The 72,089-nt window shown below is 44.3% G+C and overlaps 1 protein-coding gene and 2 non-coding genes across 53 annotated transcripts; all 3 read right to left on the bottom strand.

The window, feature by feature from the left end:
* Positions 1 to 27,290: 27,290 nt before the first annotated feature.
* On the bottom strand, positions 27,291 to 31,734 carry LOC120672841 (protein RDM16-like). 2 transcript variants are annotated; one of them, XM_039953457.1, is made up of 7 exons: positions 30,933 to 31,692; positions 29,796 to 29,864; positions 29,595 to 29,716; positions 29,080 to 29,508; positions 28,797 to 28,991; positions 28,560 to 28,723; positions 27,291 to 28,482 (listed from the first exon to the last, which is right to left on the bottom strand). In XM_039953457.1, exons 3-7 carry the CDS (start codon positions 29,595 to 29,597, stop codon positions 27,618 to 27,620), a joined length of 1,656 nt encoding a protein of 551 aa, XP_039809391.1. In that variant the 5' UTR covers positions 29,598 to 29,716; positions 29,796 to 29,864; positions 30,933 to 31,692; the 3' UTR covers positions 27,291 to 27,617. The 2 variants fall into 2 exon arrangements, with proteins under 2 accessions (XP_039809391.1, XP_039809384.1); XM_039953450.1 differs by having other exon boundaries at positions 29,595 to 29,864; positions 30,933 to 31,734.
* A 910-nt stretch (positions 31,735 to 32,644) lies between these two features.
* Positions 32,645 to 44,145, bottom strand: LOC120672725. 50 transcript variants are annotated; one of them, XR_005674322.1, is made up of 17 exons: positions 43,227 to 44,144; positions 43,068 to 43,143; positions 42,659 to 42,759; positions 42,500 to 42,572; positions 41,809 to 42,036; positions 38,305 to 41,434; positions 38,100 to 38,217; positions 36,868 to 36,965; positions 36,593 to 36,686; positions 35,629 to 35,772; positions 35,464 to 35,539; positions 34,794 to 35,380; positions 34,630 to 34,684; positions 34,250 to 34,333; positions 33,623 to 33,711; positions 33,373 to 33,467; positions 32,645 to 32,930 (listed from the first exon to the last, which is right to left on the bottom strand). It is a non-coding gene; the product is annotated as an uncharacterized LOC120672725 (transcript). The 50 variants fall into 50 exon arrangements; XR_005674308.1 differs by lacking the exon at positions 33,373 to 33,467 and adding an exon at positions 42,169 to 42,384 and having other exon boundaries at positions 33,623 to 34,684; positions 41,809 to 41,900; positions 42,021 to 42,036; positions 43,227 to 44,145; XR_005674317.1 differs by lacking the exon at positions 33,373 to 33,467 and adding an exon at positions 42,169 to 42,384 and having other exon boundaries at positions 33,623 to 34,684; positions 38,305 to 41,699; positions 41,809 to 41,888; positions 42,021 to 42,036; positions 43,227 to 44,145.
* A 16,489-nt stretch (positions 44,146 to 60,634) lies between these two features.
* LOC120696318 lies at positions 60,635 to 60,741 on the bottom strand. The gene has a single exon (XR_005684095.1). It is a non-coding gene; the product is annotated as a small nucleolar RNA R71 (small nucleolar RNA).
* Between the last annotated feature and the right edge of the window lie 11,348 nt (positions 60,742 to 72,089).

Genomic DNA, 72,089 nt, shown 5'->3' with positions numbered 1-72,089 from the left:
AGCTTGGTTTTGATATCATCAGATAATGCAACTGATTCAGCTGATTTTGGTCCTTCTTCTTCTTCTTCTTGTGAGATAGCTCCAATCTGGAAGGAGAACATGCTATTGTCTGGTGATTCTTGTGCCTGAAAGGTAAAAAGTCACGTTAGCCGATGAAAGTAGTAATGTTACATAATTGGCTGGAGAAGAAATATTTACCTGCTTCAAATTTATCTCATCAAAATTGGAGCCAGGAGGAGGGGATATGGGGAGAAATGATGAAGAAGTAGGAATTGCAGTGTCTGGTACATCTGGTTGAGTTGCTAGTTGATTGGATGATCCGGCTTGTGCTTGCTGGACAAGCTGAAGATAGTTGTCAGAAACTGCAAAACGAGTTAACAAATGGATTTTGAAAATTTACCTGGATGAATGGAGAAGATGTTCTGGTTTTCTTGGAAACCGAAGTTAGATGTTGTTCCTGATAAAGTCATGGAAAAGATCTTGAGTTTCAGAATTATGAAAACTATAGATAATCACTGATGAACGGATACCTAAATGGTTGAAGATGTGCGAAGAGTTGTGTTCTGGGAATCTTCTTCCTCTCCTCCAGAAGTTTGATCATCAGGCATAACTTGGTAATGACAGATGATGATATGGTTAGTACCAAGATAAATATAGCCATGAGAAGATTCAGAAAGTTACCTTTCGAAGGAGAAGAAGGAAGTTCTGTCAGAATGTCTATCTCTGTTGCTGATGCTGCTGTTGGAGGTTGGCTTGAATTTTTCTTCTTGTGAGTTGGTGCCTTGGTGCTAGAAAATTTGCGTTTCCTCCTATGGCGACATCTGTGAGAGATGGTGCACCATAGCCGATGTTGGGTTTGTCGGTTGGAAAAGCATAATTGATCGGCTGGCCACTTCTACTGACAGCTGAAAGGTTGTTGCTATCATCCTATCAAGAGTAATTATTAAAAGGATGCAGAATAAAGGTGTCATGAATTAATATGAAAGGATTGGTCTGAGTTCATACCTCATCATTGGTTGCTTGGTAATTTTCGTTCAGAGCAATGCAGCAAAGATTTACAGATTTGCAAAAAAGATGCTCTTGCTATTCTGACAGCCATTGAGTAAAATGGGTAGTGGTGAAGGGCATAATCTGCCAGTCGGTCAGGAGTGTTATGTCTATACTGGGCTCTAAATCCTTCAGCCGACTATAAGCGAGAGCATCACTGATGGCTTCTCTGATCTGAACTTTGTTTGCAAAGAAGGGGAGAGGTGAAACTTGACCAAATCCCAATTGTCTGGCTACTACTGATGGATAATAGAATTCAAAAGTTGGTGCATCTTTACCAGATGTGAAGTTGGCTGGTAAAATTCTTGGACTAATTATTTCAGCCATACTCTTTGTAGCATATTCATCATCTTTCCAAGATCTAAGCTGAAACTTGAAGGGGTTCTCATAACTATCATTATCATCGTGGTATGCAAACCAAATGGTGGAGTTTTCAGAAAATCCATTGTAAAAGCATTAAAAAAAGTCAGTTATGCGAAGGACATTGGGATCATTGGCAATCATTATGGCGGCTTCACCAAATGAAGGGCATCGGCGAGTGACTGTATCTTCTTCTTCAGTGAATTCTTCTGATGGGATGGCCATTTCTTTTAAGTCAACTACCATGGTTTTGTGCATATACATATGAAGCCATAGCTGAATGAACCACTAGGGACCCCCCCAAGATTAGAAATTGGCCGGTCATTTCTAAGTCTGATCGATACTTGGTGAAGCAAATGATAGACTGATCCCAAGAGGTGTTTGTCAAGGGGAATCAGATTTCTATTAGCTAAAGTTTCAGCCATCTTGAGAGTATTGTTTGTTGGGCCGACACCTTTGCCACAAAAGATGAATTTTCAAGCCACATATTGAGAAACGCAGTGTGCTCTCTGACCGATACTGAACTAGTCTTCATATTTCTGCTGACATATCCTTTCCATCCGCCAATACTCCTGGTTTCAATCTTGAAAGAAACTTTTTCTAAGAAGGAGAATGATCTATCAAAGGCGTGGATGTTCAGGCCGGTCAGCATCATGACGTCTAGCAGAGTAGGTGTCATCGGGCCATGACCAAATAGGAAGGCATTGATGGCGTCAGACAAGAAAAAAGAAGCCGATATGAGCATCGGCTCATTCTTAACCATCTCGGATAAAGACAGATTCAAACACTGACTGGTATCATATTGTTCCCAATCTGCCCTGAGACCAATCCAGATTCATGTTGGATGATTTGAAGGGGATTCTACTAGTTTCTAGATTGATTATATTAGTAGGGTCTAGATTACCCATGGGACCTAAGCATACCACACTGAATTGGTTTTCTACTGGAATGATTACATTGTTCCTAAGATTCTGGGAAAAGAAAGGGTAGAAGTGAGGAAATGCGAAGAAATGAATCGAAGAAAAAAGCGAGATTGAAAGATGAACACACGAAAAGTGAGAAATGATAGATGGAAAGGATGTACCTCTAGGATCTCAGAAATAGACGCCATTGCTGGATGGAGCAGTTTTTGGGAGTCGATTGAAGGTGTCCTCGAACCTCGGAGATGCTTTGCTTGCAGTCCTGAAAATGGCGGCGGAGCAGATGTGATCTTGAAGGGAGAGGGAGGCAAGAAGATGCTACAGGGGAAATGCCGGCGGAGAAGAAGGCGGAGATATTTATAGTCTTTGTTTGGAGGGCCAAATAAGGATTTAATGCGTCGTCTGCGTGAAAACAAAGATCTATTCAAATGTTGGCAATCATGATTGGAGTTTATTTCGAAGCAATAGATAGATTACTCCAAAACTAGGGGGCATGTGTTGACACTGTTTTTTGATACGTGTCAAGGAAAGTGATGGTGTGAAGGGAAGAGTTGCCGATTTGGAAGAAATCAAAAACATGCATAGGGCCAGGGTCAGCTGATGGGGTTGCAGGCGATAGTCCAAAGGAATATTCCAAGAATATACTAATCCACGTTGTTTGGTAATCGGTCGATAGAAGTGTTGCCGACGAGTCAGAAGGGAAGAAAGTCCAGATTTTGGTAATCGGCATAGGGTCAAGTAATATGTTTGCCGTAATCGGCTAGGACTTGTTAACGTAGGCTATATATATATATATCAGATGTACAGGACCGAAAAAGTTGATACACATCCAATACAACAAACCATTTATAATTTCCTTGCAATTTACATTCCTGTCAGCGACTTCGATATTTTCTTTTTCGGCGAGTTCTTTCAAGTTGATCAATGACGTCTCACATTCGAGCGACTTGATTTGCTGGTGAGTCTTCGTTTTACCGAGTATATCTGAGCTTTAGATTTTGGGCATATCGTTGTGGCTTCGTTCAAATCTATTCAAAAGTTATCGAATTTTCTATGCTTTGATCTCGGACGCATCGCTGTTTTCTCGTCTAGATTTATTCACAATTTATCGATATCTGCTAGATTTATAGGTTTTTTCTATATTTCTTGCCATTATCATATTTATCTACTCTGAAACACATTAGATCGGCTATAGAACTTGTGATATCATCATATTATTGTAAGACTGATTTAGATCTATTTCAAGCAATATCGAATTGTATTATCTAAGTTGTACATTCGCAGCTTTGATTTACGTGCAATCGGCTTTTCTAAGCTGATTTTGTCATTGTCTTATCGGCTGAAACTACCGATACGACCTCCTGTCTTGCGTTCGCATTTAATATTCTTTTGTCGTTTTCCTTATTGGCAGAGCTTGCTGATACGCCGCATGAGAGTTCTTTGGAATTCCAGCTGATACGCTCTCATATTTAATATTTATCTTTTCCTTGTCAATTGCAGATCAAATTGACTAGCACACTTCGTTGACTTTTCGGAGCTTGGCGAACATTTGCCCTCGGATTCTAGTGTGTTGATTTTTGCGTCAATAATCCTCCAAGAACCGACCTCTACATCCAATGAGCTGCTGCCATGTCGAAGGTTCAAGTCGGTGGGGCCCACGGGCTGGTCGGCCGGCCACCTAGTGGGCCCAACCGACCTCAGTCTTCTTCGATTGGGTTGAACTCTGGGCCTACTTGTCATTGGCATGAGGATTGTCTTCTAGTATGTCGGTTTCTTGCTCTGGTGGGCCCTCTAATCTATGTTTTGACACATGTCGTGTCCTGATTCGCTGGAACATCGTGTCTTGGATCATGTCACACCATTAAGCTGGAAAATTAGCGTAAAATCATGTGCACACATTCTAGAACATCATCTGTGGAATTTGTTTGTAAATAGGTCTATCCTAGCATTTATTCCACATTATGGTTCAATTTCTTGCAGGAGTTGACGGTCAAAATGGGTCGTTAGTGACCGTAAACAAGATCCCCCACATGGCACTTTGCTCGTCCTGAGTAATGCTCAGGACTAAGGTGAAACGACCCGAGTTTCCCAAAGGAGAACCCGAATCCCTGTATCGTCGTGATAGTCCCTGGATCAGTAGCTATCACATACAGAACTCATTTCAGGCAGTAAATCAGTTCATACTCACCTAAAGAGGTTCAAACATGGATTTAATTATTACAAAATCCAGAGGATTTGCAGTACGAATCTTTTATTACAAGCCCATTGGGCTAAATTGGAACAAACAGAAAACGGTAGCGGTAGCCGGTCTTCAGGCCATCCTTCAACTCGAACTTCATCTCCACAAGCAACACTTGAGCGTTGCACGGGCTTCTAAGCTTCAGTCGTACCATCCGTCGTTATTGGCGTCGAACTCCTGATCGGATCCTACATCTTGCCTAGCTATCCCCAAGGACGGGATAGGTTCACGTTACCATCCGTATGCAAGCTTTTAAGTGGATGCAAAGGTATAAAAGTAGCCAAAGGATAGGCTGAGGTTTAATCATGTCTCTCACCCATCCCAGGTCAGTGCAGGAAACTCCCACTCCCTGCACCTCATCTGACTCCACAGGGGGAAGTGGACTAGAGGGAGGTAGAAAATACTAGGGTTCACTACTCTATGAAAGTGCAGCCAGATCAAGAGTTGTACATGACCGAGTATGCGGCTATACGTATAATGTTCACCCTGCAGGGGTTGTACACCTGTACCCACTCAGGCTGCAAGCCGGGAGCTAACCGGCTGAGACACAGCCCACAAACATGACTCCCTAACCATGACGGTACCATCCTGCATTCCCGAGGTGGGATACATTCGCCGCAACGAATGTTCCGGCGCTATGGATCTCTAACCTCGCCATTGGCTTCGAGAATCTCGAAGACTAGGGTCAAAGAACTCAACCAGGCCTAACTCACCCCGAATTGGGCCTGCGCGGTCTACCCTCTCCTGGAGACAAGGGTCGGAACACCCGAATTCCCATGGGCGTGCGCGGCCTACCCTCTCCTTAAACATAGCCACAGTCCTGGTACCGCGCAGCTAGGAATGGCTGGAACTCCTGCCCATACAGGGGTAAGTGGTGTGCACGTTTGACATAGTTCCGTCACCAGGGGCATTATCTCGATCTATATTGCCGAGGCAAGCATCTTCTCGCACAGTCCTCCGCAAAGGTCCGCCAAAGGCACCCATAACAGGTATTGCCTCTCCTTGGGCAACCACACCGGTACACCCCTCCTCGTAACGCACCCGCCACAGGTGCTTCTTAGGATGTGCCAACCACACATCCCCGGCTAGTCGCTTACACCCGCTAAAACCCCTATCACTGGCTCCTCACATGGTGGATCTCATGCATGCCAAAACTATCATATCATGAAATCTCATACCCATTCACTCTCATAGTAGCCAAAGCATCCAATAATCAATCAAGGTATAATAGGGATGCAAGGAATATGTAAACAAGTAGGCCATACATGCTTATCTCACACACACAAGTAAAGCTATAGCAATTCTAGCAACAATGCCTAATAGGAATTCAAGTCATAGATGGGCGTGAACCTGGTGACTCTTTGTGGTCTTCTGGAGTCCTCGAGGGCTTCTCATAGTCCGGGACGTCCTCCTGGGTCTTCTAGGCATCCGAGGCATCGATCTTCTCTTCAGCAGCAAGACCTATTCGTAATTACAAATTACTATAGGGGTCAAAGTGCAAGAATGCACAAAACTAAACAAATAAGATCCAAATCACAACAAAACCTACTCTAATGCGTAGATTATGATTTTAGAAGATTTATTATGAATTTTCGAAGCTTAAAACAATTTCTAGAATTAATAAAAGGTTTACGGAAAAAGAAAAACACACAGGCTGACGTCAGCACAGGGTCTGCCAAATGCTGATGTCATCATGGACTTTGATGACATTAGCATTGACCCGGTCAATGTTAACCAAGTCAACAGGTCAAAACTGGATCCACGTCCAGGTGGGGTCCTCGTCTGTGGCCCTGCAACACTCCATCGTGCGGGCTCTCTCTTTTCCATTTTGAAGGTTAGACTCTTCACCGAGTAGAGAGAGAGTCTCTTTCATGGCCTCTTGGTCTCCCTATCATACCTTGGGTAACACATAAAGAGAGTTTCCGGGCCCCTCTCGCATCATGTGCCCTTGCACAAAATGCTCGAGACCGACCTTGTATTGGTAGACTTCCGTCTCGGGCAAGAAAGTGACTTGGGCATTTTCCAACACATCGACATACCTCACAATGCGAGTGACCATGGAGGTCATATCGATTAGGTTTTTACCCGAAATCATCTTCTGCCAATGAGAAAGCATGCTCCCGACAGGAGAAATGTGAATCCAGTTCGCCATAGCGTACCGACACTACAATTCAGGCAAGCTATAGAGGCGGAGGTCTACACGAGGGTGCACAACCATGGTGAGCCACTTGACAAGAAACCTCAGAGTAGTATTATGAATAGAAACGATGTTGTTCTTGCTACTCACGGGTTCATCAGAGAGTAAACTCCACCAAGAGATACGATCATAGTGGTATTTTGTAGCAAGCATGTTGGGGTCAAGGATGCATCTTTTGTGAAAACTCAATGCTATGCTGAACTGTCTTAGGATCACTTCAAATTGTTTGTTAAAGAACCGAAAATAAATTTTAGTTTTTAGTGCCGGTTTCTTCAACATTCAAGGAAATGAGGAATTTGATGGTCAAGACGTGCGAACCTGGTTCAATGACGTCGGTGAAATCTTCCCACCCAACGGCGGTGAACGCTTGGTTCATGTCTTGCTCATGTCCCGTCTTGATGAATGCCGCGAACTCCTCGAAAGGGACAAGAGCGTCCACATGATCTTGTCCTTGGCTCTATTCAGCATGGTTCCTGCAAAAGGTTAGCACACACAATACTTGAAGGAAAATATAATCAAGGCGAGGGTTCGTGTTAGTCGTCCTTGTGGGGTGTTAAACCACCACAAACGTTCATCATTCAGCGCACCACAAATTTATACAAAAGGGAAATATATTTGGTGTTTTGGTTTAAAGAACTTCACTACAGTAGTTACTATGGATTTTATTTATTTTTGGTTGATCAAGAACTTAAGCTTTTCACATAATTAGCTCAAGAAAGCTTGATTAAGCAAAGGAACTTAGGAAAAGGAGAGGAGCAACTCGAGCTCGGGCTGAGGCATGCAAACCTAAGCATGTAGTGTGCTGAGGAATGTCAAGCTTGTCGACTTTTATAGCCGGGCGCAGAGGCTAGGATGGTCGGCCTCCAACGGCGGCCATCGAGCCACGGCGGTGGTCTATGCCTCTAGGGTTGCAGGGGAACGTGCACTGGTGGTTGGCGACAGGACTTGAGTGGACGAGGAGAGCCAGACGGCCTCTTTGGGGGGCGATCGGCCTACCCCCTTCATGTTTAGTCCTCCATCTTTTTCCTTTGCTGCATGTGCACATAATCCTCCCCATCCTCTGCTGCTCCTGGCCAATTAGTGGAAGAGTGGGGCTGGCCCGCCTACAGTTTGGCCGAAATTTTTTTTTTGAAAATTTTTGTGAAGTTCTGAAGAATGCAGAGTTTCAAAATTTAAATGTGATTTGTTTTGAAACCAAACATGCTATGAGAAAAGCGAAACAAAAATTTATGCAAGGAAATAAACTATCCTATATGCAAATGCAATGATGGATGCGTACCATGTACCTCATGGTGAGGGCTTGGGTTTTAAGTCTGGAGTGGGACTCTCCATACTTTGGTTTCGTTTGTCGTCACTAGATGGAGACCCTAGTGAAGACACTTTCTTTCGCCACACCTTCTCGGTAGTGGACTTTGCTTGACCTCTTTCTTTTCCGATTCCAATAATTTCTTATGTTGAATTCTCCACCTCGCATTTCTGTGGTTGGGAAGCTTAATTTGCTTGGCCTCCTCTTGAATTCGAAGACTTTCCACAAATTCAATGCAATGGAAGGGACAGATGACTCCAAAATTTTATCATTAGCAAAAAAAACTTCTTGCTAATGTTATCATTAGTTTGCTTCTGGCTGTACACTACATCTTTTAAGGTGGGCTGAAAATTTTTATTAAAATTCATACCTTGTTGTTGACCGAACGGGAGGTTGGGCTTCGAATTCCAACCCTGCTGAGGATGGAACTCTGAATTGTTGGAATTGTTGTTAGTCCCAACAAAGTTTCCAACCCTGCCCAAGTGCCCAGTCTCACCACATGTTTCATATGTCATTCGAAACTCCATGATCTGGTTGACCTCCTAGAGTGGAGATTCTAGAATTTTCATGAGGAGATCCATCTTGGCGGCTAGCATATCGACACTGCTGATTTAATACATACCCTTGGGGTGAGCTGGCTACCTTTCAGCTTTCCATTCTGGTTGGAGGCTATCTTGTCGATTAGCGTCTTCGCTTTTGCAACATCGAAAGAGAGATGAAAGAACCACCTGCTACTGCGCCGACGTGGTCCTGAGATTGCTGAGTCAGGCCATGGTAGAAGTTCTAAATAATCATCCATTCTACCATGCCACGGTGTGGGTATGAATGTAATCCTGAAGGAGTTCCCAAACTTCCGGGATGGTTTCATCCGGGAGTTGTTGAATTCTAGAAATCCTGTTATGGAGGGCATTGGTATTGTCCACTGGAAAGTACTTGGCCAGGAATGCATTTGATCAGGCCTCCCATGTTGTGAATGCTTCCTTATTGGTGTAAAACCATGTCTTGGCCTTCCTGAGCAGTGAAAGCGAGAATAGCCTAAGGCAGACGTTATCCAACTAGTACCCTTGGGATCAATGGTACTACTCACATCCAGGAAGTTTTGGAGGTGTGTGTTGGCATCCTCAAATGTCTTACCGCAGAATGGACTTGCTTGGACCACATTCACCAGTCCCGTCTTCAGCCCAAAGTCGTCATTGCCGGCTTGGTTTTGGTTCAGTCTAGTAGGGATGTGGCTACTGGACGGGGCTAAGAACTGACGGAGAGTCTTCTAAGTCTTTTTTGAGGTGGAACGACACGGCGTCTCACTATTCTCCCAATTCTTTCTGGATTCGGGTTGAAGTTATTTGGTAGGTCGAAACTGGTCATGCACTGCTCTGCATCAATAAAAAATAGAGAGAGCAATGAGAAGCCCATTAAAATTAGTGGTAACAAACTAGTAAAGTGTATAAAACTATTTATGATATCTTTAGCCAATTGCTTCCCCGTCAACAGCGCCAGAAATGCTTGTTGGTGTTTCTTATTCCCAATGGAATATTAATTCTGCAAGCGCACAGAATCACCGATGTAGCACTTCACCTTGGAGTATTCCAGGGTATCATAATTTTTCCTCTGGGGAGCACTATGGTAAAGAGTATCGTAAATCGAATAATAACCGTACTGGTTTAATCAACCGACTAACTTGACGGGGGTAAGCCAGATAAGTAACTAGACAATGGCCGAATGACACACGGAGGCTCAACTCCTTAGAGAGGTAGCAGTTGGGAGAGGGCAACGAGTGAGATAAGAAACCTGATACACTTCTGAACTATCGAGCTAGCCTCTCTAGATCAGACTTAGCACCTAACTAATCCTCGGGAAACCAGAGCTTACTTCGGCAACTTGAAGAGGAATGACTCCAGAAAGGGATGAGAGGGGACTCCAACGGCGACATGCAACTACTGCTACGAAAACACCCGAATGTGATGGACTACAAGGGACTAACAAGGCTGTCACCACCTGCGGCCTACAACAATGGTTCCGTGGGGAGGAACACACTTTCTAGCTAACACTAAGCTCACACACCACGTTTATACATGGTGTTAGGATTTCCCTCAAGGCATTCGAGAGAAATCCGCTTCAACCTAGAGAGCTAACTTGAGCTCTCTATTTCGGGCGAGAAAACTCGTAGGATAAGATCCCGAAAACAAGAGAGATAACTTCGCCTAAGCTAAAGAAAAATTTACTTCCGCGCACAAGCTGAACATTCAAGCTTGAGAAGAAAAAATAAATGCGGATAGTAAAGCTGACTAATATAAATAGAGAAGATAACTTATATTAATAAAGTCAAAGAAAGATACAAGAGCTATACCAGACTTCCGATGACTCCGGAATCCCAAGGCAATCTCGACTCGACTCTAACTCCCAAACTACTAATCTACTCTAGAAAGTGAAGAGAGAATGAGCTCCATTGGTGTGTGTTGCAAGTGATGGATAGGGGAGCTATTTATACTGCTGTAAGGTCGGTGACAGAGGTAGATCTAGGTACCTCCCTGTGGAGTAGGGTTCCTGAGTCCAGGTGCCTACCCTGCTCGACTACCTTGCATAGACAACCCGGCAGACAGGCAATTGGGTGGACGGCGGAAGGATCCTCGATGGATCAGGATGAAGGCTTGACAAAGGTACCCAAAAATCTAGGGATCTTAACTAACTGTCTTCCTTGTAAACAACACGAGTAGATCTTCTCTCTTACTTGTAACCCATGGCTCCAAGGCTATAAAGGGGACGTGGGGGATTCATAGAAAACACATCGCATCACACTACACCATCTTCTACCTCGCAAACCTTGATACAACAACCAACAGGACGTAGTGTATTACGATGTTCTAGCAGCCCGAACCTGTCTAACACTTGCGTCATCATGTAACCATCGATCTCTTGGCTCCAGAATCCTCCAACTGAAACTTACCGTCGGGCATACCCCTGGTGGACTTGCCGGAATCGCAATCTGACAGTTGGCGCGCCAGGTAGGGGGGTTCTCAAAAGTCCTTGCTACGAGTCCAATGGCATTCAAGAGCGGTGTCTTCTTCTCCAAAAATATCGCCATCCAGATGGAGGCCACCGCCGGTTTCTCCTTCACCTTCGGGAGCTTCCCGGATAAAATGGTTCCTTGGATCCCACCCACCGATCACCGAGAGCGGCTCCTCCTCCAGAGTCAGATCTGATCTGACCGCCCAGAGCTCCATCACTCATCGAGTCTCCGAACTCGAGATTGATGACACAGCGATCATTCCCCGCAGGACGACCCGTCATCCTGCCATATCCTCCGATTATTTGTTTTCACAGATTGATCGCGTCAGTCGCTCCATCGCCAAGTGCATCCAACTCGGCGAAAATGCCCTGCATCGTCTGGTAGACTTGGGCTGCATGCCATTCGGCCTACGCAACAACTCGTCAGTCTACTCGGATCTACTCTAAGTACCCCGCAGGAGCCTCCCTACCCCAGATCAGATCAGATCTTACTCAGATCAGATTGGATCTGACTCGGCCCCAGGGCTGGATCCCGAGTTTCAGGTGCCGCTCTTCACCCTGCGACCCAACCGCGACAGGCCGACCAAGCGGCTTTAGATCGTCGTCGTCTCCTCCGACTCTGACTCTGATCCGTCGATGGAGAACAATAGGAGGAGGGAAACCTATGACTCGATGAATACAAATTGAATAATATTTGGTCCCAAGGATGAATAAAAAGTCCTAGAAAAATAAGGATATGAGAAAGAACTCAAAGGAATGCTGAATTGGTCGAGTTTCACATAAAATAACAGCACTAGTTAAACCAACGCCCCAACACTAGTTAATCTGACGCAAAAAATTTGATTAACTGACATGAACTTCTGTATATTCCTGAAGAGAATTTCAAGATCTTTCCTTAGAGTTCAAGTTCATAAAAAACGGAGTTCCGAGTAAAAAGGTATGGTCAAAACATGAAGAAGCTAATCATTGTAAGGCATCGGTTAAACCGATGCCCTAACACCGGTTAAACCGACACTCAAAATTTGGTCAAATGAGATGGACTTTTGGATAATCTTGTAGATCATTTCACAAGCTTTTTATAGAATACAAGATCATCAAAATTGGAGTTCGGAGTAGAGAGTTATGAACAAATTACGAAACACCATGAAGCTGATTCTTGAGATGACCGGTTAAACCGACGCTAATAGAAAAACTGCCGTTGCATTCACCGTATTATTGTCTAGAGAGCATGTTTTTTGGCTTCGAAAAGTTTGTTTAGCACCGGTTAAACCAATGCTATAACCAGTTAAACCGACTGTTGGGGAAATGTCCCAGCCCTTATAGCTAAATGGGCTGATTATAAAGGCCCTTTGGCCCAAAATGTAAATCATGTACTTTCACGGGGGGCGGGGGCAAATTGCCACCTCCCTCCCTTCTATATATACAGCTGACCCATCTAATCCAAGTCTCCAACAAGATGGGCTCCGAGAAGGCTGGAATCAGCGCAACCAACATCATCAAGGCAACCATGAAGGAGCTCACCGAAGACGAGCGCCGGGCCTACCTCGTCTCTGAAGAACACTTGAAGGAGCAATTCCTTCAAGGCTTCAAGAACGAGCGTGGAGGTCTTTTCAAGAGGGTTGGGGAGTTTTTGATGCCATCTTCAAGCTGAACAATGTCAAGGTTGACATACTTCCCAACGATCCCTCTAAATTAGTTAAGCAATTGTCTCTCATGGTCGATAAGAAAATATCTGATGCGCAAGTAGCCGCGGGTGAGACTTTTGCGAGTATTAACTATGAAATAGCGGCATTGAAAAAAGGCAAAAGTGTTGAGGATGGCGCTTATTCTTTAGATCAGAATTCAGCCAGTGCATCTGCTAGCCCAGAACAATTTTATGGGATGCCGCCGAACTCGTTCTTAAGGCAAATGCTGCCACCACCATCTGTCCACGCGCCATAGGTCAGACCGGGCTAGGCAACCAGTCAAACCGGTCCAGGAGGTCAGAACCGGTCAGATCGGTGCGATGGTGCAAAGTCCACCATCCCCTATGCCACTCGCTACTATCCCTAGTTCGGCCGCCCCTAGCCGAACTAGTGAGATGATACCGTATACATCACCCCATGCTACAGTACAATAGGGATATGGACTTTCGAGAGGACCAATTCCTAATTCTACCATAGTTTACACTAGTCCTAGTGCACAACATGTTTCATCGTCTTTACATGCTTCGAACAGTAGTAATTACCAAGCCGATTTCTCTAGGTTCAAAGATGATCTGACTGGGGCGCTTAAAACTAAACTTGGGATTGATATGGGTAGCTCACGTTTGTATGAAAAACCATATCCTCCTTTCATATCCTGCTGGTTGGCGTATCCCCAAGTTTGTTAAATTTAATAGTCATGATTCTCGCACGACTTGGGAACATGTTAGCCAATATATTTTGCAATTGGGAGAAGTGGGTCTTAATGATGCTTTACGCGTTCGCTTATTTCTTTGTCATTGACTAGGACCGCTTTCTCTTGGTTTTTTTTTCGCTTGCTCCAGGTTCAATTTTAAATTGGAATCAATTAGAGCGCAAATTTCATGGTCACTTCTTTAGCGGGGAAACCGAACCTAGATTGTTGGATTTGACATCGGTTAAGCAAAACCGAGATGAATTGGTTTTACATTATTTCCAAAGGTTGAAAGCCATGAAAAACCAATGTTTTAATTTATCACTTTCTGAAAAAGACTTAGCGGATTTGGCTTACAATGGTTTGCGTTCTTACTTGAAAGAGAAGCTTGAGGGCTTTGATTTTATTACTGTTAATCATTTGCAAATGTGAGCCATTGGTTTAGAGTTCTAGTTTAAGAATGTAAAAGATTCTTTTAAACCTCATCGGTCCAATACACATGTTGTGGAAAATGAATTGGATTGTTCGGACGATGAGGAAAAGGGAGTGTATGCCGCTGAGTTTGTTTGGCCATCAAAGGACAAACCATCTACATGTCCTTTGCTTAAGCCGATTCAAAAGAATCGGCAGAATGAGATGAAATTTACTTTTGATGTTTCCAAATGTGATAGAATTTTTGATGAATTACTTAAATATGGAAACATTCATTTGTCTCATGCTTTATCATCGGTGGAAGAGTTGAAAAGGCATGCATATTGTAAGTGGTATAATTCTTTTTCGCATCCAACTAATGATTGTAATATTTTCTGTCGACAGATCCAATCAACTGTAGATGAAAGACGATTGGTACTTTCTGAGATGCAAGTAGACAAGACTCCCTTCCCTATTCACACTTTGGAGCCAGATCAAGCTGAAGGGGCTAAAGGGAAGAATGTGGTGATTGGTGACCCAAGGCCGATGAATGGTAATGACAAGATTCTGGCCAGGGAAGTTGTTGCGCAGAAAAACCCTGGTGGGAAATCAACATTAAAGATCACTGTTAATGCTCCCAAGCTCGGGGCCAAGAAGGTTCCACTAGTCAGCCTGCTGTCCAGGTGCGACCGGTCGGACTGGTTTCACCAACCGGTCAGACCAGTCCGACCGGTTAGACCGGCTCAGAGCTTAGCCTCAAACTTTCAAGCCAGAGTGTCCGAAAGTTGGTGCTTGGAAAACTAATAAGCCAAAGGTGCAGGGAAGATCTACAAATCAGGGACCTACCTTTGGACAATTGCTAAACAAGTACACAAAGGCTATTCAACAAGATCGGCCATTATAAAGGAGACCACGTTCACCATCGCGTCAAGGCAACGCTTCACCTCCAAGGAGAGAATTCAACAGGCACAGAGGTGATTTTCCACAATTCCCTCCACAACAAGTATATACTATGCCATGGGCTCCACTGGCATCAAATGTTGTTAATCCGGTGTGGGACCATGAGGGAATTTGGCTTCAGTGTTTTCCAATGCCGCATCTACTACCGTATTAATGGGAAGAAGGGTCCAGGATGCCAGTACATGACCGATTGGGGCCGCACCAATCTAGTCCAGCACGTCAAGCCCAACCGGTGAGACCGGTCCCCTATGACCGGTCAAATTGGTCTTAGCAAAGGCCAGCACAATTTGTTCCTCTGTGGATGGAGTACCATGTGAAGGAGAAGAAGCAAGAGGTACAGCCTACTATTGACTCAGAAAAGCCTAAAGCCGATGCTATTGTTCAGATCGGCGAGATCAAAGTGGTTGTACAAGACAAAGGTAAAGAGCCAATGGTGTTTGGCAAATCAGCTACTTCTCCTGCTCAAGAACTTTTCACGGCCAATAATCATGAGGCCGGCAGCAGCAAGGCGGCAGACAAGTACCATCAACCCCGTTGGTGTCTAGAAGGGTTGACACATACGCAGAAAAGGAAGCTGCAACACCTTCGCAATAAGGAGAAGAGGGAGCAGGAAGCAGAGAAGATGAGGGACGAATACTTCAACAAGTATAGACCCATGGTCCCTCAAGGTAAAGTATGGCAAACCAAGGTAGTTAACCAGCCAACAGCAGAACCAGTCAGACAGACCCAAGCGACCGGTCAGACCGGTACACCTGACCGGTTAGACCGCTCTAAGCAACCGGTCAGACTGGTCGAGCCCAGTGCAAACTGCCCAGCCAAATCAGCAATGCCTGTTTTGACTTCTCACATTGATGAAGTGCCACCAGCTCCTCCTGCAAAGGAAGATGAAGAATTGGTGGATTATGAAGCATCTCCAGAGCGCAGCAATTTAGAAATTAATGTTGTGCATATGTCTTCGGATTACTTCATTGTTCCCAAAGAGGAGGTGGCTCATCTTCAGTTTGGGCCTCGCAATGCTGTGTTTCAGAAGCCCAAGGAATCGGATAACTATTTGAAAACTCTCTACATGAGGGGGCATGTTAATGGAAAACCGATTTCTCGCATGCTTGTGGATGGTGGGGCCATTGTAAATCTTATGCCCTACTCATTGTACAAGAAGCTTGGCGGGAAGGATGAGGAGCTGATCAAGATGAACATGACGGTCAACGGCTTGGGTGGAGGTGATCCCATTGGTGCCAAAGGGGTTGCTTCCATGGAGTTTACTGTTGGAAGCAAGATGCTTGCCACAGCTTTCTTCATTTCAGAGGTGCAAGCTAATTTCAGTTTAATACTTAGGCGTGATTGGATTCATGCCAATCAATGTGTTCCATCTACCTTGCATCAGTTTCTTATTTAATGGATCGGCGATAAAGTTGAGATAGTGCATGGTGACACTTCTTCTTTCATTGCTACCGCCGATTCCAACTCCATTGGTGCCAATGACAACATTAAGTGCTTATCGGGCTTTGATCTATCCGATTATGAACTTATCAGTTGCACCAAGGATGGCTTCATCCCTGCTACTCAAAAGCTGATGGAGAATCGGCTAAATCATTTAATGTAATCATAATGAGTCAAGCAGATGACTCAGGCAGCACCGGTCAGACCGAGTCCCACAACCGGTCAGACCAGTCCTCTTCGAATTGGCCACCAGAGCTGACCGGTCAGACCGGTCCAACACAGAGTGGCTCCGGCAGCGTATTGAACACTATCGGGTGTGTACGAACAATATGTGTGAGACTATTGAAGAGTCAGAAGACATGGACGAGCTGGGCCAAGGTTTTACATCAGCTGATCCTTTAGAAAAGGTAGATTTAGGTAATGGTACTATTCTTAGGCCGATTTTTGTAAACAAAAATTTATCGGTTGAGTATAAAGCCGATTTAGTTAAGCTATTAAAAGAATATATCGATTATTTTGCTTGGGAGTATTCTGAAATGCTGGGTTTAAGTCGTGATCTTGTTGAACATCGTTTACTAATCAAAGCCGGTTTCAGACCTTATACACAACTGGCTGACATTTCAATCCTAGTATTTATGACCGAATTAAAGAAGAGATTAATTGATTATTAGATGCTAGTTTTATTCGGTCTTGTCATTATGCGGATTGGATCTCTAATATTGTGCCCATAGAAAAGAAAGATTCGGACAAGATTCGAGTTTGCATTGATTTTAGAGATCTCAATAAAGCTACTCCCAAGGATGAATATCCTATGCCTATAGCCGATATGTTGATTAATGAAGCTTTCGGACATCGTGATATTAGCTTTCTTGATGATAACTCAGGTTACAATCAAATATTTATGGTCGAAGAAGATACGTCTAATGCGGCTTTTGTATGTCCCAGATTTGTTGGTTTATTTGAGTTGGTTGTTACGACTTTTGGTTTGAAAAATGCTGGTACAACTTATCAAAGAGCTATGGATTTAATCTTCCATGATTTACTTGGTGTCATCTTGGAGGTATATATTGATGATATTGTTATTAAATCGGCCGTCTTAGATCATCATTTAGCCGATTTAAGACTTGCTCTTGAAAGGATGCGTCGGTATGGTTTCAAAATGAATCCACTCAAATGTGCTTTTGGAGTATTGGCTGGGAAGTTTCTTGGTTTCATTATTCATGAGAAGGGTATAGAGATTGATCCTAAGAGAATTGAAGCCATGAATAGAGTTGAGGCTCCTACTTGCAAGAAAAATTTGCAAAAGTTTATAGGCAAGGTAAATTATTTGAGGAGATTTATTTCTAACTTGTCTGGGAAGATTGATGCTTTTACTCCTATTCTTCGGTTAAAGAATGGAGCCGGATTTACTTGGGGGCAAAATAGCAAGAGGCGTTTGAAAAGATTAAACAATACTTGTCTTCGATGCCGCTTCTCAAAGCACCTAGGAGAGGTGTTCCTTTTTAAACTTTATATAGGGGCCGAAGATAAAGTTATTGGAGCTGTTTTGACTCAAGAAACCGAAGGCAAGGAGTATATTGTCACTTACATAAGCCGACGACTTATTGATGCAGAAACAAGGTATACTTTCATTGAAAAGTTGTGTTTGTCTTTATATCATGCTTGCACCAAATTGAGACATTACCTACTATCTAGTACTTGCATAGTAGTATGTCAAACCGATGTGATGAAACATATATTACAAAAGCCGATTTAAGTGGTAGAATCAGCAAGTGGGCATATGCTTTGGTGGAATATGATTTGGCCTGTGAACCTTCAAGATCTATGAAAGGCCAAATTGTAGCGGATTTTATTGTTGAGCATTGGATTGATAATGAGCATGATCTAGAAACCGGCTATATTATTTGCACACCATGGAAGCCATACTTTGATGGATCGGTTTGTGATAATGAGAGAGGAATTGGTGTTGTTCTTGTATCTCCAAGTGGTGCTACCTTTGAGTTCTCAAACCGATTAGAGGAATATTGTACAAATAACCAAGTTGAATATGATGCGCTTTTATTTGGCTTGGAGATTTTGCAATCCATGGGCGTGAAGCATGTTAAAACTTTTGGTGATTCGCTTCTCGTTGTGCAGCAAGTATCCAAGGTATGACAATGTTATAATGGTACATTAAATGCATATTTTGATAAATGCCTCGACATTATTTCTTCTTTTGATGAATTTACTATAAGACATTTGCCAAGAGAAGAAAATGGACAGGCTAATGCTCTGGCTCAACAAGCATCTGGTTATAATGTTGCAAAGAAGAATTTCAACATTAGAAAACCGATGCGAATCGAAGACAAGTTGCAAATTCTGGACGAACCAGTTCGACTAGTTGACTCAACCGGTCTGACCGCCCAGTCAGCTGGAAGCACTGATTTGGCTGTAAAAAGGCCAGAGATCGGGATCGGAGGGTTCCTATAATCTCTTATCTCAGATATCCTGGTCATGGTGCAGAGAGGAATGTTCGGCGTGCAACGTTCAAATATGTTTTAATTGACGATGAACTTTATCGTCGAACCGCCGAAGATATACTTCTCAAGTGTTTAGATTCGGATCAGGCCAAAGTTGTTATGGGTGAAGTTCATGAAGGAATTTGTGGTACTCATCAATCGGCTCCTAAAATGAAGTGGTTGCTTAGGAGAGCCGATTTTTATTGGACTTCTATGATTTCAGATTGTTTTAGATATTATAAAGGATGTGAAGAATGTTAGTGGTTTGGTAATTTGCAATTGGTGCCTACTGCGTTAATGCATCCTATTATTAAACCATGGCTGTTCCGAGGTTGGGGATTGGATTTCATTGGATAAATTAATCCTCCATCTTCAAAGGGGCATCGTTTCATGTTGGTTGCTACGGATTATTTTACTAAGTGGACCGAAGCGGTTCCTTTGAAAAATGTGACACATACAGAGGTGATTGAGTTTATAACTGAGCATATTATTCATAGATTTAGTATTCCTCAAACTTTGACTACGAATCAAGGTTTTTCATTTATATCGAAGGAGGTGCATACATTTTTCAAATCTTACAAGATTAAGTTGCTCAATTCATCTCCATATTATGCTTAGGCCAATGGACAGGTCAAGTCAAGTAATAAAATTGATCAAGCTTATCAAGAAGAAAATAGAAGAAAAACCTAAGAGATGGCATGAGGTATTATCCGAAGCATCATGGGCTCATCGTATATCTCGTCATGGTGCTACTAAGATTACTCCTTTTGAGCTTGTGTTCGGTCAAGAGGCCATTTTACCTATTGAGGTAAATCTGGACGCTTGTAGATTAGCTAAACAAAATGATCTTTCCGCTATTGATTACTATAATTCAATGATGGATAATATTGATGAGGTGATCGACAAGCGAATGAAGGATTTAAAAGAGATTGAAAAGGACAAGCTTCGGGTTGCAAGAGCTTACAACAAGAAGGTAAAAGGTAAATCTTTTCAAGTTGGAGATCTAGTTTGGAAGACAATATTACCTCTTGGGATGAAAAACAATAAGTTTGGTAAATGGTTGCCAAGTTGGGAAGGCCCATATAGAGTTATTAAAGTTATCTTCGGGAGTTCTTATATGTTGGAGATGTTACAAGGAGACCGTCTACCTGGAGCTATCAATGGGAGATAATTGAAGAAATACTACACCAGCATGTGGCAAGATGCATGAAGGTGAAGATGGTCGATTTATGAAGATAACCCTTAGCAATATATTTTAGGCCCTAGTATTGTATAGCATGATTCTGTTTTTCACTCTTTAGCCTGTAAACTCACTAAAAAGCAGGAAGGCATATGTTGACAACCAAATTTGGCATGTACCGAGATCGATCAGTCTGACCAGTCGGGTCGACCGGTTAGACCGGTCTAGTCTGGGCAGTTCGAATAGAATTAGGGTTTTTGTAAAGAGTCTTTTTGTAATCCTACTCGTGAAGGGGTATGTCTTCTCCTGCCTATAAATATAAAGGCAAAGGCCGATTGAGGTTATTCCCAATCGAATCAATCAAAATATCGCATTACTTTTTGTCTCTCAAACCCTAGCTTTTTCCAAACCCTAATTGTTTTCTTCTCTCATCTCGACGGCGTTTGAAGACGTTCTGAGTGGCCCACTGATCTCAAAGCAACCTTAGCGTGATGAGCTCCGACAGGGTCCCTCCCAAGCTCGCCATTCTAGGCTTTTGCAAAGTCCTGCCTGCACCGGTCAGACCGGTCGGCGGCACCGGTCAGACTGGTCTGCCCAGGGTTTTGCAGGTGTTGATCGTTTTGACGATCGTACACGCGTTCCAGCGCATTCGAGTGTGTTTGGCGCGATTCTGTGTCAACAATTTCATGATTATTAACACCATTTATAAGTTAATTACTTACCCTTCGCTCAAAACGCCTAAGGGATACTCGCTCAAGGACTTTTATCTCTTCGCAAAAATTATCATTTTCTAACAAGGAGGGGCCCTAGATATACATATATACATATGTGCGATTTCAGATTGTTTAGAATTCCAATGGACTCCGTTAATGCGTGACCTATCGCGCGAAGAGGGAGCGCGCGACCCCTCCATGCCTGCCTTCCACTCTTCACAACCGTCTCAACCTCCATGCCTCGTGTATTTTCCAGAACTTGCTAGCCTCTCTCCCACCCACATACGGCATGTTTCTGAGTTTTTTTAACATGCAATTTCTTCATAAAAAATATTTTATCTCCCTTGTTTGATCTCCGTTTTGAATACCGATTGCACCATTGTATTCTACGTGATGAGACGAACAAAACTAGATCCCACTTGCATATATTTTGAAGACATTTTGCACTAGTGGCAACTTATGTGCAAATTTGAGTTTGATATTATTGAAGGAGTTGCTATAATATACATATATAAGTTGCCACACAAAAAATATAAAGGTTCCCACAAAAAATATTTATAAGTTATCATAAAAACAAAGTTGCCACATGAGTTGTCACAAATACAAGTTGTCATACACATAAGTGGTAAAAAAAAGTAAGTTGTCACACACATAAATTTATAAACAAATTTGCCATAAAATAAAAGTTTTCATGCATTTAGACAAAAGTTGTCAAAAAACATAATCAATTATAAACATGAGTTGCCACATATAAAATATATAAATTACTACAAAATAAATCTTTCATACACTCATACATATAAGTTTTCACAAAACAAAAGTTGTTCTGCACATAAGTTATTACTACAGTAAGCTGGTATACACATAAGTTGCTACAAGAGATCACATAAGTTACAACTAGTTAACAAACATCGTCAAAACATATGCAAGTGGGGTCTAGTTTTGTTCGTCTCATGGCATAGAACACAAGGTGTAATTGGTTTTGGAAACGGAGGTAATACGAAGAAGATAAAATATTTTTTGTGCAAGTATATTCAATGAAAAGAATGCAAAGGTAGCTAGTGAGGGAGGGGAAGAAGGACCTGAGGGAGGTGTGCCACGTGCACAGTAGGCCCATGATACGCACGGCATGCATGGAGAGAAAGGAAAGACCGGCGGTCTATTGGGCCAGAGAGTCGTGTGTTAGCACTTCAGCGCGACCAGTCATCCGTTATCTTTTTCCAATTCCAATGACACCAAGGGGTCTTCAATCTGCACGCCCTCCTCTTCGGCCCACAACCCCTTCGGCATATGGCCGAAGCGACCTCTTCTTCGGCCAACAAAGCAACAAGCCAACTTCGTCCCGGCATCTTCTACGCGGCGAGCACCGTCACCTTCGGCCCAAGAAGGAAGGTGCCTCCCTTTGGCCTGAAGTAGCGAGCGCCGCCCCCTTCGGCCCACGGAGCACACAACGTGCGAAGCAAATCGCAAAAATGCTGCACAGCCAGGGCAAACCAGGAATCGATCCAGCGATCAGCCCCCTCGGAGGTAGGCTTGCCAACCAACTCAGCTTCTCTTTGCTGATGCATGTTTTGCGGCAACCAAGGTCATGTCCCTTTCATGTGCATCAATTTAATCTGCTAATCCTTTGGTCTCATCTTAAGTCACATGTCTAGGGGTGAGTTTGGATTAAATCCTTATCTCTTCGGAAGCAATTCTTCTCCCTCCGGTGATGAATGTGGGGCGATTTTACCCCTTTGGAATTAAGTTTTCACCCTTCGTCGGTGATGTGGGGTTGATATTTATCCCTCAGATTTAACTCTTTCTAAATTTTGGAATCAATTTTTTGGCCTTCGATAGAAATTTGGATTGACTTTTACCATTTGACGTTGCCTTCGGTGGTATGTCTATTTTCTTTTCATTTGAAATAAGCATCTTCGACAACAATGACTCTTCTCACCATCAAGAGAGGCTCCGGCCATCAGTCTGATCCTCCTCTTCAGCTATGTACATCAGCTTCGCTACATGTAGCCCAGCGGAGCTTAGGGGTCGCAGCTTCAGTGGCATCCGAGATTACTGGCTTCGTCGTGTTCCTATTTATGGGCCTCAACAATGGAACATTTAGGGGCTTCAATGCACAGGCTTTCAACCTTTCGGTCAGGCAGCAACATAAGAAGTTCGATAAACTAGATTTCTTGTTCAGCTATATGGGGCATCGGAATTCTAGTATTTGGGCTTCGGAATTCGACCTCCAGAATATTATCATAATTGAGCTTCGACATCATTCTTCATAACCATTTTTTTCACCCTTCGTCGATGCCTTGGCGTTGGCTTCTACCCTTTAGTATTAAATTGACCTCAGTTAGCACGAGATATTTATTCTCCTCTTTGGTTCATGATCTTTGGCCGGCAAGCAAACCAACATGCAGGCTACGCCTCGGTTAAAATGTGCTTCAGCAATCAACAAATACGAGTCAGGATCAATGTGTTCAGCATTTAATGTTTATTAACTAGACTTTGATAGTGGCCAGGGGCCCTTGTTATGGTTGGACTCTTGATGCAAGCCTGGCTTCGGATCATATCATCATCGGGTGACTAGGCTTCGATTTCAATATCGGTTTCCTTTCTCAATGGCCTTCGGTGGCGGTAGTATGGTCAAGCCAATCGTTGAGCTTCGGGTCTTACCAATCGTATGCACCAAGTGTTTACTCATGGAGCATTATTATATATAAATTTGTCTAATTCTATTTTTTGGTACTAAAGAGATTATGTTGCTACTTTTCGGTTCTCAGCGCTGAAGCAACCTACCCCTCTTGTTCAAAGGGGTGTTGTCATCAGTTGAGGGGTTGAAATGCCCAGAATCAGTGAGCACAGTCCGTCCTCACCTTTATGGCAATGACGACCCGTACCCTGCTTAATGGGTTACGCTTTACCCTTTGGCAGACCTTGCTTAATTATATGCTTATGCCAACTCTTCATTTGCAAGGATACTGCATATCTTTCTTACAGGCTCTTCGCTAGGAGATTCTCCTTCGGGTTACTGATTTTCACCACAAAGAGAAATATATATGGGCCTTCGGTTATCCGAGTATGATGCAAGATTCTCCTTCGGGTAATTGGATTTCACACCGAAGAGAAATACATACGAGGTTTCGGTTATCCGAGTTTGATGCAAGATTCTTCTTCGGGCTATTAGCTTTTACCTGAAGAAATTGTATATGGGGCTTCAGTTATTCGTGTTTTATGCAAGATTCTCCTTCGAGCTATTGGCTTTCACCCCCAAAGCAAGTTAAGTTATATGTGGAATGACTATGCCGGGATCTCACAGAGGTTCACTCGGTCTTCGGTACTACTTAATTACAGTCAACTTATAGGATTTCTATCAGATAACAAGGGGACTCACCCGAAGGTTGGCCTTTGATTATTAGGCCAAGCTTTCGCTCTTTACTCATTGCAATAGCATTCATTAAAGCTCATATGGCAACTCTTTGCATCACTTGCATTGCATTGCATTGCGACAGAAAGCCGAAGGCGGAAAGTCCTATCGTGCGAAAAATGAAGCCAGAGAACTCTTTCTGTGCGCAAAATGTCGAAGGCGGGAAAGTCCTGTCGTTCGGAAAGCCGAAGGCCAGGTATGACCTATCCGAGCTAAAGAGCTGGAGGCAGCCTAAAGTCCTGTCGCATGAAATGCCGAAGGCCCGAAAAGTCCTATCGCGCGAAATGCCGAAGGCATTGTAATAAATTAGAAATGAAAATGACAAAAGTTTTATAGGTGCACTAACTACCAACTTTAGTATTGTGGTGAAATTCTATCTCTGATTTTCATATTAAATTTTTGAAACATCAATAAGTTTTCAATATCATGGGTTTCTCATCAAAGATTCATTCTATCAGTAATAGGCTTTTTCTTCAAAAATGAGTTTCGTCAGTCAGACCTTCATCAAAATGGGCCTTCGTCACTTCTGTGTTGCCTCCACCACAAACCCTGGACAAGAGGGGCTATAGTCGGGCCAGGGAACTAGCATCCTATAGCGAATAAGTCTTGCCCGGTGCTCGTCATTTCTGCTTCGATGACGACTTCGGACTTCGTCCTCGTTGACAGAGTTCGGCTCGAGGGACTCGCCTTCTACTTCGGCGACCACAACTTCGGCTTTGTCCTTGTTGACAGAGTTCGGCTCGAGGGGCTCGCCTTCTGCCTTCGGAGACAACGACTTCGGCTTCGCCCTCATCGACAGAGTTTGGCTCGAGGGGCTCGTCGTCTGCCTTCGGCGACCACGACTTTGGCTTCGCTCTCATCGATAGAGTTTGGCTCGAGGGGCTCGCCGTCTGCCTTCGGCGACCACAACTTCGGATTTGCCCTCATTGACATAGTTCAGCTCGAGGGGCTTGCCATCTGCCTTCGGTGACCACAATTTCGGCTTCGCCCTCGTCGACAGTGTTCGCCTCGAGGGGCTCGCCTTTCTACTTCAGCGATGACTACTTCAACCTTTTCCCTCGTCAATACACTTTGACTTGACGTGCGCACCATCCACCTTTGCCGAAGACCCTCTTCATCTTCAAAATCGAAGACAACTACCTGGAATATCATCGTCATGTATGCGTAGACCCGCTAGGCATGCATGCTCTTTTCTCCATCTGTTTTGTCCCAGTGGGTTTTCGGATGGAGTTTTTAGCGAGGTGTACGAGCGAGCGATCATGAGGACAATCCTTGTGGCCTTGGTCAAGATAGGTCTGGGCCAATTCATATGTATTCAGCTACTATGTTTTGTCATATCAACCAAACCAAAGTAGCTGAGGGGCTACCATTGGGGAAATGGCCTAGCCCTCATAGCTAAATGGGCTGATTGTGAAGGCCCAAGGGCCCAAAATGTAAATCATGTACTTTTCAAGGGGGCGGGGGCAAATTGCCACCTCCCTCCCTTCTATATATACAGCTGACCCAAGGGGTTAAAGAGGGCCCTCTCTCAAGCTACTCACACTTGTTCTCGCTTTGGGTGTTTTCGGTACCCCTCTACTGCTTGGCGGACTCACATCCCCAACATCGACGCTATCAGCATTAAACCGATGATACCATATTTCAGCTGAAGAGCTTGCCAGAATAGGCCAACGACAAGTTTCAAGCTATTAGTGACCGGTTAAACCGACACCCATTCAGCAGTTTAACAAACGCTTTGTGCAGAAAGCCCCCAACGGCTACAAATGGCTACATCGAATTTGTGGGCTATATATATGTCTTTCCCCGACCTTTTTGAGCTTGTTAGAGTCCCTAAAAGTCATATACACACTAGAGGAACACCTCCAAGCCATCCAAGTGCTTAGTGATCACATCTTTAGTCCTTAGCATACCTTTGAGAGTGTTAGTGCTAGGTTAGTTCTTAAGTGAGTGAGAGAGCAAGGTATTGCTGCCTTGTGCGCTGGTTAGAGTGAACCACACTCGTATCTTGGTGCATTGTCCATCCTTGGAGTCTTGGTGGCTCGTCGGCACGTCAATGACCCTCCGGCTTGGTGTGGAGTGGCGTCGACGACTTTGTGCGAGGGACATGGAGACCCCATCCTTCTTGGAGAAGCTCCTTAGTGAAAAATGGGACGACATAGCGGAACAAGAAAGGGACCTGGTCGGTAGAGTCCTCTCCTTCTTGCGTCTATTTCCTGTAGCGAGAACCTTTCAAGGCCGATGTCCTTGCCTTCAGAATCATGTACCCGCCGCCGTGCTGCATCTGCATCACCATGCGCGGATCCGCCAAAAGCCAGTCTTCCCCTCCACCATGTCATCGATCCTCTTCCTCTTCGACCACACGATTTTCCCTTCGCTATGCACCAGAAATTCGAGAGAGAAACTAAAAAAACCAGCTGATTATCCACCAGAAATTCAAGAGAGAAACTCAAAAAATAGTCGACTCGCACGAGGCGTGGGAGGAAAAAAACAAATTGAGAGGTCACCTCCAAGCACCGCCCCCCTCTACCTCTAATTTGCGATTCCCCATCCCAAGTCTCCGGGTTTCAGGTAAAATCGCTGCGAATGCAAGCGCGAGAGGGAAGGGGTGGGGGCTGCGTAGAGATGTAAACGGATCGAATACGAACGAATATTATTAATATCGTATTTATTTTCATAATTTTATTTGAATATGGAGTCGGATACGGATAGTTAGTTTTTGCCGTATAAGATTGTAATGGATATCGACATCATAAAAATGTAACTTTTAGTATCCAGATATGAATTGGTTACGGATAATGAATATCCAGAATCGGATATGGATGGATAAAAACTCTTCCAAACCGAATCGAACGAAAACGGTCGGAAAATATCTGTACCATTTACATCTCCAGGGCTGTGAATCCAAACGCTAGAAGAGAGGAAGGGAGAGGTGGGCGGCGAGGTAGAATGGATCGAAAGCTGCAGCTCCTCCAGGGCTGTAGGGCTGTGAATGCAAACGCTAGAAGAGAGGGAGAGGTGGGCGGCGAGGTAGAAGAATGGATCGAAAGCTGCAGCTCGTCTAGCTACTATTTAGTCTGATCGCACATGATTGCTCAGATGAAGAATGGACGGTAGATGGAGCAGCCGTGCAATCACGCAAACGCGCGGCCCGTCTGAAACTAGTCGTTACCAAATTGTTTTAGAACAAATAAAAGTATTGATGCACAGCCCCCATGACAGTAATTCACACGGCAAAACTTATTAAGTCTACATATAGGTGTTGCAATGGAGTTATGCGTACTTGCAAAATTAGACAGTTCATCATGACAACACCTGGGCCATATAATAAAAAAAAAAACGCAACAAACACCATACAACTCTGAATTCCACATTCATAACAGATCGATAGTACAACGTATTACACGGTTCCGATGTCCAAGATTTTAAACTACGTGATACGACCACTTTAATATCATGTCAAGCGCTGAAACGCTGGACACTCATCAGCAATTGCATGTAGACAGAGCAAAGATCAACAACAGGTACCAAGGCTTTGAAAAGGTGATTTGCTCATGATGAATCTTCAGAAAAATTGACAGCAAGGTCCCAATAGTGAGGAACGGAGGCATCAGCAAAAACCTTCTTAGCAGCAGCCTCACTCCGGCAGTTGTGTACAGTGAACCTGTGGAAGGCAGGCTTTGCCACGCTGCCCTGCCAGACCAATGCACAGCTATTCACTGGCTTGTCAGGTTCCTCGTCAGCATCATCCTCACCACTAACTGCGGCTGCCCAGTCTATCCGGTTGAGCATGAGCTTATTGTACCTTTTGATTGACTTCTTCCCTCCTTCAACAACCACAACACTGATACCATCGGTGATGACTGCAGCACCAGTTAGCCTATTCTCTTGTGCGTTGACATCAACTTTGAAGCGTGTCTGTGGATGGGACAGGTCTCTGATCTTGTAAACACAAACTGTAGTCTCCACTGTATTAGTAGAATCATCAAAGAGCTTCCGCTCTTTCTTCTCACGGCGCTCAGATGGTGTGAGCTTGCGGGCAATGTTGCGGTCTACATGAGCCTGCTCACGCTCTGCAGCGGCAGTTCTGATTTCCATCTCCAGCCGTGTGGGATCTTGCACAGCTTCAGAGCCTAGAACTTTCATAAGATTGCTCATTTTGACCTTTGGTTTGGGTGGCTCCAATAGGCCTTGCCTAATCATTTCTTGCCTATCTTTTTCCTTAGCAAGACGCCTCTGTGTTCTCAGCTTCTTCTGCTCTTTTTTAGTTAACTTCAGTGGCTGGGGCGGCGGTGGTGCCGGTTCAGCCGGTGGGTCTAATGGCTCTGGATGTTCCACATATATGGTGATCCTGTCCATATTAAGCTTCTCCACAGTGAAAACCTCATATGTGGCGGAAAGTAAAATTTTTGCATCCCTGAAAAGAATGTAAATTAGCTACCATTCATTGACTGCGTATAATAAAAAAAATCAATATAGGAAGCAAGATATAACCATGGCTCAATGTCAGGAATTGCTTCCTTCTGCTTTTGCTTTGGAGCTCTCATACCAGAAGCAACTTCAATAAGGTTTGGGTTCATGTCTACTTCTGCCTTTACCTTCGCAAGCTGGGCTTGCTTTACTTTGAGCTCTTTAGCTTGTGCTTCACCAAATTGACTCTGTAATCAGAACATTCAAGTAAGGCATGAGAAATAAGGATAAGGATAAACAACCTTAAAAAATCAAGATTACCTTAATTCTATGCAATTCAGCCTGCCTAGAGAGTTTGCCCTCTTCAACAAACTGAAATCCTGGTCTTTTAGGACGGAGGAGCTTGTTTTGGTTTATGCCCATCCTTTCATCAAAATGAGCACTTGATTTTGCAAGAGAATCCAAGTCTGGCTTGATGATTTGAAAAGCCTCCTTCTTTTGCTTGTTTATATTGACCTAACCAATGTATAACCAATAGTGGCAGTCACCATATGAACAGATCATGGATACCATTTTATATGAAGCTTATTGTAACAAATTTTACCTTTAGAGTACTCAAATTTGTTGGCTTTGACATGCTGATAATGTTTCCCTGCTCATCAATTTCCCTACCCTGAGCATCAAGGCGAAGGACAGGAGCCTTGGGAGGTCTTTGAGGCACAGTAAGTTCGGTGGATGTACCAGGAAACATGTTGATGAGAGGAGCAAACTGTGGATCTTGCCGGAATCCCATCTTAGCAGCAAGCTCTTGTGCTCGCTTCACAGCATCCAGATTGGAAATGTTTGTAAGACCCGGAATACCAATTGCACCAGCTGCCGCTGGAGTCCCAGAGACACTACTTGTGGGCAGACCAGAAACTGGACCAGTATGCTTTGCTTCTCCTTTAGTAACAGTCAGTGCTTCTACAGCTGTTTTTGTATTTTCTTTCTTAGAAACTTGTGTATCAGTGCCAGTAGTGCCAAGTTTATTAAGCTGTGCAGGAAAAAAAAACTTAGAACAATTAAAAAGTTATAATAAGAAATTGGGGCAAGGGACTGAGAACAGCTGAGACTTCTTACCATGGGTAACTTCTTGAGTTTTTCTGACAATTCCTTCTTCAGTTGCAAAGCTTTTTTTGCTTTGGCTAAAGCATCAAGAGATAGATTACTATTTTTGCCAGCAGCTGAGGTTGCACTTCCATCTGTACTAGATTTTCCAGTAACCTGATCAGATCTAATACTAACCCCCTCATTTTCATTGTTGGTAGTAATCGAAGATACCTTTGAAGACACGGGAATAGACGATGACACTACAGCAGGTGCAGCATTGAGCGGTTGCTGAGAACCATCCTGCAAATAAGAGATGCAAAGTCAACATATAGAAATACAATTGCAAAATAAAGTAGCATCACATGATACATGGCACTTCAAAAAAAATGTAACAAAAAAAATCAAGACAATCAAGTACTTAAAAATGGTGCAAGTAGGATATGTAGAATAACCAAGAAAAATACAGCACTATCAAATCCATGCTGACTGCTGATATGACATATTATATCAGAAGATAATGTAGCACTACATAAGCATTTCACTTTACAGCACAGCCTCGACAGAATCATGTAACACCAAATACAATATTAGCATAAGTAGCCAACAGGAAGATCATAAAAACATAGGCAAAAATACTATGGCCTTCCCCAAAAAACTTGATAATCAAATTGTCCCTCAAATCCTTGAAAGGTATCTACATTCTACATGTCAATCATCACTGAACAAACATAAACCAACAAGGGAGTACATAAGTCTTGAGTGACCCATTGGCACATTTCTCTAATCTCTAATAAGAAAAAAAAACACAGCACGGCAGAAGCCCCATGCTTCCGAATTTAATATTCCAACTCCAAAGCACCAAACAAAACAAACTATACACTTATACCAAAACAAAACAAAAAAAGTCCTAACAACGGGTAGGGCAGCACTGCTTGCTTTTGGCTTTCCTCTAACTGAATCTAAGGAAAATAGTCGACATCATGATCACAAACAGCCACTCAAAACAAGCAAAAGAAGTTGTTCATCTTCTGAGATGATTTCACAAGAAGAGAAAATCAAACAATACAACTTAATTGAGATGATATAAACTTTTTTAGCAGAAAAGAATAACCTTAAATCGAACTGCTGCAAGAAAATAGCCGAACTCTTCAAATCATTTCTAGACAAGAAACAGATTATCATCCAATACCCTGTGAACTCACACATTCGTTTCTTCATGTTTTCATAACCAGAAACTACCATAGTTCACTTGAACTACCTTAATGGCCTATATTACTAGCATACATTAGCAGTTAGTTGCCCACGCTCTAGTAATCAACAAGTAAACACAATGAACCGAACTCAGCAATAAAATGTAGGAACACTTACATTACGCGCAGCACCACTCTGTAAATCTCCATTAACTGCTAACTCCCCCTTCTGGTCATGAGATGAGATCTCCTTGCTCCCCTTACTCCTCACATCAACATTCTTTCCATCAGCATCAACATCCTCAAACCTCCGGCGCTCACGCCTAGGCCTCTCCTCCTTGGGGGGAGGCGGCTCCACAGAGGCCCTAGCCCGCTTGCCGACATCTCGGTCGGCCTCGTCCCCACCGCCACCGCCCTCGTGGCCCCGCTTCCGTGACGAGGACGGCGGCTCGAGGTCAGCGGAGTCGCGGCGCTCGATGGACTCCCGCGGGCGGCTCGACGAGCGGTCCCGGTTCGTGAAGGACGGCGGGGACTCCGACGAGGACACGGACCGGCGGCTATCGCGGCGGCGGTCGTCGCCGTCGTCCCCACCGTCGCGGTGGCGGTGGCTGCGGTGGTCTTCTTTGTTGCGGTGGTGGCGGTGGCTGCGGCTGTCCTCATCGGCGCCGCCGCCGTCCTTTTCGCGGTGGCGGTGGCGGCGGCGGCGGTCGTCGTCCCCGCCTTCGTGTTTGTGGTTGTCGTCGATGTCGTGGCGGCTGCGGCGACGGTGGCGGTCGTCATCCCGGTCGCGGGAGCGGCCGTCGTCTTCGCGGGCGCGGCGGGAGGAGCGGTCGCGATCCATGGGCGGGGATGGCGAGGCGATAGCGGGGACTAGGGTTTGAGTCGAGTTCAGAAACAGGGAGCGGCGGACAGAGATGGAGGATCAGCGGACCTGCCGCGTGCGGGCTGGGTTCCGAACTTCTGTTCCTAAAAATCAGATTGCGTAAGTCACCGACTTCTGTCTGCTTTAAGCAATGGGCCCTGGCTGTCACTGGGCTGGGCTATGTTGCCAGCCCGATCCACGGTTCGCTACCGATTTTTTATTTTTTTTTGGTGTTTGGGAAAAGTGGAGGCGGGCCGTGGGCTGCTGCAGATTGGAGTCACGGTCGGGAGCAAGATCTGCATCTTGTCTTCTCTACTACTAAAAGCACAATTTCTACATATACTAGTAGAATGTACACGTGTTTAAAGAATAATATTGTGAAAAACAATCACACTAAATTTTTACTTTTACTCACTTTAAATTGAGTATCTGTTTCACTCCTTTTTCCCGCTAGGATCGGAAATCCTATATTTTTCATATCCATACGAGTAAAAGGAAAAAATCGATGAATCTTTCATGCTGCTCTAGCTAATTGCCCACCCCTTTCAACATGTGATTTCTATGTTATGTATGGCCGTACTTATTTTCACGATCCACGATACAGAAAAGATAAAAGGGGTTCAGGTTTTTTTAAGTGATCTACTCTGTTTTGACATAAGATAGAGGATCGTTTAATTGTAGCAAGAGCGCGAAAAATCGAGCGGTTCTTATCACAAGCATTCTTTGTGACAGAAGTTTTTACCGGTTCCCTAGAAAAGTATGTCCGTCTTTATTAATATTTTATTCCAAAATTCCCCAGCAACCGATCCAAACATTTTAGAATTTTGCAGACATTTTTAATGAACAAACGTGAACCTTCATACATATGATGGGTCATCCTACAAAAAAATTGTTGTCAGCATTATCATTAGAAACTACACCCTAACTTGTCTAATTTGTCTTGTGATGGATCCATGCCATTTTCTATTCTCCAACCTACGGGCAATAGAAAGCTTAACTTTGCAACCCCAATATCAACTGACACTGCATTTACAATAAATTTTTAAACCTAAAAAACAAACTTTATATTTCAATGAACAAACTTTTTTACATAATAGATAATTATTAATGTTAAGAAAATATAATTACAGATGGGAGTCTTCACGCACTATGGAAGATAGAAGAAAAAAAAAAGGCAAACTCTAACTCATGCTCTAGCTGTCGCCTTTCCTCGAGGGGGCACTAAGGATATGTGCCAACGTTGGTCCAGACAAACACCCTCCCATAATGCAGTAGCATCAGCCTCCTTTGGGTCCCTCCCATTCGATTATTATCCTGCAAATAAATAGGATCTTGTAACTTGTTGGTAGAGTAATATACTATATCTATCATAAAGAATCGTTCTATATAATCAATTTTGAAGTTAAAATATATTCAGATAAGTTCATGTAAGCTAGTTTTTCCATGTAGTTTATTCATACCATGGTCCCAGATTTCTCTGAAAAAGCTAGTGCTACGAAATTTGAATCGGGCTATAATCAATTAGATCAAATTAGTTTCATGCACTTCTTTCTGACAAATAACTATATCGTGTACACACAAGGGCCAAAACCAATTATCCCTGGCACAGGTTCAAGCAATACAATCTTGAAGGCGACAGATCGATTCTTAGCCACAATGTGAATGTCTACAGTATGTGGTGGATGCATAACTTTCTGGACTTACATTCTAATAGAAGTAATTGCATAAATTCAGATCGGATGGAGAAAGTAATTACATCTTCTAATAGAAGTTTTTAAATATTTCATTGTCACCAAGTCCATGTTTGCAACTCCAAACATCATGTGATGTGAACTAACCAGAAAGAGTGACCTATGTATCATTAGGCCAGCGGGATATAAGACATCAATACATATCCAGGAACAGAAAAGTCAGTCAATATATAGACAGAGTTTCAACAGATATGACACAATTGTCAAATTCATGAAGCAACAATGGTCCTACAATAGTAAGTAACCATTACTCACCTATGCTTCAGAAAGACCATTGTTCCAGAAAAGCCATAACGTGCAGGATCCATCAACTGGTAGTTTTCCCACTCCTTGATGAGCTTAGTCTGCACCCATAATGCAAACACCAAGTTAAGATAGAAACGAACCAAAATCAGAATGGGCCATATAAATTGTTTGGAAACTTAAATAACCAAAAATCAAGTCTGGAAACTTACAATTTGTTTTTAATTAGCCACCATTTATGAAATACAAATTGATGGATCAACCGAAGAACCATATCTTAGTTTGGAAAGAACCATAAACGTACAATGCAAGTATATAAAGAAAACATGTTTGCTCGATCGTCAATATTTCAAACACAAGAATATATCTAGATTCTTCCTACAGGGCAAGCTAGCAGGCCCGACCAAGCATGCTTCTCTGCTGCTTATATTAGTAGATCAATTGAAAATACAAAAAAGCTTCATGTATCCTGAATTCAAATATCCTATCCATAAAGAAAAGGAGAAATATAACAAAGCAAGGTGAGACTAAAAAATTATTTATTCACACATAAATTCATATCTCTCTTTTATTAAAAAATATTACTATCTTATTTTGCCCTCCCAAGTCCCAATTGCAACAGCATCAGAGCTGCCATACCTGCCGCCATGGCCCCTCATGCCTCCACGGATGACACAATATGAATATTTCTCACTTCAACACATTGGAGCAAAGCTCTTGCTTCTATATACAGAAAAGGAGGAGGATGCTCAAATCTGACCATAGTATTCCAATCATACATATACGAGGCTCAGCTTCTAATATATGAGGAATATTCTTCTTCATGACAACAAACTATTGACATAAAATAAATGAACATCCAAATGGTTTAAAGAAATTTAGTAAGGCTTAACTTGTAACTAGGTATCTTTCTGCATATAAAAGAATAGTTTAAAATAATGACTTCCAATACAAAAAAAAATATACAGAGTAGAAAACACATTTTTCAAGTCATGGCGACCAAATGGCACAAGGCATACCGTATTTCTTTCTGAGTTGATTAGACTTGCTAGGATTTGTTGGTAGTACTTAAAGCTGCAATTGGAAAACATTACTGTTATTCTTATCAGCGCCTCCCTGATGCTATCGACCACTTAGTGAATGAGGTTTCAGATTTCAGTCGCAAGTGTTAGGATCTACTAACCTGCCATCCTGAGAAGTCTGAACCAGACTTCTTTGCTGAATGGGCAATGCAGAATAAGTGTTCCACTCTCTCTGTCTTGACCACATGAAGCACAATCACTTTGTCTTAGAAACCATGCTTGTGCAGCCTCACCACTGTCCACTGTCTACAAAGCAGTAGAAGCCAAAAAAAAAAAAACACTTGGCTGGAACTCTTGTTCTCTAAATAAAATCTATTGATGAAGGGCCAGAGGTCAGCACAATGTCGAGGAGGATATCACAAGGAGCAAACTCAGCACAACATTTGGATTGATGCAAGGTGACTACATCCTGGAAGCTATGTGTCAGCTATGTAGTCCCTGCAATCCTAGAATAATTTTAACAGGCTGCTATCTGCTGCCACAAAGCTTACAGAAAGCTGCTATTCGCAAATAGCAGTCAGTAAGACATTAGAGTTTGTCCCAAGATAAATAAGATCGAGAGTTAGCAGCTAGCTGCAAAAACAAGACAAAAAGAAAAAGGGCGATCATCGAACTTACAATGACAGCAAGTAGTAGCTAAAACAATTTAGATGGCTCAATAACTTCCAAGGAATCAAAGATGCTCTCCCTGCAAGATTAAATTGATCCATAATTATTTACAAGTGATATCAAGATTCAACACAACAACTTGTCAATGTATTTTCTGCTCACACTGCTAAATCTTCATCATATATTGGAGTCTGTTCAACGGCAGGTATAGGTTTCTCAGCCTCCCACAAGTTTCCCTCTGGATAACAAAGCCACCTCAAAATAAAACATTTAGGAAACATGGTTATAGCACAGGTGAGAGACGGAGATAATTTTATCAGTTATCACCTTTTGTTTGCATCTATCACTTAACCGCCCACGTCTAGATGAGCCTTCCCCTACAGTGGTACTGTTTGCAGTACAGTCTTCAAACCAATCAAGTGGAGAGTGCCATCTAACGAAATCTTCCAGGACACATCCTGGGTTTGCTGCCTATCATGGAAAAGGAATTTCTTGTTTAGGAAGTTTAGTCTAACAGCTTTGCATTCTCTGCGATGAAAATCTTTAAACTTGGCTTAAAAGACCAAGTGCATCCTGAGCCAATATAGATTACATGCACCTGAGCTGGTGAGGCCTGTACCTAGAATTCTGTCAGTAATCAGGTAATAATTCTTGAACCAGTAAGTTAGGCTAAAGACCTAGTGCTCTGCATTTGAAAAAAAAATAAAACCTAAATTCGGGCTCCTTTTCATTACCAAATAATTAATTTGAACAATTAGTTTCACATTAGTAACTCTAGTTTTAAATTATTAGGCCCATCACATTATATAAACAAAGCCCATAAATGCAACCTAAGAATAAACATAATTGATGCCAAGAGCAGTATCAACATAATTGATGGATAGCTGAATCAAGAGTTTTTAAAATGTTAATTTCTAAAAATGATAAGAGAAGTATCCTCAATGTTTTATTCACTATCCTGACTATATGTTCTAGCAAACATATTGGTTCTACTTATACCAATAGTTTGCAGATAAGAAGTTTATACATAGCTACATATAGCAATCATACAGTCAGAAATAGCTCTGAATCTTATTGTGGATCAAAGATCAATTTTTTATTCATGTCAACACAACTCCATCCTCAAAAAGAAAAATAGGACTATATGAAATCCAACAATCTATTTGTAACAAATTCAAAGAAACTTAAATAGTCCACTTTCAGAAAAGTATAGAAAACACCAGGGAATCGACTTTAAAATTTCTTAAAATGTCAAAAAGAGCGGTGGGAAAAAAATATTAAAGAATTTTACCAAGTAATTCTATGAAACTTTTAGAGTCTACACCTTGATCTGCTTGTGGAGTCGACCACAATAACAAGGCATTGGAACTTGGAAGCAGGCACGACTGCATATCCAAATGTGGCGTAGTGGATAAATCAATTTCAGTGTATGTAAATAAATAGAGTACAGACATAACCATATCGAAAATTGTAACACAATTGAATGAATACTCCTTGTGGCATCTTAGAAAAGAGAATGTACAGCTTTTCAAAAAAAATAAAAGAGAATGGACAAGATCTATCTACCTGTAGATCATTGCACACACTGATTGCAGTATCAACAGGGTCAAACGTATGCTAAATCCCACCCAAATATTCATGCTATTCTCAATGTTCTTATCAACCTAAACATAGAAAAAAACACTGATTAAACCATCAGTCTAATTAGAAGACAACTCTATGCTAAATGAACGTATTACTAATTAATGTCTTCACAATATGAATAGGCATTGATTTAGGTGTGAACTTGTTGAACAGAGGAGCTATCACGATGGGGTATATTGTCATCATTAGGAGAGCTAATACAAACATAAAACCCCAGAGATATATGGCTAGGTAAGGTCCTCCAATATGACACAATACAGGAAAGATTGAATGAATCAGTTGAGGCACTTAGATGACACTACTACAAGCAGTATGTGAATTTGATTCTGTGGACCTTAGAAAACCAACCAACAATAGATGGTCATGTTAGAGTTCACCAAGACTCCAAGAAACGTCGCCAAGTGTTAACCTAAGTATAAGAACTTCCACTTTAAGTGCAACGTTACTCTGAATGGAACGATAGATGTCAAAATTAATATGGGTCACTGCTACCCCAAGAAACTGGGTCTCGGCTCCAGGCTGGCTTGTAGGGCTAAGGCTTTGTACGATCATTGTGTGAAAAGAGTGACAATTATGGAAAAGTCACCTTACTATGCATGTAATACTTAATTTTCAATTATTTATGCTAACCTTAAACACAAGAGAACAAGAACACAAAATATAATGGAATGAATCTTCATATGCATGCTTCTGAATCACCAAAAAAATGTATGAAAAGTTTTTGACAGCATATTAATTAGGAAAATATCCATAACGAAGTGTCGAAAGATCACCATCAGTTGAAAGGCCAGCCCAGTTTATACAATCAATTCTTGCATAGGCAACCTGACTGACCACGAATAAAAATATGTCATATAGTTTCTAGGTTGAAAGAAACAAGGCATATTGTTGCCTTGTTGATGGATCAAAAGGAATTGCTCCCAAACTTATTGCACGGAAATTTTTAGGTAAAAAACAATTTAAATGATCAGAGCAGATGTTTTTAAGCTGCCTCACTAATCATATCAACTTTGGCTTCAGATAAACCTTAGATTCCAAATGGTTATGCAAGATGATTCATAAAGCAAAAGGTGCCACAAACAAGATATCAATTTGAGCATGCTGTGCAATAAACATTACATATAGTCAAAATGATGATTTTGGATGCACGGTACCTGACGTTGTTGATATGCATCATGAAGGTGCAGCCATTATCATCAGATTCATCAGACAAAACCCAATCAGTCCACTACTAAATACCCTTCAATTTTTTTCCAAGTTCCGAACACTACGCTGCAAACAAGAAGGGGTAATTAGGAAGAAGCTAACCAGAAAATGCTATCGTTAGCAACAATATATATTCTTGTTTGCAGTCTTCACCTGATAAGCTACTTCACCACTTGATGGGCTTCGAAAGAAAGGTGCTTGTGCTTGCACAGGCTATTCACATGTAGGCAGATGCCAACCTCCTGCACAAGCACGAACAAAAAAATAGAAGAAAAAACAAAGTCTACCCTTTCCTTGTGCCCGGAGGCAGCACGGAGCCGCGCCAGCCATGGACGCCACCGCCGGAGCTCAGGCCGCCGCGTGCGCATGGTCGGAGGAGGGCGCGCCGGCCATGGACCCACGCCGTCCAGGGAGGGGGAGGGAGGAGGGCCGCACCTGCCAGGGAGGGGTGAGGGAGGAGGGCCTCGCCGGCCATGGATGCCATGGACTCGAGATGGCCAGGGAGGAAGCGGATCCACGCCGCCGGCCACTGCGGGAGGGCGAGATCTGGAGCGTGGGGGCGCCGGCGAGGGGGCGCCGCGAGGACGCGCGGCAGGGGCGCCCACCACTTGGTCCCGCCGGCGAGGGACCATGCCGCGGGCCGCGCCTGCCGGAGCCCCGCCGCCATCTCGCGGGAGTCCACTGGATCTTCGCCACTATCCCCGCCATTTGTGACGACCTCCACCAGGCCTTCATCGTTGCCAAGGGGCCGCCACCAACACTGCTGCTGGATCCGCCGACCGTCGCCGGGTTTCAGTCGGGGCCCAAGTAGGGGCTCGGTGGCGGGGGAGGTAAGGGTGCGAGGTGCAGGAGGAGTAGCGCGGCGGTGGGGCGCACGGGGCCGGAGGAGCATGCGGGCGGAACGGAGGAGCAGGAGGCTTGGCGGCCCATGATGGAGAGGCGGCCGGGGATGGAGCGATGGCCGCGGCGTGGGGATGGAGGGGAGGGCGCGAGGCGAGCGTGGGCGAGGGAGGAGGCGACGTCCGGGGAAGGCGCGTCGCGAGGGGGTTAGTGGAGGCGGCGTGATTGACGGGAAGGCTAGGCGCTGCGTGATGGTAGGAAATCGGACCAATGGGCGGGCGGGTACAGAGGAAGGGTAAACATCGGTGCGGTGAAAAAAATTTCTTTCGATCGGGAGCACAGCGCCTCATTGAACGGGCGGGGACGACAAAAATCCGTCTGCCATCCTCTCCTGTCAAACTTTTATCCTTACATGTAGGTCCAAAAGTGGAGGTTTGTGAGGTGGGTATGGGGGCTAATTTTGGTGAGGATTGTTTCAATTGTCATGGATCCTTATAGTATATAGATAGATAGATATATATATACTAAGTGCTCGTGCGTTGCTACGGTTAATATATTGTTTAGCTTAGAAATTTTAAAAGAAACATGATAACCACTAATAAGTTTGTCCGCGCGGCACGTGCGTGCAGTACATGATAATCATTAAAATTTCAATATAATAAGCTTAGTCATACGACTCATTTTAATGTATACGAAAGAACTGCAAGTAGCTGAAATTGTTCGAGTGCTTGTACTTAGTTGGAAGCATGAATATTTTAAACATGAACTATAATCTTTTTCCAATTTGGAACTAAAATACCACCTTGTATAATTGTTGTGGCAACATATATAGGACCCTTGCACAGCTCAAACTCCACCACATTTTTCTCACAGAGGAGCATATAGTCCTTTTTTTTATAGTAGCATGTTTAAAACGATGTACTTTCACCATACTGTATTGCGAAAAATAGGTCTGTCTTGACCTAGTATGGATATGGATGTACCGATGTTGAGTTCACAAATGAAGAATTTGACAAATTAAAGATTCAGGAAGATATCTCACTCCACCAGCCTACACAATTTCAGAAAACAGTAGTATATGCATTCTGATTTTTAAGTGTTTGCATCAATAGTTCCAAGCAGCCTAATAGCCTATAATCCGCTGTGAAGTTGACATTGTTTTCATGCATCAAGAGCTGTGAAGCTGACAAGTCTAGAGAGCTGAAAGTCTGAGAAGGGTGACCTTTAGGCTTGGGCTCTCATCTTCACCTTCAGTCTGGTATACAAAAAACAAATCACACAAATAGTAGCACAGTTTGACTTTCTAAGAAGCAACGGGATCAGATCACAGGGTACAAAGCTGATCCAGAAAAAATTAGTAGTAAATTGTGATAGGTTTTTGCAAATGATTTTTTTGGCAAAGAAATGATAAACTGAGGTCAAATAAATTATTATCTTGTACAAAAGGAAATACTCTCTTGAATTGAATAAAAAGAAAGAAAATTTATATTGTTCAGTACTGTACAAGAAAGAGGATTATAAAGAATCTGCATCTAACCATGCAAATTCTATCTACTATATGCATTAACTTTTTGCAAGGGCCCAATTGCAAACTTTCTATGCATTAGTTGCATCCCCTTTAGCATAATCTCCAGGTTAGTAAGAATATACATAAGTCCACTTCACCTCTTCTATCTGCTGCTTGTAGTTGTATATAGATATAAATGCAGAAACTATTGGGATGCCTCGTAATATAAGTTGAATAAATTAGTAGTTTATTTTAGCAACAATTCACACAACGACGATGTTGTGATCATGAGATGCAATGGCAACAAAAGTTCAGTAACATTTACAAGTTAGATGATTTACAGTAATCTACAAATGGTTTTTAGGCACGTGTTTAAAGTGAATTTATTTAAAAATAATTGAATTGCATCGTACTACTAAAAATCTTGACCTCATTTTATTAATTCATTGAACTAATTTTTTCTTTCTTTCACATATTGTATCCCTGCCTCAATAACATGCAAAACAATAGTTACAGAAGCGCTACGTTGTCTAAAGGGTAAAAAAAATGGTGCCGCACCTTCTCTCCATTCAGCTACCATGGTTCTAAATTTGGCATGGCCAAAAGTTCTGCATGCTAATATGCTTATGTTTTGCATCTGAACTTCATGGGTGACTGGTCAAGTCAGCCCTTAAGGATAACAAGCAATTATGCACGGTTTTTCTGACTTCCTTTACGACTTGTAAGCACAAAAAGGTATAATCAAAGACAGTAAATCAAGCATAAAAATGATAAACAGTTAAACTTCCTCAGTTTTGGCAGCCAACAAAATGACAGGAGTAAAAATCGACAGTTATACTTACCCAACTAAATCATCATCTAAGACAGCCAAGCAGCTTCAAGCAGGATGGCAGCATGCATGAACCTTCATTGTCCTTGAAGCACATGGGCAGGAACCTGAGATGGTAATCATAGAACCAGATTAAATGCCCCTTCTGGTACTGCTACTACAAACATCCACTAATATCTTATTAACTCGCTTGTATGTATATAACTTTGACATACAGATCATTCTTGCCAGGCTGTCCTATATACATCCGAGGCAGTGGAACAGTCGCAAGATGTTGCAGTAAACATTGCAGACAATGCACAATTCCCAGTGAAATGAACTAATTGTCCTCATCATGTTAATCACATATCTTGCTATTGTTTTATGAAGTTTCTAATATACAAGTCAAATAAGCTGCGATTAGTTCTAGGCACCTACAAAACTTCTAGTACCATCCAATCTGCATGCAGAAGCAGAACCTTAACCACAAGCCTTGGCATACCTTTGAAGCCACTTTGGTTGTGCATCACATTTGCCATCAGTCCACAAAGCAAAGTTTGCACTGATATTTCCCAATATTCTCTAAAAAAACGTCTTCGAGTAGTTTAGGAACAGCTTGGTCAGCAAAAGTCATGAAGAGGAACTGAACATAGCTTCCAAAAATACTAATAAAGTAGATTATCAAGCTTGCAAGATAAAAAGTTCTTATCCCACCTCATTTCTTGTAACCCTACAGTAAAAGTAAACAAAGCACGTGTAAGGTCTGTTAGCCTATTACTCCTAAAGTATGGTGATCAATTTAAGGTAGCGGTTTGTATCATGAAAAGTACCAAAATACGCCTTATGAGTAAGGTTACGTAACTAAAGTAATTCCTGGATCAAAGCCATCAGGAGGATACTCGTGAAATATGATATCCACGCACATATTAACATTATCATCGTTGTTATGCCATGGTCTTCTATTGAGCACCCTTGCCAATATCAAAGCTTGTGACCATATAGGATTTATCAAATAGAACCCACCACCAAATATTTTGAATTCAGAGTAGTTTGATCTGAATTTTCATTACCAACAAATCTATGAGCAAAAATTGAATATCTAAATATTAAAATATAACACCTTTCAATACATGCAACCAAAAGAAATATATATTGATATGTATTGCTGAGTTGAATATCAAAGTTAATCTTACCTCATGAAAAATGACAATGTCTGAAATCCATCATGAAAAGTAGCATCGTCCTTCAGCCAACTTGTTTTGAAACCTTGTGGCACAGATAATAACAGATGTTGACTTGTTGAGTTATAGGCCCAGAAGAACCTCTTGGTACAAAGATATATGCAAAATTACCTTAAACACTTTGCAGCCAGTTCTTCTAGAAATTCTTGTCGTGCCTTTGCAGCTGCATCATTGGTAGTGCACCTCATTTGCAACCTGATGCCATTATTAGCCTATGGTAAAAGTAACTGGAATTACAAAACAATAAAGATTCAATTTTCACATGATAGAATAGGGTGAATATTGCCTATATTCTTATATTAGCCATTTCACCAATACCAAATAAATGCACCATCAAAATTATACCCAAACCAACAAAATTAAGCATTCAGTCCCTCATTTCTAAAATAACACATATACCATATTAAATTCCAATCCCCAAAACTGGCACCCTTTCCCACCATAGTAATACAGATCAAAACGACAAAGTAAATCTGCTTAATAATCGGTGGCTATAACTAAGAGAAGGTTTAATATATACCTCCAATTGATAAGCTTGAGCCCTAGATCAGAAGATGACGCCCCCAATCCCCAACCATATCTCGTCCCCTTAGAACCTGTGCTTGGAAGTTGGATTCGAGAAACGAATTGACAAATTATCATGTGTGCCAGCAAAATCCCACACAGAACAGATACATACCTTCAATTAGAGATGATAGATACATCCTCTGGACGGAGGAGCTCTGCTTGATCCGTGGTTCTGCTTCATGGACTCCAGCACTACCGAGTGTAGTCTGAGCACCGTGTGGGATGACCGTACCGGACTGACGGCCGGAACAGGATGGGTCACGCGACTGTGGCGCCCGTGTAGCTCTGTTCTTTGCTGAAGCGCCGCCGGCGACCGTGGACAGCGACGGCGAGCCCCCTGCGACATTCTGCCCGCGCCATAACAAGAAGAAATCGTAGGGCAGTAGTAGTAAAGGGGGGTTGGGGGATTAAGCAATCTCGCTCCCAACAATTGGTGCCACGGATTGACGGGTCTCCATAGTCCAGCAGCTGCTCCATAGCCCAAACCCTAGATCGGGATCTCAATTTGAAGAAATCAGAGAGGGAGAGAGACATGCCTGACCTGAGCTTGCGGTGTGAGCGGAGCCCCCCCCCCCCCCCCGGCAGTGTGGGCGGAGAAGGGCCCCATCCAATGGAGGCGCGAGCGAAGGAGGACCTCGTTCGTCGGCGGCGCGCGCGGAGTAGGGTTTCATCCCCAGGCGGCACCCATGTCGGAGGGCCCGTCCCTGGCGGCGTGCGCTGCGGACGACCCGTCTCCCCCGGCGGTGCGCGCGGTGGACGACCCTGTGTCCTAGCGCGGCCCCATCCGAGGGCGAGTGAGGCGGCCCCATCCGAGGGCGAGGGCGAGTGCGGCGGCGACGAGGGGGCGGACGGAGGGCGCCCCCGCGGCAGCAGGACAGTGGAGAGGGGCGGCGCCGCGACGAGGGCGGAGTGAGGGCAGCGGCGAGACGAGGGCGGAGTGAGGGCAGCAGCCTCGCGAGGGCGCCACGACCCGACGTTGCGCCGCGACGGCAGCAGCGTCGCGAGGGCGCCGCGACCCGACGTCGATCTCGGCGGTGATCGGGGAAAAATGAGTAGGCCTGCTGCTAATGGCTCGGGTTGAAATGAGTTTTATAGGGTCAGTTTTGAAATGGAGTGTGTTTGGATGAGTTAAAATGGGTTGTATTAGTTAATGGGGTGGGTTGGAACGGGTTCTATATAAATATAGGTTGAGGCGGGTTGGAGTGGGTTGAAATGGATATCTTTTTACAAAATAGTATAACTATATATAAATGTGGGTTACACGTGAGAGCTATACTTTGAAATTAAAACCACGTATTTATATCCGAAAATTTTATCGAAATTGACTGAATTTTGTTGGAGATGACTCAGTACGACTGGCAGCTATTTTGTGCAAAGCAGTGTGGCTAGAACTACCTGTGGGCCCCACATGAAGAGCCGGACCCTGGAATTAAAACCTCGCGTTCACACTATAAAATTTTATCGAAATTGATTGTAATTTGTTGGAGATGACTCAGTACGACTGGCAGCTACTCTGTGCAAAGCAGCGTGGCTAGAACTACACGTGTGCTCCACATCAAAAGCCGGACCCTAGAATTAAAATCTCGCGTTCACACTATAAAATTTTATCGAAATTGACTGAAATTTTTAGAGATGAGTCAATATGACTGACAGATACTCTGTGCAAAGTAGTGTGGCTAGACATATATGTGGTCTCCACATTAAGTGTAGAACCACTAAATTCCTATGCATAGTAGAACCCATGGGTTTTTATGGATTACCCGCTTGTAATGAGGCGGGTTGGTTAGAATTGAGAAATTAACTAATTGGGTTGGGTGGGGTTGGATATCTAAATATGTTAATTTTGGGTGGGGTTGGGTATGATGCGGGTTCAACCCATTAGCAGGGCTAAAGACGAGGGCGATCTCGGCGGTGATTGGGGCGTGATGAGCGAGCGGGTACGAGGGGAGGGTAGAAAACCCATCGGTGAAAAAAAAACTGGCGGAGGGGGGGCGCGGGATCGCGACTGAACGGGGATGTGCGACAATTTCAGCCTATCATCCTGTCCTATTAAACATTTGGTGCTTCTAGATGAACCCAAAAGTGAAGTTTGTGAGGTTGGTATAGAAGTTAATCTTGGTGAGAAAGGTTCCAATTTTGATGAATCCTTATAATATAGATAAAATTTCACCACTAGAAAACTAAATTCAAACAAATAAATTATTGGGCTAATAGATCAGGCCATAGAGCTAATAAGAATATCCACAACACAAAGAAGTAACAGAAAAATGGGCTGCCAAAAATTGGGTCGTATGGGCTATTGCAATATAGACATTAACTTGGGCCTACAACCCCACAGGACCCATACATGGTGCTATCGTGCTCCCGGCTCGCAGCAGCTTCGTCCTCTCGTGGCTCCCTTTGACGCTCGACGGCCATCGTAGAAGCGCTGCGTTTTCCTCTGGACTCGCCAGCAGCACGGATGAACAGATAGAAGCAGAGGATTCTGTATTTGTGTTGCTAGCTAATGGCGCAAATTAAACTTCCTCACCCTATCAAGTGATGACAAAAAGAAATAGAAGATATGCGTAGCAAGGCCCGAAGGGCCGCCCCTACGGGGGTTCCGCTTCGGATCAGAGCACCGGAAGAACCGATGCCTAAGCATCGGTGCATCCGACGCTTGTCGGAAGAACCGGCGCTATGATGTTTGGTGCAGAAGGGAATCAAAGCCAAGTCAGCCTAGGCACCGGTTGAACCGACGGGTCAAAAAAGGGGCATCGGTGCATTGGGCGTCCTATGTTCCAGAGATGATGTCAAGACCCCAGGAGAAGATTCTTCAGCACGGGTTGAACCGGTGAAGCATCGGTGCTTACCATCGGTGTAATGACGTCAGCTGTCAGGAGAAGATTCTTAAGCACCGGATGAACCGGTGATGCATCGGAACAAAGCATCGGTTCAACCGGTGGTCACTGTATTAGCTGTCAGGACTTCAACGGCTACTTCGGTTTATGAGTGACCGGAAGAACCGACGCTACCCCTGCAAGAGGCATCTGTTTTTCCGGTGATACGCAGATTTTCAGCTGACCGTTGGAGCAACGGCTACAAGACTTGGTGGCCTATATATACGCCTCACCCCGGCCATTTGAAGATTGCTGGAGTTGCTGGACATCCCACACACACCCAAGAACATCTCCAAGCCATACAAAAGCATCAAGATCATATCCTTAGCCCTTAGCACACTTTGAGAGTGTTGTGTAAAGGATTAGCTCTTAGTGAGTGAGATTGCAAGGCTTAGAGCCTTTGTACTGTGGTTCATTAGCGAACCAAAAAAAGAGTGTGCTGCGCCGGCACCTTGGAGCGTGAAGCTCGCTGGCAACGTCATCGACCCTCCGACTTGGTGTGGAGCGGCGACGACATCATTGTACGGGGGACGTGGAAACCCCCATCCTTTGTGGAGAAGCTCCTTAGTGGAACCCGGGGCCAAGGTGACCGTGATTGTGTTCACGGAAAAGACTTGGTGGCCGAGTAGCAATACTCTTAGTGAGTGCTACAACAACATGGATGTAGGTGTGCCTTTGTGGCTAACCGAACCACGGGATAAACACCCGCGTCAAGAGTTTGCTATCTCCTATCCCGCTCTTTAAGCTTCCGCATTTATTACTTGCAATCTTTGTGCCTTTACTTTCATAGAGTAGTTTCTTGTTAGGAAAGGCTTATAGGGTGTATAACTCTTTTAGGATAGGGGTTTCACACTAGAACAACATAGTTGCACATCTAGATAGCTTGTTTTAATTTAAGTTTTGTGCAAACTAGTTGGAGTCATAGGTCTAAGTTTTTATTAGTTCCTAATTCACTCCCTTCCCCTCTTAGGCTAGAGCACCCGATCACTTTCAATACCATTTGTGATGCGCGAGGAGATGCGGTCCTACGGATCTTGACAACAGTGGAGACGGCGCCCAATCCTCATCACTAGGTACACCGCTCGACCCTGTCTAGTGTTTGCCGACCTCTCGGTGCGCTGGTGGCGGTTGGCCACGTGATCGGCTCCACCTATGATCCTTTCCTTTTATTCTCCAAATTCCAAAAGCTATATGAATTCTGGGTTTGATTTGATCCGATTTGGTGGAGACATGCGCCATATTTGAGGATGAAGCAGATTGGCGGTTGCGAATGGAGTTCAAGCTCCAGTCAAAGAACGATAAAGGGTGGATTGCACGGGAATAGCGAGGGACGTGCACCAAAAATGAAAGAAAACAAGGCACTAGTACTTCGGTTCGTTTTGCACCGAGTTTTGTATGGCAACTAAACAATCCTAAATACATCCAAATGGTATAAACGCACCAAAACATAAGTTTAGAGTCAATTGTGATGGCTTGGATGCGTTCGTTGCGAAAAATTCCAACGCGACTTCATCTCACGAACTTTTGCACTAGTTCGGCCCGTTTTCCACTAAGATTCGTTAGACAACCAAACTATTCCAATTGCACCCAAGTTTTATGAAACACACCAAAACATAAGTTTGGGATCCAATGGGGTTGATCGGGTGTGTTCGTTGCGAAAAATTCCGACACGACTTCGTGGCACGATTTTTTGTACTAGTTCGGCCCCTTTTCCACTGAGTTTCGTAAGACAACCAAACGGTCCCAAATACACCCAAATGGTACGAAACGCACCAAAAATGAGCTTAGGGTCCAGTGTGGTGGATCAAATGCATTCGTTGCGAAAAATTTCGATGCGACTTCATGGCACGAACTTTTGCACTACTTCGGTTCGTTTTGCACCGTGTTTTGTAAGGCAACCAAACGGTCCCAAATGGTACAAAACGCACCAAAACAAGAGTTTAGGTTCCAATGGGGTGGATCGGATGCGTTCGTTTCCGATGCGACTTCATGGCACGAACTTTTGCACTAATTCGGCTCGTTTTCCACCGAGATTCGTAAGGCAACCAAACTGTCCTAATTGCATCCAAATGGTTCGAAACACACCAAAACATGAATTTATGGTCCAATGGGTGGATCGGGTGTGTTTGTTGCAAAAAATTCTGACGCGACTTCGTGGCACGAATTTTTGCACTAGTTCGGCCCGTTTTCCACCGAGTTTCCTAAGGCAACCAAACGGTCCCAAATGCACCCAAATGGTATGAAACGCACCAAAACATGAGTTTAGAGTCCAATGGAGTGGATCGGGTGCGTTCGTTGTGAAACATTCCGACGCGATTTCGTGGCACGAACTTTTGCACTAGTTCGGCCCGTTTTGCAGCGAGTTTTGTAAGGCAATCAAACGGTCCCAAATGCACCCAACTTGTACGAAATGCACCACAACATGATTTTAGTTTCCGATAGGGTTGATCGGGTGTGTTCGTTGCGAAAAATTCCGATGTGACTTCATGGCACGGACTTTTGCACTAACTAGGCCCTTTTTCCACCGAGTTTCTTAAGGCAACCAAACGGTACCAAATGCAGCCAAATGGTATGAAACGTACCAAAACAAGAGTTTAGCTTCCAATGGGGAGGATCGGGTGCGTTCGTTGCGAAAAATTCCGATGTGACTTCGTGGCACGAACTTTTACACTAGTTCGACTCGTTTTCCACCGAGATTCGTAAGGCAAACAAACTGTCCTAATTGCACCCAAATGGTCCGAAAAACACCAAAACATGGGTTTAGGGTCCAATGGGGGTGGATCGGTTGCGTTCATTGCAAAAAATTCCGACGCGACTTCGTGGCACGAACTTTTGCACTAGTTCGGCCCGTTTTCCACCGAGCTTTGTAAGGCAATCAAACGGTCCCAAATGCACCCAAATGGTATCAAATGCACCAAAATATGAGTTTAGGGTCCAATGGGTGGATCGGGTGCGTTCATTGCGAAACATTCCGAAGCCACTTCGTGTCACGAACTTTTGCACTAGTTTGGCCCATTTTCCACCGAGTTTCTTAAGGCAACCAAACAGTCCCAAATGCACCAAAACATGAGTTTAGGGTCCAATGGGTGGATCGGGTGCGTTCGTTGCGAATCATTCTGACGCGACTTCGTGGTACGGATTTTTGCCCTAGTTCGTCATGTCTTGCACCGAGTTTCGTAAGGCAGGCCAAATGGTCCCAAATGCACCCAAGTGAAAAATTCCAACGCGACTTCGTGGCTCAAACTTTTGCCCTAGTTCGTCCCGTTTTCCACCGAGATTCGTAAGGCAACCAAACTGTCCCAATTGCACCCAAATGGTATGAAACACACCAAAACATGAGTTTAGGGTCCAACGGGGTTGATCGGGTGAGTTCTTTGCGAAAAATTCCGACGCGACTTCGTGGCACGAACTTTTGCACTACTTCGGCCCGTTTTCCACCGAGCTTCGTCAGGCAACCAAACGGTCCCAAATGCACCCAAATGGTATGAAACGCACCAAAACATGAGTCTAGGGTCCAATGGGGTGGATCGGGTGCGTTCGTTGTGAAACATTCTGATGCGACTTCGTGGCACGAACTTTTGCACTAGTTCAGCCCATTTTGCAGCGAGTTTTGTAAGACAACCAAATGGTCCCAAATGCACCCAAATGGTAGGAAATTCACCAAAATATAATTTTAGGGTCTGATAGGGTGGATCAGGTGCGTTCGTTGCGAAAAATTCCGATGTGACTTCGTGGCACGAACTTTTGTCCTAGTTCGGTCCGTTTTGCACCAAGTTCCGTAAGGCAGCCAAATGGTCCCAAATGCACCCAAATGGTACGAAACCCGCCAAAACATGAGTTTAGGGTCGAATGGGTTGGATCGGGTGCGTTCGTTGCGAAAAATTCCGACGCGACTTCGTGGCACGAACTTTTGCACTAGTTCGGCCCGTTTTCCACCGAGCTTCGTAAGGCAATCAAACGGTCCCAAATGCACCCAAATGGTATCAAATGCACCAAAATATGAGTTTAGGGTCCCATGGGTGGATTGGGTGCGTTCATTGCGAAACATTCCGAAGCCACTTCGTGTCACGAACTTTTGCACTAGTTTGGCCCATTTTCCATCGAGTTTCTTAAGGCAACCAAACAGTCCCAAATGCACCAAAACATGAGTTTAGGGTCCAATGGGTGGATCGGGTGCGTTCGTTGCGAATCATTCTGACGCGACTTCGTGGTACGGATTTTTGCCCTAGTTCGTCATGTCTTGCACCGAGTTTCGTAAGGCAGGCCAAATGGTCCCAAATGCACCCAAGTGAAAAATTCCAACGCGACTTCGTGGCTCAAACTTTTGCCCTAGTTCGTCCCGTTTTCCACCGAGATTCGTAAGGCAACCAAACTGTCCCAATTGCACCCAAATGGTATGAAACACACCAAAACATGAGTTTAGGGTCCAACGGGGTTGATCGGGTGAGTTCTTTGCGAAAAATTCCGACGCGACTTCGTGGCACAAACTTTTGCACTACTTCGGCCCGTTTTCCACCGAGCTTCGTCAGGCAACCAAACGGTCCCAAATGCACCCAAATGGTATGAAACGCACCAAAACATGAGTCTAGGGTCTAATGGGGTGGATCGGGTGCGTTCGTTGTGAAACATTCTGATGCGACTTCGTGGCCCGAACTTTTGCACTAGTTCGGCCCATTTTATAGCGAGTTTTGTAAGACAACCAAACGGTCCCAAATGCACCCAAATGGTAGGAAATTCACCAAAATATAATTTTAGATTCTGATAGGGTGGATCAGGTGCGTTCGTTGCGAAAAATTCCAATGTGACTTCGTGGCACGAACTTTTGTCCTAGTTCGGCCCGTTTTGCATCGAGTTCCGTAAGGCAGCCAAATGGTCCCAAATGCCCAAATGCACCCAAATGGTACGAAACCCGCCAAAACATGAGTTTAGGGTCGAATGGGTTGGATCGGGTGCGTTCGTTGCGAAAAATTCCGACGCGACTTCGTGGCACGAACTTTTGCACTAGTTCGGCCCATTCTGCACCGTTTTTAGTAAGACAACCAAACGGTACCAAATGCAGCCAAATGGTACGAAATGTACCAAAACAAGAGTTTAGCTTCCAATGGGGAGGATCAGGTGCGTTAGTTGCGAAAAATTCCAATGAGACTTCGTGGCACGAACTTTTGCACTAGTTCAGCTCATTTTTCCACCGAGATTCGTAAGGCAACCAAATTGTCCTAATTGCACCCAATTGGCAGAAACACACCAAAACATGAGTTTAGGGTCCAATAGGGAGGATCGGGTGCATTCGTTGCAGAAAATTCCGACGCGACTTCGTGGCACGAACTTTTGCAGTAGTTCGGCCCGTTTTGCACCGTGTTTCGTAAGGCAACCAAACGGTTCCAAATGCAGCCAAATGGTATGAAGCGCACCAAAACAAGAGTTTAGCTTCCAATGGGGAGGATCGAGTGCGTTCGTTGCGAAAAATTCCGATGCGACTTCGTGGCACGAACTTTTGCACTAGTGATGAGGACATGACATCCATGGATACGGTCATTGATGGAGAATGGCATGGAGTCCTACAAGGCCATCTAGGCTGTCCAAATCAAGAAGGAGGCCCGAGGTTGATTCGGTTCGAGTCTCCAAGGTGGAGGCCCAAAGAAACTCAAGTTCGAGTCCATCTAGGAGTCCAGGAGCAGCCCACACCAAAATCGATGCCCAGGCCGCATACAGAGTCCGTTTTGGATGATATTTATATGGATGGAAAGATAATTTCAAGGAGCTTCCAATATCACTGGTTTGAGGCCCAAATTCGTTCGGACTCGACAAGAATTGTCGAAACAATTGAGCGTTCAGAATCTATCAGGCTGCCGCGACACAATCTTTTGGGCCGTTTGCCCGTGTATCGTCTTGGAGCCCATAGGGGCGTTTCCAGGGGTGTCATCCACGACCTAAATGTGGCAAAACCACCTGAATTATCCCGGCTCAAGTGCGCAGGCCATCACCAGAAAGGCAACACCGGCTCAAACGCACTTCAAACGGAACAATTCTTGGTCTGTCGGGTAACGTCCCGATGCAACCACCGGTTCTCGGATCAAACAAGCATACCCCGCGCGAAGGCGAGTCCAGAGATATTACAACCACAAGTTTACAACATAGGCAAAGTAGTGATTACAAACCAGTTCAAATCATTATTACAAAACCAACTTTGGTAAAACAGTTATACAAACCATAAGTGTAAAACTTCAGAGTTTAACAGCGGAAGATAAAACACGACGGCTACAACACGTCGCCAAAGTATACCAGGCTAGCCCAAGCATGGTATTACTCGTCAAAGTCATTACCGGCCGAAGACGTATCCCACTCGACGGACCAGCCAGGAGGCAAAGAGCAGGGATAGGTCAAGCTAGCGATCTGCTCTTCGAAACTCATACCTGAAAAGGTTTCCAACAGCAAGGCTGAGTATTCTAATACTCAGCAAGACTTAACCGTCAACGGGTATACTAAACCCACTTTAGCTAGACTATGCAGGGTTTGTGAGGCTCTGGTTTTCTTTTGCTGAAAAGCAATAAAGAGTAGGTCCTTATTTCATATTTTAGCTGGTCCTTATTTCATATTTTAGCTTTCCATATTCTAGTTGATTAACCATTCTATGTAAGTAACTACTATACAACCATGGTAGATTTTTAAGCAAACATCAAAATTAATCATAATAATGTTGCTCTTGTTACTCTGTGTGGCAAAGAGATCACCTTATAAAACTCGAGAGTGACAGGCAATCACTCGACTTTTACCGGTCCTATAAGCTTAGCAAGTAGTCGAACTCAAGTCTAGTGTTCAGTACATAGGTTCTTAGGATCATGCATCTAGGGTTTCAATTCAAAACCTAAGAACTGTAAATGCATAAACAAGTAATAACAGTAAATGATAATAATTTGAAATATAGGTTATGTCCGGGGCTTGCCTTCTTGGTAGTCACTAACTATTTCAGCCCTAGGCTCTTCTGAACTTTGGTCCGGGGCTTCAGTTAGTTCAGCAGTGTTCACTTGAGCTTCGAGATCACCTCCGTCAGACTCCGGGATCAGCTCGTACGTCCCGTCCGACAAAGCAGTCGTATCTATATGTAAATGCAAGAACAGTATTATAAACACACACACACACGATGTGGCGAAGCTAAGCAAACAAAATTAAAACACACATGGGAAATCGCTTATAGAGTAGTAACTAACAATTCTAACTACACAAGGCATCATGATCAACAGCACAAGAAAGCTATATTAACATCATAAACAAGTGGGAGTGATTTCCTATAGCAAGCAAACTATGGTTTGCTAACAAATTAGTCACTCAATGCACAATCAGCAATAAAATCAGAAAAATTACTTTGAACAGAAGGTAAACAGAACAAGCTATCCTGCAAATTTCATGCTAAAACATGTAGCCAATTATTCATAACAATTCAATCATTCAGATCACACCTAGAACAAGATTGAATTACACAGATTAAACTAGAGTAAAACAGAAGCTCAAAATTTAACAGCACGCCTAGACAGGGATGAATTAGCTATTGTGAATTTTTCATGATTTTATCTACACATAATTATTTCTGAGAAAATAAACAAAACAGACAACAGATTAGCAAGATTCATTTTTAGCTCCTGTTCTAGTCATTAACTAAGGATCAAACTTTATTTACAAGCTAAACTATTCAAAAAGATCACTCAGAAATATTTTCATGATTTATCATCAGCATAAACTATTTATCATAATTAAAGTCTACTAAACAAGGATTAAAACAAATAAATAGCTACACAAGAGAACTGACCACGAAATTTTTATATAAATACTAGTGTTGCAAGAAAAAGCTACCATAAAAGTTTCACTGCAAGACATGGCTTCACTCATCAGTTAAGAAAAAGATAAAACATCTAGTATTTATTTACCTAGTGACACAAAACCATTTATACAGCAAACACTTTCAACAAAAGCCTAACATATTATGATTCTACTGCATAGATATTCACACAAGGATTCCAAAACATCAAGATTTTCTATTTTATGAATTTCGTACGAATTTCTACTGAATTTCAAAGTTCACTGCTAGAAATTACAAAGAAGTCCTTAGAGCACTATTCAACTGAGTCTATGGCTATTCAAATAACCCCCTGGGGTTTTGTTTCCCGGCGAGGGGCTCACCGGCGGCGAGGGTGGAGGGGTGTGGGAGCTTCACGGGTTCAAGGCGCACCACAGGGTGGTCTTGGGGTGCGGGGAGAGGCTCGGAGGCGGCGGCTCGATGGAGCAGGGCGGGTCGGCGGCAGAGGAGAACGGCGGAGGCGGCGCTCCGGTGAGGATTGGGCGAGGGGAGGTGGTCAACCAGCTGCACGAGGGCGATGCAGATCTAGTGGCGGGGTCAGCGCGGGCGGAGGAGCTGCGGAGCTACGGGTTCCATTGTGGACAGGCGGCGGCGGAGCTCGGGCTACGACGGCGAGGGGGTCTGGTGGAAATTGGTCGACGGGAAGTAGTCGGGAAGGTGCGCGAGGGTGAGGCGGAGCGATTGGCGGTGTTGGTGTGGGCGGAGCTGCTCTGGAAAGGCGGGTCGACAGCGAGGTGAGCTCGCCGGCGTTCTGGGTGGAGCGGCGGCGCGTTCTGTGGCGTGGGAATGCGGAGCAAGCGAAAGGGCGAACGGAGTAGCTTGCTGGGGTTTTTGTAGTGCCCGTGTGTGCGAGAGATGAGGCCCTGGGGTGCTGCAGCGGGCGCTCCACGGCGGCGTTGAGGTGGCGGCCGGCGAGCTGCTCTGCGCTCGGCGGGGGCGCGTGGCACGGCAGGGGAGCACCAGCGCGAGCAAAGGAGGGCGGTGGGGAGGCTCCGGGGCGACGCGTGGGCGCCACGGCGACCAGGAGGTGGCCGGGGAGGCGACCCAGAGCGGCGGGCGGGCGGCGTACGGCACTGGCGGCAGGAAACAGAGCAGGTGAGCAGGCCGAGGTGGAAGAAAAAGGACTACTTTGCAATTTCCAAAATTTCTAGGGACCAATCTGTAAACCAGCAATAACTTTTAAAATAAAGCTCAAATGAAAAAGTGTCCAACATGAAAGTTGTTCAATTTTTCAAGATCTACAACTTTGATGTTGTGCAAAAATTTATTTGATCAAAGATTCAAGAGCTATTTTTGAAAACATAGAAGGGATTTTGAATTTAAAGGAAACTTGTCTTTTTCAAGGTAATTTCACTTTAAATTTAGACTTAAAAGCTAAAATTTGCTGCCATGTAGTAAATGCACTGAATTTTGCAAAAACACCCTCCACAAAAGCAACAAATACACATTCAATTCAAATAAAACTCTAAGAATGACCCTACATTAATTCAAAATTACACAAAGGCCCTTATAAATTTAAATTAAGCCCTTATTCAAACAATTCACACCTGAAGCATATCAAACAAATGCAGTTTTTATTGTGCAGACACCTAGGGTGTCACAGCCTCCCCCCTAAAAGGAATCTCGCCCCGAGATTCTGAAAGACAGACTCTCGAGGGAAAAGGAGCAGACCAATCATCAAGCCAGCAGGACAAAATCACACTAGAGAATATTGATGTTGATGATATGATCCTTTGTAGATAAGGATTGAGAACTTAGAGAAAGTTCAAGAAATAAGGTATGAATTTATGAGCGAGAGGAATTACTGTGCGATTGTGTGAACTAATCAATTGTTTTTCGACACTAAAGGCTCCAGGACTTCATTCTTTGCAGCAAGAGTCTGTGGATAAAACATGAGATCACAATCACCATCAAAGTCGGCTGAAAAAGACCGATGGATTGTTCTAGTAATAACATATAGTAGGATTTTTGTAAAGATGAGAGGACCTAAGTTCTGGGAGAATCAAGGTCTCAATTTGGTAGTGAATCTAGATAGAAAAGATATCAAGGTGAGTTTTTGCTCAAGGACATTCTTGCTCAAACTGTTGATTAAATTAAACAATATGATGCGAGATGCATATGCTCGATGATCATGAGAATAATGCATCCTCGAGATGTATGATTGCAATGCTGGTGCAATGCAATAACAAAATATTTTATACACAAATGAAATGGTGCTTATGACACAATGTAATTGCCACGATGCTGGACCAATGATGCAGACATCATGATGCAACGATGACAATGTTCTTTGACGTATGCATGTATGAAATGCATAAGCATGATGCCCACAAGGATGAGTTGATGATTCACACAGTGCAATGCACACATCGTACCCATATTCCCGTGACTAAAACTCGTTAGCCCTATACACTTGAGTAAGGATCAGAGGTTAGGACACTAGTAAGGTTGCATAGAAGGGGATTGCAGTGAGTTACGTCACACATACCTAGACACCAGCACGCTCCTAGTAGCTCAATCATGTGGCTGCAGCACACACGAGAGTCTAGGTTTCGTCGTGGCATCAAGGTTATATGACTAAACTCCACCACAAGAGAAATCATGAGTGGCAACCCAGTAGCACCAGCAACGATAAGATAGGAACTGAAGACAACCCACGAAGTGGTACTCAAACACATACCCAATAGTCAGTCTACAGATTCCCGATCATGATGCAACACTATGCACTGACGAATGGCATGAAATGATGTGATGCATGATTATTGCATCAAGGACTATATTTCAAAAGTTTATTATTACCATAAACCTTTTTAATTTTATCTCAAATTAACTGAGCAAGAATGAAAATATAGGATTCAGATGTTGAAATCAAAATAGCCAGCAAGATCAGGCATAACACCAAGAGGAATAGAATGACTATTGATGGGGGTTTTTGTTAACAAACATCATGGCTTAACCAGGGAGCCATGAAGGAAAAAGGAATAATGGTTTTGATAGGAATAGATTCAAGGCATTGATCAAGGGTTGGATTGATTAACAAGTTAAAATCAATGGTAAGGTTCATATAAGATCCAAAGCCACTAACTTACAAAAGACCTTCTCAAATAAAGCTTGTTAAAAAGACTGAAGAATTATCTTGTTTCACCAACTTCTTGCTTGTGTCCTTCGATTCGCTTGTAGGAAAAGCCTTCTCGGCGAGGTCAATCAAGCCTTCACGGTTGCAGACTTCGAATTCGTGTTTGATTAGAAGCCTGATCGCCAACGTCACGTACTCCACCAATCGAATTTACCCCTACCTCTCGGAAGATCGGGCCGCGTCTACATCAACTAGTTCGGCTCGTTTTCCACCAAGATTCGTAAGGCAACCAAACTGTCCTAATTGCACCCAAATGGTCCGAAACAAAACCAAAACATGAGTTTAGGGTCCAAAAATTCTGACGCGACTTCATGGCACGAACTTTTGCCCTAGTTCGACCCGTTTTGCACCGAGTTCCGTAAGGCAGCCAAACAGTCCCAAATGCACCCAAATGCTACGAAATGCGCCAAAACATGAGTTTAGGGTCGAATGGGGTGGATCGGGTGCGTGCGTTGCGAAAAATTCCGACGCGACTTCGTCTCACGAACTTTTGCACTAGTTCGGCCCGTTTTCCATCGAGATTCGTAAGGCAACTAAACTGTTCCAATTGCACCCAAATAGTACAAACCACACCAAAACATTAGTTTAGGGTCCAATAGGGTGGATCGGGTGCATTTGTTGTGAAAAATTTCGCCCGACTTCGTGGCACGAACTTTTGCACTAGTTCGGACCGTTTTGCACCGTGTTTCCTAAGGCAACCAAACGGTCTCAATTGCAGCCAAATGGTACGAAGCGCAACAAAACAAGAGTTTAGCTTCCAATGGGGAGGATCGGGTGCGTTCGTTACAAAAAATTCCGACGCGACTTCGTGGCACGAGCTTTTGCACTAGTTCGACCGGTTTTCCACCGAGTTCGTAAGACAATAAAATGGTCCCAAATGCACCCAAATGGTATCAAATGCACCAAAACAAGAGTTTAGGGTCCAATGGGTGCATCGGGCGCGTTCATTGCGAAACATTCCGATGCGACTTCATGGCATGAACTTTTGCACTAATCCGGCCCATTTCCACCGAGTTTTGTAACGCAACCAAACGGTCACAAATACACCCAAACGGTATCAAATGCACCAAAACATGAGTTTAGGGTCCAATGGGTGGATCGGGTGCGTTTCGTTGCGAAACATTTTGACGCGACTTCGTGGCACGAACTTTTGCACTTGTCCGGTCCGTTTTCCACCGAGTTTTGTAATGCAACCAAACGGTCACAAATGCACTCAAATGGTACGAAATGCACCAAAACATGATTTTTGGGTCTGATAGGGTGTATCGGTTGCGTTCGTTGCAAAAAAATCCGACACGACTTCATGGCACGAACTTTTGCACTAGTTCGGCCCATTTTCCACCGAGTTTCTTATGGCAATCAAATAGTCCCAAATGCACCCAAATGGTATGAAACACACCAAAACATGAGTTTAGGGTCCAATGGGGTGGATCGGGTGCTTTCGTTGCGAATCATTCTGACGCGATGTTGATGCTCACTAATGACCATTTCCAGGCGTCAACTTGATCAGAAAATCATGAGAGTTTGCATTTCTTACACGCATCCTTATCCAATAAAGTTTCTAAATCACACTTTACCTTTTAGAATATGCAAGTTGTGTTTTCAAGCTAATATGTAGGTTACAAGCACACTTTGGCCCGACACAAAATCACAGAAAATATCAGAGTACCGATTCAGGCTCAAATGGACCAAGTGAAGCCCAGGAACTGAAGCAAACCCAGCTGGGGCATACCGTGCCTCAACTTTAGGACAAGGTGAGACCAAGATAAGCCCACTCTAGGAAATTGGGGGTGGTTGGCGGCCTGGGCAGGCCGACCGACCTACCTGGTCGGCCGGCCAGGCCCGTGGGCCCCACCGCCTCAACCAAAGCACGTGGCGCTTCACTGTTGGCTCACAACGTCGATTTGGGGTGCTGCGACTGGTGGCTCCCTGCTATAAATAGAAGTGGGGAGGGGGGGTAGAGAATAGAACACACACACACACACCACACCTCTCACTTCCTCTCTTGCATTCCTTGCATAGTCTTTAGGCTTAGTGGAGTTTAGGAGAAGTCTAGGTGTGATCGAGTCACCGGAGTTGCTCGAGAGTCTGGTATGGGTTTATCTCTAGCTCTCTCTTGTAATATTCGGTCATTTGTAATAGAATTAGAGTATGGTTACCGATATCTGGTTGAAGTATATTCTGAGTTATCGTGTATATACTTCTTATTATGGTTGCGTTATTATTCAATGCTTGCATTGCATGATCGCCCTGTGCTGGAGATGGTTAGTCTTTTGCTCTTAGAACTCTATCAACTGCTCCAGTATTCATATGATTGCTCTAGTGTGATAGTCTGTCCATCCGGAGGGTGGGGGCTCCGCGCGGGACACTAGAGTATCCCTTACTAGTGTAGACATGGTGTCTAGATTAGCTAAGAGTTGCTGGATGTCAACTATACCCACGGTTTGTAGAGGTAGCCGGCAGGTGGTGACAGCCATGTCCGTGCCTTTTAGTAATCCTCCACGTTCGGTATGGTGGGGTAGGAGGTACATAAAGTCGCCGGGGTGTATGGGCTCCTCCCGTTACTTCGATAGCGATCTCCCTGTTGTGTAGTTTAATCTCTGATGAGCTAACTAATGATAAAGTGTAGATATAGCTAGCCTAGCACATCTGACTCGAGCTCTGACTTTTACCTTGCTCCCGACCTAAAGTAACCTTTATTCTTTTATCCAAGAGAGTAGTTTGTGTGTGTGTCACACTACCTCCTACCATGTTATTATCTTACCCCTGTTTATGCATGGGAATAGCCAATCTAGATAGAGCTCACCAACTGATCTATATATTCTCTCACTCATCGCCTTCCCTGCAGAAATATAAATGACACCCCTGGTATACTCCCGGGTAAAATGCTACAGCGGTATTCCGTGCGCTTGCGGATCTATTCGTGGTTCATGAAATACTGCCATCCCAAATTGGTGTCTGCGGGCGTCATCGCTAGGTGACGTTGGTAGGCGCCAACAAGCATTTTTGGCGGCATTGCCAGGGAAGGCACAGAGTGAAATATATAGACAGAGTTGTGAACAAAATCGAAATTGGCATTCGCTTGCTAAATAGGCTAACTTGGCTTTGTTTTCTTGTCTTCGTTGATATGAAAACAGGGTAGTGTATGACCGGTTTCGACTTGCCGCAAAACTTTCATTCCGATCTAGAGTCACTTTTGAGGCGTACGTGAGCTCGTCTCGTATCACCTCGGAGATCACTCTTGGTAGTTGATCCAGTCATCGCATCATCGTCAGCTCCTAGATCTATGGCCCAGAAGACACTCCATGATTACTCTGCTCCGTCTGCTAGCTAGGTCCCGACTGGACCCGAGGTTAACACCGGAGGAGAAAATTTCAAGATCAAGACGGGGTATCATTACGATGGTGCAGGCCAGCCCATTTTGTGGCAGGGCCAATGAGGATGCCAGCGCTCATCTCCAGCAGTTCCTGGAGCTTTGTAGTACTTTTGTTATTAAGGGTGTATCGCAAGATGCAATCCAGCTCCGTCTGTTTCCGTTTTCTCTCTTGGGAAGAGCGAAGCAATGGTTTTATGCTAACAAGGCTACTGTGGATACTTGGGACAAATGTGCCAAGGCGTTCCTCTCGAAGTTCTTCCTGACGGGCAAAACCAATGCTCTTCGTGGTCGGATTTCGAACTTCCAGCAGGCATCAAATGAGTCAATTTCGGAAGCTTGGGAGAGGCTTCAGGAGTATATTCTGGCGTGTCCGCACCATGGAATGGATAATTGGCTCATTCTACAGAACTTCTACAACGGGTTGACACAGTCATCCCGTGATCATGTGGATGCCGCTGCGGGTGGAGCTTTCTTCTCGCTGACCATTGAAAGAGCTACATCATTGATCGAGAAGATGGTTTCCAACCAAGGTTGGAGCGATGATCACCTCCAACCGCGCCAGCGAGGTATGCACTCCGTCAAGGAGGCCGACATGCTCGCTATGAAGATTGATCTACTCCTCAAGAAATTTGAGGATTATTCCCAAGATAAGGCTCAGATGCAAACACTTCAAGCCTTGGAAACTCGCATGACGTGCGAGGTCTGCGGGAATGTTGGACATTCGGGCGACAATTGCCCATAAACCCAAGAAGAAGCTCTATTCCTCAATAGCAATGGGTTTCGTCCACAAGGAGGTCAGGGGTGGAATCAACCACGCCCATATTACCAAGGAGGTAATGGGAATTCGAATTCTTTCGGTCCTAACCAGCCTACCTTGAGACATTTTGTCTACGGCCAAGCGAAGATCAACGAGTCCCTTCAGAAGAATTTGGCCGCTACAGACAAATCTATGGAGACCATCCATGCCAAGATGGACGGATTCTCCACTGCTATGAAGAACCAGCTGAGTTTCAATAAGGCGCTAGAAACTCAATTGGCTCAACTAGCTGCTGCTGCACCTGTTGCTGAACTAGGGAAGATTCCGGGGCAACCTGAATCAACTCTAGAAAGCGTGAATGTCATCAATGCTATGTGGAAAGAGCCCCTTAGCAGGACATCCCTCAGCTATGCAGAGAAGCTCACACGCCCAAGAAGAGGTGCGTGGGGCGAGTTGGCAGCCACAATAAGAGAAGATCCCGGAACCCCAGTGATCAGCTGCTCAATCTTTGATTATGAATTTGATCACGCCCTTTGTGACCTTGGAGCCAGTGTTAACATCATGCCCTAAGGTGACTTTCGAGAAGCTAGGCTATCCATCAATTTCCCCTACCACTATGTGTGTTCCGCTAGCAGATTCCACGATAAGATATCCAGAAGGAGTTGTGGAAAGGTTAATGGTAAAAGTCAAGAATACCTACATATTGGTGGACTTCGTAGTCCTTGATATGGAAGGAGATCTTGGAATTCCGCTCATACTTGGGCGACCATTCCTCAAGGATGCAAATGCAAGAATTGATGTGGGGAGAGGAAGAATCAGCCTCCGTATCATGGGAAAGACCATGAAATTTAAATTCCAAAACAAGAAAGAGGTATTCCTGATTCATGAGGATAGTGAGAAACAAGGGCTATGGGAAGATACCGGTTGGGATGATCAAGACTATCACCCCTCTTCCAAGCCAGCTTGGGAGGATTGGGAAATTCATACTCCACCAACCGAGCCAGTGGAAGATGATCAGAAGATCCCTGACTTCATCACCAATACAGTATGGGAAGATCTGGAAATCATCTATCCAACATCCGAGGATCCTGTTCCTGCGCCGCCTACGCCACCAAAGAAGACCAAGAAGGTGTGGCGCAAGAAGCACAAGACGTCATCAACCGCTACTACTTCTCCAGGTACGGAAGAATTGACCTCAACCTGATCAGGTATGGAGAAAGGTCCTGCTTTTTGACCCTAAACTATGAGCTAGCTTGGGGGAGGTTCCCTCCCCTAAGTCAACTGTATCCCTTTATTTGCTTTCAATAAAAATTGATAAAAGCTTCCAAAAACAAAATAAAAATTTACTGCTTTATTTCCCTTTTCCATGATGCGCGGTAAGAATGTTTTAACTCCCTTTTGATAAGTTGAAAGGATGAGTTTTGCTTTACTCTATCATGTCTGTTGTGCCTAGTTTGAAAATAAGAGTCCTCTTGAGTTTATATTCATTGGTTATACAAATATGTTGCCAATAAACCTAAATGTTCCGTGGGTTGCATATGCTTGAGCCGAGTCTAAGTTGTTGTGAGTTTAGATATGCTAAATAAGGTTATGCAAGCTTGTTCTAGTGATGCTTGAAGTCTGGAGTTGTTTTCGAAAAAAGAAAATTTAAAAAAAAGAAGAAAAATTAAAAGGCAAGTTTCCCAGCGATATGCAATGTCCTACCAGAGCCATATGTCATATTCCATGAAAAACCCTTATACATATGCTGCTTGATATTCTGTTGAGTTTTGTCAAATTGGGTGACCCTAGTAAGATTGCTCTTCATGCTTTCTCGTTCATAAGCACGTACACGTCGCATCCATTTGTTATATTCCTACACTGGGAATTAGCACTACCATCCACTTCACATCTATAAACGCTCCATGTCTTGGTGATCTCTCTCGTAGAACATTCCTGAAATAAAATAAAGTCAGATTATGGTTGCCCTAAAAAGAAGAGAAAAGATGGCATGCCAAAGAAGCACGACCCAAAAAAAGAGAGAAAAAGGGGGTAACCATGTCTCAAAAAGAAAAAGAAAAAGAGAGAAGGACAGGGATGATTTGAGAGAGAAAAGCCATTACCTCAAGGAGTAAGTCATATTCATCCATCTATCCATCCATTCATACACTTGCACCTTTTGATCTAGATTGCATGACTTGTTTCTCCATGGATCCTCTCTTTGACTTTACAATAAATAGAATACAAGTGTGCTCTGTTCTTATCCTACCTTGAGCTCCACAAAGGCTTGTAGTAGTAGGGAAGATCAAAGGCAAACACTGCCCTGGTAAAGAAATACAAGATGAGTGCCTCGAGAGAGTTATCCTGGAGCTTTGCCATGTTTTCAAAAAATCTTTCAAAAAAAGTGTCTCTAGATGGATTGAGGATCTATGAACAAGTAAGTACTGCTTTATGCACCATTCTAACTCTCAACAGCCCAAGACAAGGAGACAGCTAAAAAGCCCCATGAGGGAGTAAGGTAATTGAGCAAAGGTATGCTAACCAACTTATTTAAGCTTATAGATGAATCTCTTTGCTTCAGACTATGACATGACAGTTAAGGTACGAGTCAAAGTGATTTTCTGATCAACAACCTGATTTGTCCTACTTTGCGCGGGATGAGCAAAGGACAGCTTGGGGGATCTTGTTGACGCTCAATAACGACCATTTCCAGGCGTCAATTTGATTAGTAAATCATGAGAGTTTGCATTTCTTACACGCATCCTTATCCAATAAAGTTCCTAAATCACACTTTACATTTTAGAATATGCAAGTTGTGTTTTCAAGCTAATATGCAGGTCACAAGCACACTTTGGCCCGACACAAAATCACAGAAAATATCAGAGTACCGCTTTAGGCTCAAATGGACCAAGTGAAGCCCAAGAACTGATGCAAACTCAGCTGAGGCAGGCCGTGCCTCAACTTTAGGACAAGGGGAGATCAAGACAAGCCCACTCCAGGTAGTTGGGGGTGGTTGGCGGCCTGGGCAGGCCGACCGACCTACCTGGTCGGCCGGCCAGGCCCGTGGGCCCCACCGCCTCAACCAAGGCACGTGGCGCTTCCCTGTTGGCTCACAACATCGATTTGGGGTGCTGCGGCTGGTGGCTCCCTACTATAAATAGAAGGGGGGGTGGAAGAGAATACAACACACACACACACACACCACGCCTCTCACTTCCTCTCTTGCATTCCTTGCATAGTCTTTAGGCTTGGTGCAGTTTAGGAGAAGTCTAGGAGTCATCGAGTCGCCGGAGTTGCTCGAGAGTCTAGTATGGGTTCATCTCTAGCTCTCTCTTGTAATATTCGGTCGTTTGTAATAGAATTAGACTATGGTTACCGATATCTGCTTGAAGTATATTCTGAGTTATCGAGTATATGCTTCTTGTCATGGTTGCGTTATTATTCAATGCTTGCATTGCAAGATCGCCCTGTGCTAGAGATGGTTAGTCTTTTGTTCTTAGAACTCTATCAACTGCTCTAGTATTCATATGATTGCTCTAGTGTGATGTCTGTCCATCCGGAGGGTGGGGGATCTGCGCCGGACACTAGAGTATCCCTTACTAGTGTAGACATGGTGTCTAGATTAGCTAAGAGTTGCTAGATGTCAACTATACCCATGGTTTGTAGAGGTAGCCGGCAGGTGGTGACAGCCCTGTCCGTGCCTTTTAGTAATCCTCCATGTTCGGTATGGGGGGTAGGGGGTACATAAAGTCGATGTGGTGTACGGGCTCCTCCCGTTACTTCGATAGCGATCTCCCTGTTGTGTAGTTTAATCTCTGATGAGCTAACTAATGAGAAAGTGTAGATATAGCTAGCCTAGCACAGCTGACTCGACCTCTGACTTTTACCTTGCTCCCGGCCTAAAGTAACCTTTATTCTTTTATCCAAGAGAGTAGTTTGTGTGTGTGTCACACTACCTCCTACCATGTTATTATCTTACCCCTTGTTTATGCATGAGAATATCCAATCTAGATAGATCTCACCAACTGATCTATATATTCTCTCACTCATCGCCTTCCCTGCGGAAATATAAATGACACCCCGGTATACTCCTGGGTAAAATGCTACAGCGGTATTCCGTGCACTTGCGGATCTATTCATGGTTCATGAAATACTGCCGTCCCAAATTGCCGTCTGCGGGCGTCATCGCTAGGTGACGTTGGTAGGCGCCAACACGCGACTTCGTGGAACAAACTTTTGCCCTAGTTCGGCTCATTTCGCACCGAGTTTCGTAAGGCAGCCAAACGGTCCCAAATGCACCCAAATGGTACCAAACACGCCAAAACATGATTTTAGAGTCGAATGGGGTGGATCGGGTGCGTTCATTGCGAAAAATTCCAACACGACTTCGTGGCACGAACTTTTGCATTAGTCCGGCCCGTTTTGGAGCGAGTTTTGTAAGGCAACCAAACGGTCCCACATGCACTCAAATGGTACGAAATGCACCAAAACATGATTTTAGGGTCTGATAGTGTGGATCGTGTGCGTTCGTTGCGAAAAATTCCGACGTGACTTCGTGGCATGAACTTTTGCACTAATTCGGCCCATTTTCCACCGAATTTCTTAAGGCAACCAAACGGTCCCAAATGGACCCAAATGGTATGAAATGCACCAAAACATGAGTTTAGGGTCCAATAGGGTGGATCAGGTGCGTTCGTTCCGAATCATTATGACGCGACTTCGTGGTACGAACTTTTGCCCTAGTTCGGCTCGTTTTGAACCGAGTTTCGTAAGGCAGCCAAACGGTCCCAAATGCAACCAAATGGTATGAAACGCGCCAAAACATGAGTTTAGGGTCCAATGGGGTGGATGGGGTGCGTTCGTTGCGAAAAATTCCAACGCGACTTCGTGGCACGAACTTTTGCACTAGTTCGGCCCGTTTTCCATCGAGATTTGTAAGGCAACCAAACTATTCCAATTGCACCCAAATGGTACGAAACACACCAAAACATGAGTTTAGGGTCCAATGGGGTGGATGGGGTGCGTTCGTTGCGAAAAATTCAGACACGACTTTGTGGCATGAACTTTAGCACTAGTTCGGCCCTATTTTGCACCATGTTTCGTAAGGCAACGAAACGGTCCAAATGGTACGAAACACATCAAAACAAGAGTTTTGGTTCCAATGGTGTGGATCGGGTGCACTCGTTGCGAAAAATTCCGATGCGGCTTCGTGGCACAAACTTTTGAACTAGTTCGGCTCGTTTTCCACCGAGATTCGTAAGGCAACCAAACTGTCCTAATTGCACCCAAATGGTCCGAAACAAACCAAAACAAGAGTTTAGGGTCCAATGGGTGGATCGGGTGCGTTCGTTGCGAAACAGTCCGACGCGACTTCGTCGTACGAACTTTTGCCCTAGTTCGGCCCGTTTTGCATCGAGTTTCGTAAGGCAGCCAAATGGTCCCAAATGCACCCAAATGGTATGAAACGTGCCAAAATATGAGTTTAGAGTCGAATAGGGTAGATCGGGTGCGTTCGTTGCGAAAAATTCTAACGCGACTTCGTAGCACGAACTTTTGTACTAGTTCGTCCCGTTTTCCACCGAGATTCATATGGCAACCAAACTATCCCAATTGGACCTAAATGGTACGAAACACACCAAAACCTGAGTTTAGGGCCCAATGGGGTTGATATGGTGCGTTCGTTGCAAAAAATTCTGACGTGACATCGTGGCACGAACTTTTGCACTAGTTTAGCCCCTTTTCCACCGAGTTTCGTAAAGCAACCAAATGGTCCAAATGCACCCAAATAGTATGAAACACGCAAAAACATAAGTTTATGGTCCAATGGGGTGGATCGGGTGCGTTCGTTGCAAAAAATTCCAACAGCGACTTCGTGGCATGAACTTTTGCAATAGTTCGGCCCATTTTTTCTCCGAGGTTCGTAAGGCAAACAAACTGTCCCAATTGCAGCCAAATGGTATGAAACACACCAAATCATAAGTTTAGGGTCCAATGGGGTTGATCGGTTGCGTTCGTTGCGAAAAATTCTGAGGCGACTTCGTGGCACATACTTTGGCACTAGTTCAACATGTTTTCCACCGAGTTTCGTAAGGCAACAAACGGTCCCAAATGCACCCAAATGATGCGAAACGCACCAAAACATGATTTTAGGGTCTGGTACTGTGGATTAGGTGCGTTTGTTGCGAAAAATTCCGACGAGACTTCGTGGCAGGAACTTTTGCAATAATTCGGCCCATTTTCCATCGAGTTTCTTAAGGCAACCAAATGGTCCCAAATGCACCCAAATGCTATAAAATACACCAAAACATGAGTTTTGGGTCCAATTGGGTGGATCGGGTGCGTTCGTTGTGAATCATTCTGACACGACTTCGTGGTACGAACTTTTGTCCTAGTTCGGCTCGTTTTGCACCGAGTTTCGTAAGGCAGCCAAACGGTCCCAAATGCACCCAAATGGTACGAAACGCGCCAAAACATGAGTTTAGCGTCGAATGGGGTGGATCGGGTGCGTTCGTTGCGAAAAATTCCAACGCGACTTTGTGGCACAAACTTTTGCCCTAGTTCGGCCCGTTTTCTACGAAAACATGAGTTTAGGGTCCAATGGGGTGGATCGGTTGTGTTCGTTGCAAAAAATTTCGATGCGACTTCGTGGCATGAACTTTTGCACTAGTTCGGCCCATTTTCCACCGAGCTTCGTAAGGCAATCAAATGGTCCCAAATGCACCCAAATGATATCAAATGCATCAAAACATGAGTTTGGGGTCCAATGGGTGGATCGGGTGCGTTTGTTGTGAAACATTCCGACGCGACTTCGTGGCACGAACTTTTGCACTAGTTTGTCCCGTTTTCCACCAAGATTCGTAAGGCAACCAAACTGTCCTAATTGCACCCAAATGGTCCGAAACACACCAAAACATGAGTTTAGGGTCCAATGGGGTGGATCGGGTGCGCTCGTTGCAAAAAATTCCGACGCGACTTCATAGCACGAACTTTTGCACTAGTTCGGCCCGTTTTCCACCGAGTTTCATAAGACAATCAAACGGTCCCAAATGCACCCAAATGGTATGAAACGCACCAAAACATGAGTTTAGGGTCCAATGGGTGAATCGGGTGTTCGTTTCGAAACATTCCGACGTGATTTCGTGGCACGAACTTTTGCATTAGCTCAGCCCGTTTTCCACCGAGTTTTGTAAGGCAACCAAACGGTCACAAATGCACCCAAATGGTACGAAATGCAACAAAACATGATTTTAGGGTCTGATAGGGTGTATCGGGTGTGTTCGTTTCCAAAACTTCCGACGCGACTTCGTGGCACGAACTTTTGCACTAGTTCGGCTCGTTTTCCACCGAGTTTCGTAAGGCAATCAAATAGTCCCAAATGCACCCAAATGGGATGAAACACACCAAAATATGAGTTTAGGGTCCAATGGGGTGGATCGGGTGCGTTCTTTGCGAAACATTCCGACGCGACTTCATGGAGCAAACTTTTGCCCTGGTTCGACCCATTTTGTACTGAGTTCAGTAAGGCAGCCAAACAGTCCCAAATGCACCCAAATGCTATGAAATGCGCCAAAACATGAATTTAGGGTGGAATGGGGTGGATCTGGTGCGTTCGCTGTGAAAATTCCGACGCAACTTCGTGGCACGTACTTTTGCACTATTTCGGCCCGTTTTCCACCGAGATTCGTAAGGCAACCAAACTGTCCCAATTGCACCCAAATGGTACGAAACAGACCAAAACATGAGTTTAGGGTCCAATGGAGTGGATCAGGTGCGTTCATTGCGAAAAATTCCGATGCGAATTCGTGGAACGAACTTTTGCCCTATTTCGGCCCATTTTGCACCGAGTTTCGTAAGGCGACCAAATGGTCCCAAATGCACCCAAATGGTATTAAATACGCCAAAATTTGAGTTTAGAGTCGAATGGGGTGGATCAGGTGCGTTCGTTGCGAAAAATTCCAACGCAACTTTGTGGCACAAACTTTTGCACTAGTTCGGCCCGTTTTGCACCGAGATTCATATGGCAACCAAACTATCCCAATTGCACCCAAATGGTACAAAACACACCAAAACATGAGTTTAGGGTCCAATGGGGTGGATCGGGTGCATTCGTTGCGAAAAATTCCAACGTGACTTCGTGGCACGAACTTTTGCACTAGTTCGGTCCGTTTTCCACCGAGATTCGTTAGGCAACCAAACTGTTACAATTGCACCCAAATGGTACGAAACACACCAAAACATGTGTTTAGGGTCCAATAGGGGTGGATCGGGTGCATTCGTTGCGAAACATTCTGACGCGACTTCGTCGTACGAACTTTTGCCCTAGTTTGGCCCGTTCTGCACCGAGTTTCGTAAGGCGGCCAAATGGTCCCAAATGCACCCAAATGGTATGAAACGCGCCAAAATATGAGTTTAGAGTCGAATGGGGTGGATCGGGTGCGTTCGTTGCGAAAAATTCCAATGCGACTTCGTGGCACGAACTTTTGCACTAGTTCGGCCAGTTTTCCACCGAGATTCATATGGCAACCAGACTGTCCCAATTGCACCCAAATGGTACGAAACGTACCAAAACATGAGTTTAGGGTCCAATGGGGTTGATCGGGTGTGTTTGTTACTAAAAATTCTGACATGACATCGTGGCATGAACTTTTGCACTAGTTTGGCCCCTGTTCCACCGAGTTTCGTAAAGCAACCAAATGGTCCAAATGCACCCAAATGGTACGAAACACACAAAAAACATGAGTTTAGGGTCCAATGGGGTGGATCGAGTGCGTTCGTTACGAAAAATTCCAACGCGACTTCGTGGCATGAACTTTTGCATTAGTTCGGCCCATTTTCCACCGAGATTCGTAAGGCAACCAAACTGTCCCAATTGCACCCAAATGGTACGGAACACACCAAATCATAAGTTTAGGGTCCAATGGGGTTGATTTGTTGCGTCCGTTGCGAAAAATTCTTACGCGACCTCGTGGCACATACTTTGGCACTAGTTCAACCCATTTTGCACCGAGTTTCGTAAGGCCATCAAACGGTCCCATATGCACCCAAATGGTATGAAACGCACCAAAACATGAGTTTAGGGTCCAATGGGTGGATCCGGTGCGTTCGTTGCGAAACATTCACGCGACTTCGTGGCACGAACATTTGCATTAGTTCGACCCATTTTCCACCGAGTTTTGTAAGGCAACCAAACAGCCCCAAATGCACCCAAATGGTATGAAACACACCAAAACATGAGTTTATGGTCCAATGGGTGAATCGGGTGCATTCGTTTCGAAACATTCCGACGCGATTTCGTGGCACGAACTTTTGCATTAGTTCGGCCCGTTTTCCACCGAGTTTTGTAAGGCAACCAAACGGTCACAAATGCACCCAAATGGTACGAAATGCAACAAGACATGATTTTAGGGGCGGGTACTGCTGCGGCCGCTATTGGTACTGCTGGGGCGGCCGGTACTGCTGCTGCTGTGGCGGCTGGAAGCAGGGACGGGTGTTGCTGCCAGAAGCAACTGGAGTGATCTTCCTCTTCTTATCCTCCATCTCCCGGTGCTTACGCTCCGTGTTGAGCGCGCTGTCAACCAGATGGTTGAAGTCATCGAAGCGGAGGTTGAGCAGCGCGTACTGGATGTAGTCCTCAAGACCCTCCATGAAGTGCTCCTGCTTGTCGTGGTCATCCATGACCTCGGCAGGGGCGTAGCGAGCGAGCTGAAGGAAACGACCACGGTACTCCGTGACCGTCATAGTCCCCTGAAGTGAAAAAGAAAGATGTATGACAAATGATTAGCTCCTGTTTCAGAAAGATAGAACAAGGGAGATCTGAGCTCAAAAGGAAATGCTGAAAGATTATATCTGAGTTTACCTGCTTAAGCGCAAGGAACTCCTTATTCTTTGTCTTCATGACGCCCACGGGGACGTTGTGGCTGCGGAACCGCTCCCGGATCTGGATCCAGGTGAAAGCCTCGCGGTCCTGAACCCGGTGGGACTCCCACCAGTCCAAAGTTGCCCCTCGCAGCTGTCCTGCTGCGTACAGGACACGCTCCCGATCATCGCACTGGGCGATGTCCAACTGACGCTTCACTGCACGGAGCCAGTCGTCCGCCTGGAGTGGGTCAGACGTGTGGGAGAACGTCGGCGGGTGACCCCTCAGAAACTCCGCACGCCTGTCGCGGGCCTGGGGTGGTGGAGGAGGCAGAGGCTGCGCGTGAACATGCTGCAGTGCCTGAACAGTGTTGTTCAGGGTAGCCATCATCTGCATTTGGAGCTGGAAGTACTGCTCCGGAGTCAAGTGTGGAGGCATCGGTATCCCAGTACCCTGGTTGTTCTGCCCCTGCTGGCCAGAACCGGAACTGGTGCTCCTGGTGTTCACCATCTGATTTGAACAAAAGATGTTTGAGCAAAGATATTGCAGAAATAATTTCAGACGGATATGATATCTTTCTGCAAGGAAGACTTAGCATGATAAAGTAGGAAGGATAGAGTGCATGGTTTAACCCCAACTATCTAACTCAGTGTTATTAATTGATTAAACTTTAACTTAGGAACTGATTTTCACTAAACAAATTTAACTACTAAGCTATGCAATCAACCAAAGATCCAAATCAAACATTGGCATAATAACAAGCATACAAATTTTACATTTTAGTCGAGGTTAGCACACGACTCGACTAACACAACGCGTCGCAAAACGGTCTATCGTGCTGATGTCAGGGAATCCTAGACTGAAAAGGGTCGGTGAGATACTTCAGGGCCAAAGCTACGGAAACTAATTCTATAGAGAAAAATCAAGGTAAGACGAGTAAAAATCTTAGAAGTCAAGGAATATAATAGCAAAATACTTTCAGCAGACAAGGATAGAGAAAAGAAGACATAAAACTGCACCAGTTCTATCTAGGCTTTCGTCCTATAGTCGATATAGCTCTGATACCACTCTATAACACCGGGTTTATAAAAGGACATAAACCGAGCAATCATATACGTGCCAGGATCAAGTCACACGTAT

This window comes from Panicum virgatum, chromosome 2K, assembly GCF_016808335.1.
Source record: "Panicum virgatum strain AP13 chromosome 2K, P.virgatum_v5, whole genome shotgun sequence".
NCBI classification, from domain to species: Eukaryota; Viridiplantae; Streptophyta; class Magnoliopsida; order Poales; family Poaceae; genus Panicum; species Panicum virgatum.
This window is presented reverse-complemented; position numbering and strand designations above follow the sequence as displayed.

What these genes read in the sequence shown, in the direction of transcription:
- LOC120672841 (XM_039953450.1), bottom strand. Translation starts at nt 31,595, where the DNA reads ATGGATCGCGACCGCTCCTCCCGCCGCGCCCGCGAAGACGACGGCCGC. An exon ending in CTGAATTGCATAGAATTAAG is followed by an intron (nt 28,724 to 28,796) that starts GTAATCTTGATT and finishes TTCTGATTACAG; the next exon opens with AGTCAATTTGGTGAAGCACA. An exon ending in ATTCCTGACATTGAGCCATG is followed by an intron (nt 28,483 to 28,559) that starts GTTATATCTTGC and finishes CATTCTTTTCAG; the next exon opens with GGATGCAAAAATTTTACTTT.